This window comes from Myotis myotis, unplaced genomic scaffold, assembly GCF_014108235.1.
Source record: "Myotis myotis isolate mMyoMyo1 unplaced genomic scaffold, mMyoMyo1.p scaffold_m19_p_2, whole genome shotgun sequence".
NCBI classification, from domain to species: Eukaryota; Metazoa; Chordata; class Mammalia; order Chiroptera; family Vespertilionidae; genus Myotis; species Myotis myotis.
Window position 1 is genome coordinate 212,554,455 of NW_023416324.1, and position 70,235 is coordinate 212,624,689.

The 70,235-nt window shown below is 53.2% G+C and overlaps 1 protein-coding gene and 1 long non-coding RNA gene across 4 annotated transcripts in view; one reads left to right on the plus strand and one right to left on the minus strand.

The window, feature by feature from the left end:
• The first annotated feature begins 33,866 nt into the window (after positions 1–33,866).
• Positions 33,867–52,085, plus strand: LOC118676991. 2 transcript variants are annotated; one of them, XR_004974291.1, is made up of 5 exons: positions 33,867–36,122; positions 39,083–39,285; positions 42,200–42,325; positions 47,590–47,687; positions 50,790–52,085. It is a non-coding gene; the product is annotated as an uncharacterized LOC118676991 (long non-coding RNA). The 2 variants fall into 2 exon arrangements; XR_004974290.1 differs by lacking the exons at positions 42,200–42,325; positions 47,590–47,687; positions 50,790–52,085 and having other exon boundaries at positions 34,606–36,122; positions 39,083–41,968.
• An 11,377-nt stretch (positions 52,086–63,462) lies between these two features.
• The window catches only part of ETS2 (ETS proto-oncogene 2, transcription factor), a 17,756-nt gene continuing 10,983 nt past the window's right edge, over positions 63,463–70,235 (minus strand). The window contains exons 7-10 of one of the 2 annotated variants that reach the window (XM_036352641.1): positions 69,641–69,853; positions 68,479–68,739; positions 66,430–66,548; positions 63,463–65,563 (exon numbers count right to left, since the gene is read on the minus strand). In XM_036352641.1, coding sequence (XP_036208534.1) covers positions 65,348–65,563; positions 66,430–66,548; positions 68,479–68,739; positions 69,641–69,853 — 809 coding nt within the window. In that variant the 3' untranslated portion in view covers positions 63,463–65,347. The remainder of the gene's footprint in view (positions 65,564–66,429; positions 66,549–68,478; positions 68,740–69,640; positions 69,854–70,235) is intronic. The other variant, XM_036352642.1, reaches the window with a different exon arrangement.

Here is a 70,235-nt window from a genome sequence, read left to right on the forward strand (position 1 = left end):
GGACCACTGTAATAGTCAGGACAAGCTAGGCGTAGGCTGCTGTGACAAAGAACCCTACCATCTCCGTGGCACAAAAGGTAAAAGTTGATCGCTTGCTCATTGCAAGCCCACCTGAGGTCTGCAGGGGGGGGGGTTCTGCTCTATAGGATCTCAGGGCTCCTGGCTCCACTCTCCAGAATTTGTCTGGTTGCCAGGGCTGGGGAAGAAGAGCAGAGCTTTGCCTGGAAGCTTGGAAGTGACACATATAACTTCTTCTTGTGTTTCATTGGCCAGAACAGGTCACATGGGGATGTGAAGGGCGGGCTCTCCTCTCTCCTGGAAGCAGAGGGGATGGGATGCCGGCGAGCACCGCTGACCACCAGAGACTCCAGGCAGGGCCACTGGCCGTCTGGGCAGTGGGGCTTGTTGAGAACAGGAGTCCAAAAACATTTCCTAAAAGGCCAGGCAGCACATGTCTTAGGCTTTGTGGGTAACAGGCTCCGTCCCCACAGCTCAGCTCTGGAAAGCAGCTGCAGACAGTGTGTACATAAATGGATGTGGCTGTGTTCCAATAAAACTTTATTTATAAAAAACAGGTGGGCTGCAATTTGCCGACTCCGGTTTAGAGTGGCTCAGGGCACTCCTTAGAAAGCCCAAACCGTGGTTTTAATAAAAGCATAGCATTCGGAGAGCTGTGAGGGGCCAGGCGGTGTGTGGGTGTGCCGGGTGACCAGGCAGGGTTTCCGTGGCCAAGATGTCTCACTTCCACCCTGGACTCCAGATTCTTAAAGGACCTCAGTTCTTCCGGTGACTTTCAGAAAGGGAAGTCCTCTCACTGCTTGGAGTTTCTTATTCGAAATGGAAAAACGTATTTGATGGCAGAGAGGAGACCAGGGCGGCAGAGCATTCCTCAGCATAATTCATTTAACAGGCAGCTCTCTGGACCCGCTGGTCACATACTTTGGGTTCTAAAAATACCTTTGGAAGCTTCTTAAAGGAACAGCTAAACTTAGAAATTCCTTCTTTCCGTCCTGCACAGGAGAAAAAAATAATGTTCCCTCTATCCTTCTGAGTTCTTGGCTGAGGCCTGCTGGAATAAAAGATTAACAGGAGAAAGGGGAACAGAGTGTGTTAACATGCCGACCTCCTCTGAGCGTGGGAGAGGCCCAGGGAAGGTGAGGGCCCCAGCCACCACCCTAAATGCCATCTCAGCTAAAGACACCCAAGGTGGTGGGGGGAGAGGACAGTAGGAAGGGCACAGAATGTAAACCGGGGCAAGGTCTTTATGCAGATTTAAGTCCTGTCCTCTCCATTGATAAGCTTTCTGTTATTTGGAGTCACCCTTATAAATGGAGATTTCCTTTCTTAATGTAAATTTTCCTTACAAAAAGGGTAATTGACACTCTGTTTTCAGAGCTTCAGCCTGTATTTGCATTGTCTCAGAATTAATCAGCCCCAAATAATCCTTCTGCAGGAGGGCCCTATGCTAGGTGGCTGGGGCAAAAAGTCGGATGCAGGAGCCAGCCTCATTTGAGGAACACAGAAACCTCTGGCTGGAGGGGGTGAGCACAGGGGACGGGAGCTAGGCCAGGCCACAAGGGACTTGAGGCCCCTGCAACCTGTTGAAGGTCTCTCTGTGAGTGAGGAGAAGCCACTGGAAGGTTCTAAGCAAGGAATGACCCGATGGGTGTGCCTTTTGGGGAAGCGCTGTGGCTGCTGCATGGAGCAAGGTGGGGTGTCGGGGCCGTGGGGGGACAGGGGAGGAAGGTTCCAGTGGCTGCTGTGGTTGTCCCCGAGGACAGTATGCAGGAGGGGGAAGCAGTGGGCAGAGAGAGGATGGATTTGGGATAAATTTTGATGGGAGCTGCCGGACCTGCCGAGGCCATTCCACGCATTCCCCCCCCCCCCCCCCCGCCCCACCAGGCATGGGCTGTAGGCTAATCCTCTTGAAATTGTGGCAGCCTCTGTTCCCACCCCTCCCCGGCTTTCTAGTTCCCCCTAACTCATTCCCACACGATAAGGTTCCCTAACCTTTCCTCTCTGCCCCCTGTCCAGCGGATGCTCGAAGGGAAGAGGGACCTTTTGGTGTTGCTCCAGGGGCGGCTACCTCTGCAGCCACAGGGAGCTGGTTCAGCGGGTGCTCAGTCCCCTCTGTTGAATGAATGAAAGCTCGTCTGAATGGATGAATGAAAAGCAGCACTCGCTCAGGGCCCTGTCAACCCATCTGTTCAGAAACGGCCCTGCCATTTTTCTCTGAAATGAGTCACCTGCTTCGGGGCCTCATGATTCTTCCTGCCTCCTCGCCCACAGACTTTTTTCAGTGATGAAAGGCTGGATCATTGGAAATCACTGCGGGGTATGTACTTTTCTAGCCCCGAGTGTGGCACTGACCTTGTAATTTTCCAGGCGCTGCTTTAAAGAGGCAGTAGATTTCCACCAAGAAAAGAGGAAGGAGCTGGTGGCAAAGTCGAGCTCGGTGCTTCACTGGGGAAAACCGGGGGTGGCTGGGGCACAGAGGCCCCTGCAGCTCCCACCCAGCACCGCAGCCATCCCGCATCGGGCGGAGAGCCCTCGTGTAGAAGCTCCCTAACAGAATGGTTATCGCCCATTGCCTGGGCTGCACATTCTCAGCCTACCTGCCCCCCATGTGTTCCCGAGACAGGCAGCTGTGTCTCTGTGTGGCCACAGCCCGGCTCGGTTTCACAGTCCGAGTGCCGCCGTCCACTCAGCATAAGAAGGCGCTTTGAGGGAACTGGCCACCCGACTTGTCCAGCAGCCGGCGTGGCCGAGGGGAGAGGCCGGGCCCTCGTCCAACACGCCCGCGGCCTGCTGTGCTGATGGTCTCCTGGCAGCTCTTCTTGCTCCTCCTCACATCTCCGTGGAGAGCTGCTGGCCAGCACGGGGACTTACAGAATGGGGGGCGGTCTGGATCTATCTCTCGCTCCCTGACCTCCTGCAGTGTGAATGGACCGGCCCTGTTTGTCTGGATCACACGCTTCCTTATGAAATCCACAGTGTCGGCCAATGGCAGGTGCCTGTGGTTCAATGAGGAGCATGTTATAGTGAATGACCGCGGTACAGATGTCAAAGCCCCAAACCCAAGTTCCCATTCAATCACCTGCTGACTGGCTACTTGATCCTGGGAAAGTTGCTTGGCTTCTCTGACCCTCTGTTTCCTCATCTGTAAAACGGGGCAATTGCCAGCCTCCTCGCGAAGCCCCAATGGGAACTCAGACGCTGCGCGCTCAGCAGGGCGGCCAGCACAAAGGCGGCCTCAGCAGACGGCACTGCCCGTTCCCACCACAGCTTATTTAGACTGGGAGCTGCAGACATGGGGACAGGGGGCGTCAGTTGGTTACAAATGCTGGTTGGTACAGTTAGCAGGGGCCAAGCCTGAGCTCAGACCCGGGGTCCTCAGCTTCTCAGATGCCTGTTGGCTGCAGTTGTGGCAGCTCTATACCCGCCCAGTGGCAGCTCTATTGTGGCAGCTGTATTCCCGCTCAGTGTACACCGTGTTCCCTGCCACTGTTCCTTGTATTTGTTGTTTATTATTAGTCGTGAGCATGTTAGGGTGATCCTACAGCCCGGGCTGCCTCTCTCCCCTCCTCAGCAGGCAGCTCTGTGCAAAGCTTCCTGGCCTGGATGGTCAGTTGGCGGGGTGGACCAGGGAGTCCCTCAACTTGCCCTTGGGCATTCTGCAGACTGCGGCCTCCCCAAGGATGGAAGTCCCGCCTTCTAGCTCTGTCTTCTCTGAGCTTAGAACAGGTCCTGGCAAAACTGGACATGCAATTGCAGGACCCAGAATAAAAGGTAAATGGGGACTCCATGTTCCAACCTTATTAAAAATGTCAAGATGGCAACCATGGTGCTTTATACCAAGAGTTGGCCCTTCTGGGGGGAGGGCCTTCTGGAGGGAGGGCCTGGCGCCCCTGCCCAGAATACACTTGCCTATGATGCCAGCCCTGTGTTAGGCAATGCATGTTTCTTGAGTTGAATTACATAAAGCATTGAATCCTGGTGTGTCTTGCTATCTTACGTCCGATGATGAGCAAGCGATGGGTCTAGAGGGGCCGATCTGAGCTGAGCTCTCATCTGCTGGGTGACGCCCCGCCTACACACACGACAGAACTTCCAGGAAAATCTCAGACCCCTTCCCGAGAGATTCTAATGGAATTGTGCGGGTGGGGGCTGGTCAACGGCAGTTTGAATCCGGCCTCCTCTCTCCCACCGGGTGCAGCGAAGGTTGAGAAGGACAGACTGAGTGAACTTGGGTCTGTGATGCAGGCTGGCTCTCCTCTCTTCTGAGCAACAAAGATAGAATTAGGGCAAACACTTTATTCTTTATTATCACTTTAAAAGATTATGGTATGATGCACATAACATACAATTTACCATCTAACCCCTTTTTTTAGTGTACAAGTCAGTGGTATTAAGAATATTCGCCTTCTGTGCAACTATCACTACCATCCATCTCCAGAGCGTTCCATCTCCCCAAACTGCAGTGCTGTCCTTATTAAACACCAGTTCCTCACTTCCTTCTCCCCAGCCCCCGGCGCCCATTCTGCTCTCTGTCTCTATGAGTCTGACTCCTCTGGGTGCCTCCTGTAAGTGGACTCACAGCGCTTGTCCTTTTTGTGTCTGGCATCACATCCTCAAGGCTCCTCCACGCTGAAGCAGGTGTCGGAATGTCCTTCCTTTTTAAGGCTGAGACGTAGTCTGCTGCGGGGATCGACCACATGCTGTCTTTCCATCCATCCATCCATCCATCCATCCATCCATCCGCGGGCACTTGGGCTGCTTCCACCTTTTGGCTACTGTGAACAAACATGTTATTTTTATAATAATGTGGTTTTATCTTTGCCCTCACTCACAGATAAGAATACTGAGGCTGCTGGGGAATAACATGTCCACGCCTGGGACTGTCTGCTTCCCACGCCTCGCTCTCTCCACCTCTCCATACTTCCTTTTGTTCTTGCAGAGGGATGTGTTTTAGCCTGAGGATAGACAATGACTATTCACCCCATGGATGGCTCAGTACTTTTCCTCCCTTCATGCCCAGCAGGTGAGTGAGGCCGGGAGGAAATTGGAGACACACAGGCGTCTTATTGGAGGTTTGTGTACACAACACCGGCGGGCGGCCACCCGGCTTTCCTTCCATGGCTGGGCTTGCTCGCAGGTGAGGAGGCCGAGGGGCCTCTGCAGGGAGGCTCTAGGCGTGGCGGACACATGGCTGGTGACGGGCAGAACTGGTGGCTGCTGTGCAGACTCGTCCACGTCTATGAATTCCTTTCAAGTGTGGCGGGCAAAGAGGGCCTTCGGGGCTCTGGCCTGGCCCCACGCTCAGGGGTATGTGAGGCTGGCATGGTGACCTGGTCTCCCCCAGCCTTGCTTTCCACAAACACAGATTACAAGCTCCTTTCGGGGCTCCTGGGATTGCTAAATCGGTGGCTAAGGTTAAGCGCCCAGGATGGTACGGACACCCACCATTCAATGGGCATGTAGGGTTCCAGCTGTTCCTGAGGCTGCCGGGGAATAACATGTCCACGCCTGGGACTGTCTGCTTCCCACGCCTCGCTCTCTCCACCTCTCCATACTTCCTTTTGTTCTTGCAGAGGGATGTGTTTTAGCCTGAGGATAGACAATGACTATTCACCCCATGAATGGCTGTTTTTTAATTTATTAATGTTTTGGTATGTATTTTTTATATTTTTAAAATCCTCATCCAAAGATATGTTTACTGAATTTTAGAGAGAGAAAGGGAGAGCAGTAGAGAGAGGGGGGGGAGTGAAACATCAGTGTGAGAGAGAAACATCAATTGGTTGCTTCTCATACTCCCCCCGACCTGGAATCAAACCCCCAACCTTTCGGTGTACAGGACTATGTTCCAACCCACTGAACCACCCGGCCAGGGATGGTGAGTATGCTTTTGAGAAGTTGTATGATTTAGTGGCCAGAAGAGTGCAAACCTCTCTTTAGTCATATCAGTGAGGACAAGATTGGCTTTGTGTGAAGATATATTTGTCTCCTTTATTTAACATCAAAGACAATAGAAGGTTATTTTTTCCAGAAGTTTTAAGACTGACATACAGTGATTTTTCTAAATCTATAAATGTGAGGAACTTTTTTTTACAAAGAAGAGGAGTTCGGTTTTCTAACGTTACAATTAAAAAAACAAATCAGACTCTCTTGACCTTTCTCGGATTGGCTGCCCATTCGATGGCTCTAATAAGGACCTAAATGGGGAATAAAAATCTCCAGGATGGATTTTTAAATAAATATATTTTTATTGATTTCAGAGAGGAGGGGAGAGAGAGATAGAAACATCAGTGACGAGAAAGAATCATTAATTGGCCACCTCTGGCCCGCCACACACTGGGCGAGTTGGACTGTGACCTCCAGGCCATAGATGATGCTCAACCTCTGAGCCATGCTGGTTGGGCAGCGGTGGATTTTTAAAAATTGTGCTTTTATTGGCATTTCCCCCAAAACCCCAAAGTTCCTCCTTAGTGACAATTTCTGTGAAGAACCAAGTGGGGAATGGAGATCAGGTCCTCTGGTGTCAAGGTCATTGATCTGTGAATGGAACCTCCCCTGGTTCTTCTCTCATCACAGGTGAGAGGAGGGACGTCCGTGGCCCTCCTGCCACACTCCAGCCCAGACTCAAGCCACACAGCTAGTGACTGACAGTGGGCAAGATGCGGGTGACAGGACTTGTATGTCTCCATATTCGTGGTGACCTCACCGCTGGGCATCCCCAGCAGGTGACGTAACATGCTCTTTAGAGAATGCTGGAAAGCAGAGCGCTGCCCCTCCCTGTGGTTGAATGACGGGGCGCACGGTCATCCTGTCCTCTTGCAGCATCCATGACAACGCCAGTGGACACCCCCAGACCCGGCGTCACCCAGCTGCCCACAGGCTTCCACCCAGGATTCATCTGTCACAGGATCTGTTAAGCTCCAAAGCCTCACAGTCGACACTGGTCAGCAAGATGCCAGGAAACAGCTCGCCTTGGAGGACTACATTGGGTGCCGGGTGGGACTCGAGTGGATATAAAACTGGAAAGTAGAGGGAGCACAGAGGGACTGGCTGGGCCAGGGAAGGCTCGTGAGGCAGGTGGAGAGCTGAGCTCTGAAGGTGGAAAGGGCTTGGAAAGGAGCAAAAAGAGGGAGGCTTTCCCTCGAGGGAACCCCCGTGGGAAGAACTACTGAGGACGCTGGTGTGGGATCCCTGTGGGAAGGCCATGGGCCGTCTCTGGGTGTCACCTGGGTTTCCTCGGGCTGGGATGAGAGCGCTGAGCCCACGGACTTTCTAGAACAGCACGCTCTGTCCACACCCGGAAGGTGAAAGGGGAAGTGTCCCTGGTCTGGTGTCTTCAGAGAAATGTGGGCCGCAGGAGTGCCAGGCGTCCCGGAACGGACCTCCCCACGGGGAGTCTGAAGGTGGGGTCGCTGTGACAGACTATTAGCTGGACAGATGTGGGTTTTGTTCCTCAAAGTGTGGTCTGAGCACCCGGGGGCTTCCTGGAAATGCAGGGTGCCATGTCTCCCCCTCCCCCCAAACTGAATCAGGACCTGCAGTCACAGGACCCTCAGCTGACTGTCGAGCCGCTAGTGCAGCCAGTTCAAAGGCCTGGAGGTCAGTGGCCTGGCCCCGTCCCCTGGTGGCTCCGAACCGCCTTGTCCTCATTCATGGTGAAAAGGAGACACAAGCAAGCCGCCTCGTGACAGCTGCGCTGAATTTAGCGAGAGACCCCGAGCCTGCAGGCCCCACGCACGAGGGATCCCTCCGTGGGGCTCGGCTTCACTCAGTCCCACAGCCGAGGGTCCTAGGGTTTCTGGGAGTTTTCTGTGTCGAGGTTTCAATTCCGACGAGAGTCTCCCATTTCACCGCGTATTCAGAATGGAAACCCAACTCTTGGACCTCAGGGTACTCAGCTGGGGTTTTCCTAAACAAGTGCGACCCAGGGAATCGGGAAATGTACGCACCAGAGCGAGCTGCTGTTTCTGGGTCACCTTTAAAGGGCCTTCATGGCCGGGCGTGGATAAGACTCCCCACCGGCCTCTGTCCGCCCACAGCCCTTGTGCAATAGCCGCCCCACCCGGGGCCATAGCGAAGTGACCTCCTGGGATGCATGTGTCCCTGCAGTCCTTTCAGACGTGATTGGAGTAAGTGATAAAAGCAGCAGTTCCGTTTTAAGAGGACATGTTTACAACAGCTGTCTTAAAAAGCCAGTGCCCACAGAGACAGCGAACAGTCTGTACATTATGGGCTCTGAGGTGGCGTTTAGGTTATTTTTCTGGTAAACATATGAAAATTGCTTAGAAGATTTTTTTCCCCTCCTAATGAAGTATTTCATTAACTAAGGCTTTTATGTGGGTGGACCCATCCGGGTTGTTTCCCGAAACAGAAATGATAGTTGTGTTGCGACAAAACGTCCTTAATACAAACAGAAGAGCGACAGCCCCGGGGTGGTGTCTCTGAGGCTGTGCTGGTGTGTTTAAAAGGAAAACAGAGCTTGCCCGGCCAGGGTGGCTCAGTGGTTGAGCATCGACCTATGAACCAGGAGGTCACGGGTTTGAGTCCCAGTCGGGGCACATGCCTGGGTTGCTGGCTCGATCCTCATTGGGGGCCGTGCAGGAGGCAGCTGATCAGTGATTCTCTCTCATCATTGATGTTTTTATGTCTCTCTCTCCCTCTCCCTTCCTCTCTGAAATCAATAAAAATATATTTAAAAAACACAACACATGTGCTCAATTATAGCGAGAGAGAAAGCAGAGGTGGTTGGGGAGGGGCCATGGCAGGTCTTGCTGAAAGGTGACATTTGGACCAAGTCCCTGAGGAGGTGAGGAAAGAAGCCCCTGTGGGCAGGCGCCTTCCCGGGAAGGGCCCTGGGAGGGGGCGCCTGGGGAGGGCCAGCCGCAGAGGAGGCTGTTTGGCTGGAGGACAGGCCAGCAGGGCACAAGTGGGAGAAGAGACAGAGGCGATGGGGCCTCGTCACCCTGTAGAGGCTGGACTTGACCTTGATGGGCAGGGGCCTCGGAGTAGATCAGCTCAGGAGAGATGGGGCTGACCACCGTTGTCACCTCAGTCTGTGGGTCAGACGTCTGAGTGGGCTCAGCTGGTTTCCCTGCGTTGGGTTCACTGGCTGAGTCAAGATGTCCACGTGTGTGTGTGTGTGTGTGTCTCCCCCTCTTCTGCGTCTCTCCTCTGAGCCCAGCTGAAAAAGTCCACGAGATGGGTCCCCGGATAACCCAGGGTCATTTTTCTCTCTTACAATCCATAACCTTAATTGCATTACAGTTATCTCTTGCCGTAACTTCAGGTCCCAGGGATCAGGGCAGGGACACCTTTGGGGGTCATCCTGCCATGCCTAGTTCTGAGGCACAGAACATGGTTTTAATTTAAGCATGGGGTTTTTGTAAAGTGTACCCCAAGGTGGGCGTGGCTAGGGCCTGGCTCTCTACCAGTTTCCCACGCTGCCTGTCATTGTGCCCTGTGACCACGGCGAGGTGCGTATGAACAGCCGTGCACAACTATTGGGCACTCAGGTTTCACACAAGCCCAGGTGATGAGGGCTCCCCTCACAATGCTTAGTCCAGGTGCCTAGTGGGGAGACTGAGGCTCAGAGAGATGAGCCCCTCTTGTCCGCCCCTGCTCGAAATCCAGTGTTCTGTGAGAGCCTTCTCTCCCAAGCAGCCCCGCGCCACCCCTCGTTTTTCCTTCCTGTCGCTGAAAGGGAAGCAAGAGGAGGCACCGGCCTGTGCTTCTCCGATGAGCGTGGGCCTTAGGGAGAGCCCGGCGAGGCCCCGAGCCAGGGAAGAGAAAACGCGGGCGCCGTGAAGCCCAACGTCCCGTCTCACCACTCCTGAGGGCGTCGGATCCGCCGGTAACTGAAGGGGACACAAAGAATGCAAACAATAAGCCAGTTCCAGGGCACACGAAGGAGCCAGTGATGGAAGTGACCAAACCCAAGGGGGGAAGCTGGGAGCCAGGCACCGGGGTGAGGTGCATGGGGGAGCTGAGGTCCCCAAAGGGGTGTGGACACGGTGCGCGGAACCGTGCAGAAGGCCACGCTGAGTTCTCGGTGCTCGGACACTGAGCACCAGCTTTCCCCAGACTCTCCCCGTGGAGCCAGTGAGACACGCGCACCTGCAGAGGATGGAGAAGTGCCTTCAAGTGGCCTTAGCGGAACTGTCCTCCCAACCCACAGAGCGTAGCTAATTGCAAAGGCACAGCCGCACTGCACCTCGCTCCCATCTACATGGACTTTAGATCTGACGTTCTGGAAAAGGCAAGTCAAAGGCAAGTGTCAGAGAGCTGTCAGATGGATGCTGAGGGCCGGGGGCAGGGTTGACTGCAAAGGCGTAGGAGACAACTTTTTGGGGTGATGGGACCAGTCTCTGTCTATTTTTTTATGTTGATTATGTGAGTGTTTACACTGCCCATCGAACTGTACAAGCAAATTGGATGCATTGTTGTATGTAAATCAATAATGTTGACTTTAAAAAGAGAGAGCCCTGGCCGGTTTGGCTCAGTGGATCGAGCGTCGGCCTGCGGACCAAAGCGTCCCAGGTTCGATTCCGGTCAAGGGCACGTACCTCGGTTGTAGGCTCTTCCCCGGCCCAGGCCCTGGTCAGGGCTCCAGCAGGAGGCAACCGATCGATGTGTTTGTCTCACATCCATATTTCTCTCTGTCTTCCACTCTCTTTCTAAAAATCAATGGAAAAATATCCTCAGGTGAGGATTAAAGCATTTTTTTTTTAATTAAAAAGAGAGAGCTACAGCGGTTGCTTGGGGCCAGGGTGTGTAGCAGGAACCAATTCAGTTCAGACCTTGACATGGGTGGTCACGCTGGTCCCAGGTGAGTCCCCCAGCCTCCTCGGTCCCGCATGTCCCTCCTCAGGGTGAAGCTGTACCTCAGACCGGCATCCAGAGGCCGTGCCCATGGACTCACGGCCATCGCGTGCTCCTGGAACTCACGCCCGGGTGGTGCCGGCGCTGAGGGGCAGGCTTGCTGGTAATGACGGACTTGCCGGGAGGCCGCGATTAGGCCGCTCCCAGGTGGAGAGGGCGGATTAGATGCAGCGCCTGGGCTTTCATCTGATGCGGGCGTGGCATCTGCACAGCAGTTGTCCTTTGAAGGATGAAGCGCAAGCAAGTACCACCAGGGAGATGTGCGCTTCCTTTCAGACGCCGGGGGGGGGGGGGGGGGGGGGGGGGGGGTGGGGGGGGGGGGGGGCGTGTCCTTCCCTTAATGGGTGGGTGGGGAGGTACTCGGAGGGTTTCCTGAGCAGCCCAGCGCGTGATCTCCCCACGTGCCTGTGACCCTTTGGTCCGTGTCAGGTGAGGGCCTGAGCAACGGCTTGGAAAGGCACGGTGATTAGAGCGTGTGCGCGGCTCAGACAGACCAGGTCTGAGTCTTGCCTGCGGCGGCTGTGTGCGGACAAGGAGCAGCCGATGGCATGAAGACCAGCCTGAGCGGGGCCCAGGGCACCATGGGGGGTCGCTCAGGGGCAGACTGGCTGGAGGAGCTCCACACGAGGCATTCAACTGCCCCGGCCTCAGTTCTTCGCCTGGAAACTGAGGGCCATGACCGCACCTCCTTCCCAGGGGTGCGTGGAAGGTCAGCCGTGCTGCGGAAGCAGTCGGTGTGGCCCAGCACGTGGCAACCGCGGCAGGGGCATTCGTTAAACAAGCTAAATGGGCGATGCAATGAAGCGACGCGAGCAGAACCCTTCACAGGAGTTCTGGCACGTGGGGTGCGCACTCTCCGCGGGGGAGCAGTAAGTGCAGAGGGTCTCCCAGGCCTCCGCTTTGGCAGAATTCGCTGGAACAGGACGAGCTGTCAGTGACGGAGCGTAAAGCCTCCGGCGGTCTGTACTGAGCATCACGCTATCTTCCGTGCCTCGGCTTTTCATTTTTTAAGTACGCATTTCCCCACTAGAAAGTCCGGGTCAACGTCGCCAGCTCTCGCGTTTATAGGGAATATTTGCAGCACTTTTGAGGACTAGAATGGTCAAAAACAGAGGTAAATAAGTGTCCAAATCCTGAATTTTCTTTGCAAATAAAACCCCACTCTTTCTCTTCATGCAAGTACATTTATACATATGCTGACTTTATATCTGTTAACCCGTCCGTGGAGTGATAGGGAGGTGGAGATATACACCTTCTTCAGGAGATGCCAATGGCTGGCTCCCCTGAGGGGAAAACCAAGGGCTACCTTAGTGGAAGTATCTTCCTTTCTGGGTCCTTAACCTCCGATTCCCACCAGCCTCTGGGGCCGTCGGTGGAGCCTGTGGGCCACTTCTCAGAATACGTTTTTTAAGCGCATGAACTAGAACATACAGGCTTAAAGGAAACCAGTTATATTAAGACACCATTAAACAAGTGAATTACATAAACATATTCATGTATAAATAACACCAGTGAATAGTAGAGCCGTTCACGCTGCATCGTAACCGGACCCATAACGGGCCCCACGGGTGGGACGAAGCTGACGGTCACTTTGAAGGGGAGATGGGCATGGACGATGGTGCAGACATCCGCACGAGATGCAGACGGTATGGGGTCACCTGTGCTTTTAGTGTCCCCAGAGTCACAAGGACTGTGGATGCACTGAGGCTGCTGCCTACGTGCTGTTGGAAAGGAACGATGGACCTCAGGCAGAGGCCAGTGCGATGAAAACACAGGTATGTACCATTCGGGTTCCTGGGCCCAGGTGAGGAGCCCGCGTGCTTGAATTGGGGCCCTCATCCCTCTGTCCCTTCCCTTCCCTTCCCTTCCCTCCCTCCCTCCCTCTCACAGGCGTCACTATTTACCCGAAATGAATGTGCGTTGGAAGGACAGAGGGAACGCGTGCCCGTGGAAGGCAAAGGAGGCAGCTGCAGCTGTTTCATCTCTCCGAGTGCTGTTTGGAGATAAATTTCTCTCCCCCCCGCCCCCCCCCCCCCCCATGTGCGGAAGGCCAGGACTGATTCATGGGCTGCCCTCTGAGAGGTGGCAGGCTCAGGTCGCTGCCGAGAGGGTGACGGGCGATGACTAAGGCCCCTGCCCAGAGCCGAGTTAATTAAAGTGCTTTAATAATCTGCGGTGTCGCTGAGGGTAATGATGGAGGTGCAGGGGGTCAGGCAGGAAGCAGCCAGTGGGGTTGCCACGGCAACGGAGTCCCTGGCCAATCCCAGGAGCCACTCAGGCCTGCGGTCTGAATGGAGCGCTTCCTCCCGAGCCCTCCACGGTTTGCAACTGCCATCCACGCGAGCGGAGCGTCTACCTGTTGCAACAAATTTAGTGGAGTTGCTCGGAGAGGGTCGGGGACACAGAGAGGTGCTAGCAGCCAGACAGCCTGGGAGAGGCACTGTGCTTCTGGGGGAAAGCACATTGTTCTCTGGGCAGATTTGCTGGCTGTGCTGGGAGGAGGCTGGCTCGTCTGTCTCCGTGGCCCTCCCCAACGTGCAGTGGGATAATTCCAAATGGGAAGTTCAGGACGGGAGAGCGCAGAAGGAGTGACGTCTCCTTGTGGGCAGGTCTGCCCCGGGAACAGTTCCGTGGCCCTTTCCACGTGCAGAGACCACTAACAGGGGCCAATCGGGAAGGACAAACGGGCCCGCTGAGCAGTGAGGACGGAGCAGGCGGGTCACTGCGGGGGGGGGGGGGGGGGGGAGGGATCTGGGAAGGAAAAGGGGGGGCGGTGAGGAAGGAGAAGGCCTGCTCTTCCTCACCTCTCTCTCCCATCACAGGAGGGTGTGGGCACCAGGACTTGGCGCACACCTGATACCATCCAGGCTCACACAGACCCTGGTCCTCAACCCCCGGAGCCTGGAAACGCATGAGCAATGCAGAATCTGGGGTCCACCCAGACCCGCCGAATCAGAAACTCTGAGGACGGGGGCGGGAGCAACGGGTGTGATGACCGGCCCTCCAACCAATCCTGATGCTGGGAGTTTGAGAACTCGGCTCTGATGACGCGGAGCTGAATGTAAACTCAGTGACCTCGCATGGAGCCTGCATGGAGGACAGGGCCACGGGGACACCAGGCTGCGGCTGAATCCTTCTGGGGTCTTTGGAGCGAGGAGACCTGGCTTGGATCCCGCCCACAGGCAATGCACCTGCAGAACGGGGGCTTGGGCCTCACCTCACAGGGGCGCGGACCAGGTAGGCCAGGCACCGCTCCCAGCAGGGGTCAGGCAGGAACTAGGTACCCACTCGATGCCCATCTTCTGTGCCCCCTCCCCGAGCCCCTCGGAGACAACCTGTGTGGTATCACTGTGATTTCGCTTTGCTCCAGCTACTTCGAGAGAACTTGGGGGAGGGAGTGCTGGGAAGAAGACATCCCGCCCCCGCCCCCGCCCCCGCCAAACCCCACCCCCCCACACCCAGGAGCTAGCCAAACCCCAAGAGGGCATTGGCGGCTCTTCCTCAGATCGGCAGCCGAAGTCGGGTTTAGGAAACGTGAGAAGCAGGAAAGATACACAGGAACAGGGCCAGACAGCAGTTTTTGCGTCCATCTGACCGCAAGGCGCATTTTGGCCGAACTCGGCGTGTTTGTGGCTAAGGCTGCTGCACAAAGCAGCCCAGCCCAGCAGGCTCCACAGCAGACGCTGCCTGACGCCTGGGGCCGGAAGCCAGAGGCCGGGGCGGCACAGGGGTGCTTCTTTCCTGGGGGCTCAGAGGAAGCCCCTGCCTTGCCTTTGCCGAGTTTCTGGGCGATGACAACAGTCCGTGGTGCTTAGAGTCACGGCCACCTGCGGTGCTGTTCCCGCCTCCCCGTGGCCTCCCTCTGCGTGGCTGTGTCCACACTTCCTCTTCTCATGACACCGGTCATTCGGGTGGGGCCCACTCTGATTCTGTCTGATTTCCTCTTTTTTTAAAAAAAAAAAAAATATTTTTATTGATTTCAGAGAGGAAGGGAGAGGGAAAGAGGGACAGAAACATCAATGATGAGAGAGAATCATGGACCGGCTGCCTCCTGCACGCCTCACGCTGGGGATGGAGCTTGAAACCTCGGCATGTGCCCTGACCGACAATCGAACTGTGACCTCCTGGTTCATAGGTCAACGCTCAACCCCTGAGCCACGCCGCCAGTCTGATCTCATCGCGATGCCCTCCACAAAGACCCCATTTCCAAATAAGGTCACACTTCACAGGTACGGGTGAGGACTCAGCGTGTGTCCCAGGGGGCAGAATTCAGCCTCCACACTTAGCCCTGACCGGCACAGCAGAGTCTGGGGGTGGCGTCTCTGAGCCGCTGGCTCTGTCCCCGCAGGCAGTGGGCAGCCGGCCAGCCGGGAGCTTTCTCGGAAGGCGCCTGTTCCTCGAGGAAGGGGGCTTCGCGAGGAGCCCTCAGTGGGACTCTCGGAGCCTTGAGAATGTAGGCGGACTTGGAAAATAGAGAGAAAGGGGCATGTCTTGGGTTGTTTTTCTGGAACCAGCGATTGCCCATTTAGATTCATTTAATTGGAGGGAAAAAAAAAAAAAGGGGAGAAGCAGCAACTTAGATCTTTATGACCCTTTTTATTTGCCTGCAGGCAATTTCATAAAGTGGGGGGTGGGCGGGAGCCCTGACGAGGGTGGTCTGGAAACAAAGCCTTCGCCGTCCTCTGCATCTGGACAGAGCGTGCTGGGAGGAAGTCGTAGAGGTTTAATGATGTGTTTGTTAGGATTCGAGCTCCCTGTGACGGTTTGGGGTCCAGTTCTTTAAAAGCATGCTTTCAGGGGGGATCGCATGGGTTGGGGGAGAAAATGAGCAAAGCCAACTGCCACTCACACTCTGTAAATCGCACCCAGCTGCGCTTTGGCTGAAGTGACAGAGAAGTGACCTCACTTCCCGTCAGCGATGTATTGCACAACCTGGCGGGAGGAGCGGGGAGATTGAGAGCTGGTCTTGGGTGTTGGGTCCAGAGGGTTTCACGTCCCCGTCGGCCTGAACACTGCTTGTTTGTTTGTTCCCTCCAATAGAGGGGTGACCGCTGGCTCACGGCAAGGGGCTCATCATTACTAATCTTGCCCTTGTCATTTGACCTTTATTCCCTTCATCCAAAGGCATCTTTAAAAATACAAACATCTCTGGGAACACCTTCTGGGCAGGCCTTGCGAGCATGGCCCCACATCTGCAACACCCCAGCTTCCCCGGGAGCTCCTCCTAAGGCCACATGGTCAAGTAGGTTGTGTCCCATGATTTGGCCATCTGTCCGCCACCTCTGGGGCCCGCCCTCCGGTCTGGCTGTTGGCCCATAGACTGGCCTGGCCTGAGGTGCGTGGGAGGCTGAAGAATGCTCCTCTCCCCAGAGATGTCCTAACCCCGGGGGTCTGCAAACATGCTGCCTTCCACACAGAGGGGACTTTGTGAATGTGAGGAAGGCTCTAGAGAGGGGATGCGATCCTGGAGCACCCAGGTGGGCCCCAAAGGCCTTCGCAAGTGTTACCAGCGGTGGACAGAGGGAGAGCTGACGCAGAGAGAAGGCGGCGATGTGCTGATGCGAACAAGAGGCTACCCTGCTGGCTTCCCAGGTGGAGGAAGGGACTGAAAGGCGCGCCGCCCGCCTCTCCGGGCGGTGCGGGAGGAGGAGTCTGGCCGCTGGGCTCTGGGATCCCTCCGCGGCCGCCGGCCTCCCCGGAGCGGGTCCGAGTGTCCGGGCCGGCTGCGTGGTGGCCGGCGGCGGCGGGCCGTGGGGTGGGGCCGGGCGGCGACCGACCGCGGGGGAGGTCATGGGAGCGGAAGGCCTCACCGCCTGGCTCTTCCCTCCCTTCCCCCGTGGTCGGCTCCCCGCTTGCCCGCGCTGGGGCCGGGGGTCCATGCGGCCCTTGGGGCCCGGTCGGGGGGGCCGGGGCTGCGTGGGCCGGCCGCTGGGCCCCATGGGGGGGGCATTGGCTCCCCAGCCCACGGCGGGAGCCCGGCGTGGGCTGCCACCCGCCCGCTGCCCCCGGACCCGGCCCAGTGCAGCAGCGGCGGCAGCGGAGTGGGGCGCGTGCCCTAGCTCGGGGAGGCCGCCATGCTGCAGTGCACCGGCCCCATGGCCGGGCCTGCTCCGAGCGGATGCCGCTCCTCCAGAGCTGGGCCGCTCCACCGGCCGCACCCCGTTTGCTGGGCCTGTGCCGCCCAGACGCGCTGGAGTCCCAGTCTGCCCGCAGGCCAGCTGCGGGGGCTGTGCGGGGGGGCCGTCCTGCCTTGTGGCGGGTTCGAGCGGCAGCGGCAGGAGCCGGGCAAGGACTGCGCCCTCCATCTTGCCTTGGGTCCTCCATCTTGGGACAGAGCCATGTGCGCCCTCCATCTTGCCTTGGGTCCTCCATTTTGGGACTGTACCATGTGCTTCCTCACGGGAAGAAGCCGCTACTAGCCACACCCAGGATTTCTCTGGACTAACCAATAATAATCAAGGGAAGTGCACGCCATCACTATGACCGACTTGCGCCTGGCCAATCAGCGGGGCCCACAGTCCCCTCTCCTGCCCTCACTCCACCCCCCTTTAAAGCCCCCTGTCCCATCAGGCGTCTCTCTCTCTCGGCCACTGGAGCTTAACTTACCGTTGCATCGGTGAGTGTGGCAGGGGAGCCAAACCTAGGTTTGAAATAAATGACTCTTTGCTTTTGCATCGGACTGACTGGCTCCCTGGGGGTCTTGGGAACTTTGAATTCTGGGCACAACAGGACCACGGAGCCATCCACGAGGCATCGGGTCTCCACCAGAAAGCCAGCCAGACAGCAATGTCCCCTGGGGTTTAATCACCCCTGGGGGAGAAGGACCCCCAGTGGAAACCGTAGAGAAAACCAGAGTGGCTGGGAAGGGTGGCCGGGGCCTGGCTCTGCCTCCTTTGCTGAGAACGCAGGAGCTGCCAGTGGTGTTGGGTTATGGCTTACATGGTGAAGGTGGGCGGAGGGGGCACCAGGGGAGGAACGCACCTTTGTCAGCTGTGTGTAAGGCGGCAGGAGCCCTGCCTCACCGGCTGTTGAGTCAGATGGTTCCTCCACTGGCTTCCTGGTGGCTCAGGGCTCCAGGTGAGAAGAGAGGGCTCCCTCGGAGGCCACTTGGGGGCCATCTTCACGCCTCCCCTGATGCTCTTCATAGGGGACCTGACCACGTCTGTAACTCAGCCGCCTGCCTGTCCCACCTTCCTCCACTCTAGCCCCCCCCCACGCACACACATGCACACACACATGTGCGCGCGCACACACGCACGAGCTGGGTTGCTCCTTAAATACCTTAGACCCCTGCCTGAGGGCCTTTGCACTGACCTGTCACCCACATACAAAGCTTCCCTCTTGTGTTGTTGCTCTCCTGGCTCCTTTCCATCAGCGGGTTCTTAGCTTAGCATTACCGCCTGACCACCCATCAAAAATCACTGTCCCTTTCTTCACAGCACGTGTCATTATCAGCGGTCAGAGATGTGGTCAGACATCCCTCCGCCCTCACCGACAAGGTCTTTTCTAGAGTTCTCTGGGGTCTGCGTTGGTTTTTTGTTTTATTTCTGTGCAGGACTCCGACCGCGCGGGCCTTCCGGGACCACAGATGTGTGCTTTGTTGGCAGTGTTCCCCCCTGAGCCATCGGAGGGCCCCAGGAGCCATGGCATCCTTTGCTCTGCCAGGAAAGAGTCGAGGGGAGGGCAACAGCGTGGAGCTGAGGAAACCATGCCCGAGACCTTGGCTGCCTGCCCGGAGCTGGCTGTCAGGGCTGGTGCACGGTGGCCTTGCACCTCGGTGGCAGTCAGCAAAGCCAGCCAGGCCCCCCCCCCCCCCCCCCGGGCTCCGGGCTTGCACTGCTGAGGGGGGCTCCCCAGCCCTGGCCAGAGGGAGGGCTTCCCCTGAGTGTCCTGGCAGCGGGTGGAGATGGAGGTCTTATTCATCTTTCTCCTTTGCCCCGAGGGCATGTCCACAGGAGCGTCTGGCAGTGTGACGCTGAGGGGGAAACCACCCCGGTGTGTTCACCTCACTCCGCTTTAGCCCAGGTAAGACACGGGGAGCGGCCTGCACATGCAAACCACGCGGCAGGCTTTTCACTTGTAAAGTTCATCTGACAACTCGGCCTCTGTTTGATCCAGTTCCCCGCAGCCCTCGCGTGTCCGAACTCCATCCAGCGCATGGTAAAGAGAAAGGAGGCTGTTTCAGGACAAGGACGAAGACGTTCAGGACGAATCTAGTTAAAACGATTCTATTGCACAAGGACTCTTTGGGGAATGTTCTGACTGGTCACTCCCCGGCTGTATGCACCTTTGCCATGTAATTCTTTTAAAAAAATCCTTTATTGTTGAGAGTATTACAAATGTCCCCCTTTTTCCCCTATTGAGCCCCTCCAGCCCACCCCTGCTGCTCCCCTCACCCCAGGCCTTCAGCTCCCTGTTGTCTGTGTCCATGGGTTATGCACATATGCATACAAGGTCTTTGGTTGATTACCTCCCACCCACCCACCCTCCCCCGCCTTCCCGCTGAGATTCTGCACCCTGTTCCCTGCTTCCATGTCTCTGGATCCACTCCGTTCATCAGTTTATTTTGTTACTTAGATTCCACATATGAATGCAGTCATGTGCATACTTGTCTTTCTCCGACTGATTTACTTCACTTAGCGTGATCCTCTCCAGGTCCCTCCATGCTGTCTCAAAGGGTAAGAGAGCCTTCTTTTTTTACTGCTGCACAGTATTCCATGGTGTAAATGCCCCACAGCTTTTCCATCCACTCGCCTACTGATCATCTACTGATGGGCAGCCCAAGCACCATGTAATTCTGAACCGGGTGGGGTGCCCCAGGAGGAAGGCTTGAGAACACACGTGACATGGGTGATTATTGCGTCTGCAGTCGTGCCAGGAACTCCTTCAGAAATGAAGTTTTCGAAAGACCTTTCTGGTCTTGGCAAGAAGAAAGATCCTTATTTTTTTACTTAAACCTCAAATAACAGAATCCTTCTGTTGAGGTTTGTGGTCAGCACAGTTCGTTGCCCCTAATGACCCCATGCGAAGTCTTTTACTGTGTGCAACCCTGCTTTACAGGAGTTATCAACAATTACCCGACAAACGCGACCTTTACCGGCGGTGGGGGATGGGGCCGAGCCGCCCACAGTTTGGGTGAACTTTATGGCCGAACGCAGGGCCATGTGTCTTTGAACCCTCCGTGGCCGGCTGTTTATTACACAAGAACAAAGGCTTTGCGTGTGAGCTTCTGTAATGACTAAGGTGCCTTAAAACAAATCTCAGCAACCATCCAATCTCTAACGCTGAGACTTTCCTCCCAGGAAGGAAGGCCGCGCCTGCCTCTGCCAAGACCGCCCCCCTGAAGGCTGTCGGGAAACCACCTCCCTGGTTGGAGCGGGCGGGCCTGGATGTGTAGGGTGTAGGTCTGGCCACGTGTTGGCTTTGAAGAAGGGGCACCCCAAGGGAGGGTTTCTGGAGGAGCGGATGGGTAGGATCAAAAACGCCTGGGGAAGGCTGGGGTACTCAGGTGTCTGCTCCCAGGGAAACAGGTGTGTGTGTGTGTGTGTGTGTGTGTGTGTTAAAATGCACATAACAGAAAATTTACCATTTCAAGCATTTTTAAGTGTATGATTGAATGGATTAAGAACTTTTTCATCTTCCCAAACACGAGCCCCTGGTCCCCAACCCTCTACGTTCCGTCTCTATGAATCTGACTGCGCCAGGGACGCCACATGAATGAAGTCACACAGTACTGTCCTTGTGACCGGCCCCTTCGCTCAGCACAATGCCTTGAAGGTTCATGCAGGTGGGATCCTGTGTCAGAATTTCTCTTCTTTTTAATGCTGAGCAATAGCCCATTGGGTGTACGTGCCATGTTTTGCTTCTCGGGTCATTAGTCAGCGGGCATTTGGTGAAGTTTTCAGGCTGTTATCTTCTGCATGGGCAAGAACATTATGCAACTTGAAGTGTAAAGAACATTTGCCCAATCTCTTTAATCGGATGGAAAAAGAGACGATGAAAGGTGAGCGTAAGTGGGCAAACAGCACACATTTAGATGATGCCAAGTGTGTAAACAGCGGTGTGCTCTCCCCCTCCCAGTCATTTTTGTTCTGGAAGAATATTCAGGGTACAAAGCCTACGTTTCAAAAATAGAACTTATGAGTCTAATCGTATTAACTCAACAGGGAGCATCGCTGCCAGCACAGCCTGGGTGAGTCACTCCTTGGAGTCTGACAGGAATGCGTTTCAGACAGGAGTTTTCTCTTCTTTGAGGTCTGTTTTAAGAAGTTCCAAAAGCAAACAGTAAAAATAACAGAATGCCTGGGGTCACAGATCTCAAGGCAGCCCTTCAAAATAGCAGCCCCGATGGTGGGCGCCAGGGGCTGGCACTGGGCCTGGGACTCCTTTCCCCAGGTGGCTCAGGCCCGCCCTCTCCGGGGTCTTGCTGGTCTCTAGTCCATTTAAGAAGCCTTGATGTGGAGGGAGTGGGTGGGGGCTGGTGGAGAAGGGGAGTGTAGGAAAGGAAGCAGAAGGAGCTGAGGGCTTTGGAAAAGCCATAACCATTTTTTTAAATGGTTCGTTTACCGATTTTTCTGTTTCTAGTTATCAGCCGAGGCCTGGAGAAGCTGAAACTCAGGGCTGTAGCGTGTGGCTGCAGAATGACACCATTCATGCCACCGCGTGAGCAGTGTGTGCTGTTGGGCCTGAATCCTTGTCCCCGAGGCTCTCACCGTGTTGTCCCCCCACCTCCCCCCACTTGCCTTGCTGTAGGCATTCCCAGGGGCTCCGCCTCCCAGAAGACTGCCTGGTGACATCATGAGTTTCAAGTTTCTCTCTTGTTTCTACGCCATCGCTGAATTGGCCTATTGGCTCAGCTTTATGCACCCCCTTTGCCTGGGGAACAAAACCTCTCTATCAAGAATAGCATGGCCTTGGCTGGTTTGGCTCAGTGGATAGGGTGTTGACTGTGGACTGGAGGGTCCCGGGTTTGAGTCTAGTCAAGGACACATGCCCTGGTTGCAGGCTTGATCCCCAGTAGGGGGCGTGCAGGAGGCAGCTGATCGATGATCGTCTTTCATCATCAATGTTCCTATCTCTCTCTCCCTCTCCCTTCCTCTCTGAAATAAAAAAAAAGAATAGCACAGCCAGCGTGGCTCAGTGGACACTGTTCTGGGGAGATGCTCCTTGATAAGATGGTGTGAGGATTAATCACCTTTAGAGAGGGGCCATCCCCATCTCCAGAAATTTAATGTGCACTGGGAGCCTCCAGGAGCCTCCAGGAAACCCCAATGTAGACCCCGGTGGAATTCAGGAATTTCACACCGTGCTCAACAAACAGTAATTTACCTACAAGTATCAGCAACGTTTCCAGGACCACGTATTAAATGCACCAATAACCCCAGACTCTTTTTCCCAACCCACGCCCGGAGTCCCCCCACCCAGAATGCCAGCTTTTAGTAGAGGGAGAAGGAAAGGGGAAGGGAGCAAATGGTAGCATTTCCCATGAAAAGGTTTGAGAACGACTGTTGCACAGAAAGCTAGGAGCCCAGGCAGCGTGGCTCAGTGGTTGAGCATCAACCTATGAACGAGGAGGTCATGGTTCGATTCCCAGTCAGGGCTCAATCCCCAGTAGGGGGCTTGCAGGAGGCAGCCGATCAGTGATTCTCTCTCATCATTGATGTTTCTGTCTCTCTCTCTCCCTCTCCCTTCCCCTCTGACATCAATAAGAATTAAAAACAATTTTTTTAAGGCAGAAGGAAAGCCATCAGTGTGCCCTGGGAGAGGGGGGGGAGAGGAGGGACATCTCCAAGAACTGAAGTGTGAGGGGCAGAGAGAAGGCTGGAGGAAGAAGGCGGCAGAAGTTTCCCCCCGCACTGTGATGGAATCCTGTGGCTCTTTCGAGAGCCTTCGTCTGCTTTTTGTCTTTTCCTTGCCTGCTGGGTCGTCTGGGTTTTGACTCAGACAGCATGCTGTGGCTGGTTCAGGGAGCCAGCAAATCAACCCGACTGAATACAGGCTTCACCAGCAATAACAGTCACTGTTTACTATTATTCTTATCATCCACCCATAGCCAGGCCTCCTCGCTGCTCTCTCCAGAGAGGACAGTGTTGTGGGAACCGTGGTTCTGGGGGCTGACCCGTGGACGTATCAGCTTTGCCAGATGCCTTCACCTTGATGGAGATGAGTCTCATCTAAAGACCCCACATCTCTGCCCTGGCCAGTGGGACTCAGTTGGTTGGACTGTCATCCCATGTACAGAAGGATTGCAGGTTCCATGCCCTCTCAGGGCACACCCCCAGGTTGCAGGTTCCATCCCTGGTAGGGGTGTGCATTGGGAGCAACCCAGTGATGTTTCTCTCTCACATCAATGTTTCTCTCTCTCCCTCTCCTTCTTCTCTCTCTAAAACATCAATAAAACATATCCCCGAGGGAGGATTACAAAATAAAGACCCCAAATCTCTAAACCATGGTGAAGCACTGGCCAAGGAAAGGCAGGTTAAGGGGTACCCTTTTCCAGGCCCTCGGACAGCAAGGTGAGCGTCTATGTCCAGCAGGTAACCCGACAGCCTCCTCTGGCCTCAGCCAGGTATCTCCATGCCGGAGCACCTCTCGGGGGGCGGGGGTGGTGAGGGGGGCAAGCAGGCCCCAGCCTGTATCGTTGCCTACCTCCTTGTGCCCCAGACGAAAATGATGAGAGGTGTGGACTGGCGCTTTGGCCAAGCTTTGATTCCAGTGGAAGTCACACCTCGGGGCTCTGCCCACTTTGATGAAATCAAAGGAGAACACTTTGTTTCTTGCTTGTAATTTCTGTCTGAAGCATCTCCATGGGTGACCTCAAAGGCTGCTTTGAAATCACTCTCCAAGCACCAAAGGATTCTTTTGCACCTTTTTCTCTCCAGGGACATAGAGGTCTGGGATCTGACCACACCGTTGATGATGCCACATGAGAGTGCTCCGGGGCAGCTCCGAGTGGCTTGGACAGAGCCTCCTGAGTCCGGTCCAACCAGGACCTGGTTTTTCGTTGCGTTTGTTTTGTTTGTCTCAAGGCTTTTCTGTTAAAGACCTTGATTTCAGTCTTTGCTGGAAGGTTCTGGAGTCTGAAGCGTTGTCCTTGGTGCAGACTGTGGGGGGAGTCGTCTAGATGAGATGCTATCCAGCTACCCCGGGGAGCGCCTGGGTGAGAGCCATCCAAGGTTGTATTTGGATATAATTTGTGTTTGATGTATCTTTCAATCTTGTAATTTTTTTACAAAATTAGAATGGGTTAAAGAATTGGAGCGGGTGCAGGAGGAGGAGTATGGGGAGAAGCGATCTGACCGTGTAACCCTGGCACCCCATCTGCCTTTTGACTTGGTTGGGCTCGTCAGATGCTGGCATTGGCTTTCATATGAGCAGCAGGTGCTATCAGATTCTTCTTTCGTCATTCATTCATTCATTCACTCCATCATGACAACGTTCCCTGGCTGACGAGGTGTGGCCTCCTTCATGTCCGAGAGGCTGACTCAGCCAGCTCCGCATGGGCCAGAGAGCTCTTTGAATGCGAATCTGAACTTTCTCGACTAAGAAAGGCGGTGGGAGGTGGGGGAGTGGCACGAATCAACCAGCAATGACAGAAAACAACTTTCCTGCCCTTCCCCCTGCAGTCTAGCTCCGTACAAACACCCTCTAATGCAGTGGTTCTCAACCTTCTGGCCCTTTAAATACAGTTCCTCATGTTGTGACCCGACCATAAAATTATTTTCGTTGCTACTTCATAACTGTAATGTGGCTACTGTTATGAATCATAATGTAAATATCTGATACGCAGGATGGTCTTAGGCGATCCCCGTGAAAGGGTTGTTTGACCACTAAAGAGGTTGCAACCCACAGGTTGAGAACCACTGCTCTAATGAGAATTGGAACTGTTTCTGGTTTTAGTCCTGTGCTGACCGCCGCCAGGTTGCTAAGGGATCTATGGAGGTCACGCTAGAAAAGCCTGGTTTGGGCCAACTTTCTGTCCCGGGAAATGGAGGTGCTCATCCTCTCCCCTCCTGTCAGCACAGATGTTAGGCTATCTTGGTTTCTCAAGGGGTTGACTTTGTAAGTTAAAATATCACATTTGTTGCCTCTCAAGAGTGTCCCTCAGGCCCTCACTTTGAAAGATAAAGATATTAGAGTGAGGCCTCCATCCCCACCCCTCCCCCTTCCCTGACCTCCTCCCACCCTCCCCCGCCCTGAGTGTGAACCTGGCTTTGGAACCCGTGTCAGCTCCCTCTGCCCCCCTCTCTAGAAGCCAGACATTGCTCCTCTCTCTCCCCAAAAGCGTAATCGGACATCAACACTTCTCTCCGGAACCCCCACGGCGGGGCATGGGCTTTCGCAGAGGCCGTGATGTCTGTGGTCTGAAGGACACACTCTAAACCCCACGAAACAGGCGACAGGAGCAGCGGCCCTGGTCTGTGCGGTGACCCCGCTAAGGCAGGAAGTGAGATCGGGGTCCAGCCCTGCAGGGTGGGACCAGACACTGTGCCTAAGGGACCACCAGGAGCCCGACTCACTCAGCCATAAATAGTTCTGCAGCTAGATCTTACTCCGTATCATGCTTCTCTCTCTTTTTCTTCCTTTTTCTTTTCATGTCTTTACATATTTCTATTCCAGGGGTATTTTTTCAGTTTACTGTTTCAAGAAAATGAAGGTCTTCATCAATGGGTGTCTGTGCAGGGGGAGGGCCTGCCTGCCCCTCCGGGCAGGAGCAGACAGCAGGCCAGGCCTTTGCTTTCTTCCTGGTTTCCATAAAAACAGGTGGGGATGACATAGGGTGAGCTCTGCTTTAAGGGGTCGTGTTTGCTTGGTTAACTCTTTGGCTATCTTTCTTTCTTCCTCTCCTTCTCCTTTTCCTTTCCCTGCCTCCCCACCTCTGTTTCCATTCAGCAAATCTTATTTCTAACAAAAAGATCTAGAAAAAAACCACAAATTTCAATAACCTTATGACTATCGCTTTGATTAGCTCCAGCAAATAAAATAACCAAACCATCATTTGATTGTTTAAACGAAGTCTTTAAGTTCTTAAGAGCCGTTTAGGTTCACAGTAAAACTGAGCTGAAGGTACAGAGATTTCCCATACACCCCTGCCCCCAACCCAGGCTCAGTCTCCCCCATCATCAACATCCCCTACCAGGGTGCTGCATTAGTTACTACTGATGGATCAACATTGACAATCACCATCCCCTCAAGCCCATATTTTCCATTAGGGTTCACTCTGTGTTGTGCATTCTATGGCTTTGGGTAAATGTGTAATGACATGGATCCACCATGACATAGTATCATACCGAGTATTTTCACTGCCCTAAAATCCTCTGATGCGCCTATCCATCCTTCCCCCAAACCCTGGCAACTACGATCTTTTCACTGTCTCCATAGTTTTGCCTTTTCCAGTATGTCATGTAGTTGGAGTCATGCAGTATGAAGCCTTTCAGATGGGCTTCTTTCACTTAGTCATGTGTATCTAAGTTTCCTCCATGTCTGTGTGTGGCTTAATAGCTCATTTCTTTTTAGTGACGAATGATATTCCATTGTCTGGATGTGCCACAGTTTCATCCTTTCAACCTCCTGGAGGACATCTTGGTTGCTTCCAAGTTTGGGCAATTATAGATAAAGCTGCTATAAAAACCCGTGTGCAGGTTTTCGTGTGGACATACATTTCCAACTCCATTGGGTAAATAACATGAAGTGTGATTGCTGGATTATTTGCTAAGAGTATGTTCAGTTTTGTAGGAAACCACCAAACTGTCCAGAGTGGCTGCACCGTGTTGTATTCCCACCAACAATGACTGAGAGTTCCTATTGCTCCACATCCCCGCCAGCATTTGGTGGTGTCAGCTTTTGGATTTGGGCCATTCTAATAGGTGTGCCCTGGTAACTCGTTGTTTTCCATTGTATTTCCCTGATGACATAAGACGTGGAGCATCTTTTCATCTGCTTGTTTGCCGTCTGTGTATCTTCTTTGATGAGGTGTCTGTTGAGGACTTTGCCCATTTTTTTAATCAGGTTGTTTTCCTATTGAGTTTTTTTGAGTTCTTTGTTTATTTTAGGTAACAGCCCTTTATCAGATGTGTCTTTTGCAAATATTTTCTCCTAGTCTGTAGCTTGTCTTCTTATTCTCTTGACATTGTCTTTCACAGAGCAGACATTTTTTAATTTTAATGAAGTCTAGTTTATCAATTTTTGTTTCCTGAATCCTGCCTTTGATGTTGTATTTTTAAAAGTTATCTAGTTATCTAGTTTTTTTTTTACTATGTTATTGTCTAGGAGATTTATCATTTTGCATTTTGCATCTGAATCTATGATCCATTTGAGTTCATGTTTCTTCAAAGTGGAAGATCTGTGTCTACATTGTTTTTTTTTTTTTTTTGCATGTGGATGTCCAATTGTTCCAGCACCATTTGTTGAAAAGACTGTTTTGTTTTATTGTATTGTTTTCGCTCCTCTGTCAAAGGTCAGTTGACGATGTCATGGAGGTCATGCTTCTGGGTTCTCTGTTGACCTCCTGTTCCATTGATCTATGATTTGTCTCTTCTTTCACCAGTACCACCTCGTGTTGGTCACTGTAGCTTTATAGTAAGTCTTGAAGTCCGATAATGTCAGTCTTCCAACTTTGGTGTTCTCCTTCAATATTGTGTTGACTGTTTTGAGTCTTTTGCTTCTTCACATAAGTTTTAGAATCAGTTTGTCATCATTTGATTTTTTCTAAGGTGTTTAAAATTTATTATGGGGGTGGGGGGAACTCAGGGGCAAAAAGTGTCTGATAGCAGCTAGACAACATCTCATGTAGTCTTGACGCCAGCCTGAGGAAGGTGGGGGGAGGGCACCAAGTCCAGAAGGGGTTAAGCAGCCTGAAGTCATTGAGTGAGTCAATGCTTCTTTAACCCCTTAGCATGCGTAACAAGTTGCCACTAATTGAGAACACCCAGCACACACCTTCTAACAAGCACATGCAGCTGACCTGGCTGGGTAGCTGAGCATTCCCATCGCGCCAATCAGGAGCCCACCAAGTCCACGCAGCTAGCACTTCACATCACTCGGACCTGAGCACCATTCACCAGATTAAACTGTGAAACGACACCCCCGCCCCGAGTTCATGCCTCGCACTGACAATGTCCACAGCAGCACTTAGGAACCGGTTTTCATTTTTTAAAAAACCCACAGTTTTTTTAAAAAAGAAAGTGAAAATGGGTAAGATTTCCGGTGAAGGGCTCAGAACAAAGTTCCCAGGAATTCGCGTGCTCTCTCTGAAGTTGTTCTAGAGGTTGTGTCCAGCGGCTTCTGTCGCCGTGTCTCTTTCTGACCTTATTTCTTTGTCTTCTCTTCCATGTCTTAAAAACTAGTGAGTGTCTGTCTTTATCCCTTATTTATGTGCTGAAATGATCACTGAGACCGAAGACAAGCAGCTGCCTTTAACGATGAATGAAGAAGCCGGCCCAGCTGTGTGCCCTTGGCTTTGAGGTGGGCGGTTCCTCTTCAGACTTCCTCCTGGACATACAGATCTGGGAGTGACGGGGTCAGAGAAAGCTGCTTCCACCAAGGTTGGCCTTTTCCACGGTGAGACAATGACTCAGCACATCTTTCCAGCTCCAGGGTCCAGGCCTTCCTACGTCTTGCTGTGTGTGACTGTTTCTGAGAGAGGAAGGGGCCTGCATCCACATGGGGTTTGAACGGGGGCGGAGATTTTGCCCAGGGTCAGCCTTCCACAGCAACAAATAAACAAACAAACAGACAAACGAAGAGGGGACTGCAGGTCCTAGAAGCTCCTTCGCTTGAGGGAAATGTTCTCTTTTCCAGCCCACTAGCATAACCGTCTTCCACGGTGAGTTCAGACAGTGGGGAACTTCTCAGATAGAGTCATCGGTGTGCGGCCCTGGGCCGCTCCTCCCGGGAGGAGGCCTGTGGATGGAGTAACCATGAGTCACTCCGGTAAATGAGAAATGAATGAACTAGTTCCATGAGCCCCCCTGAGCCCTACCTTTGCCAGCACAGGGAGTGACGGGCAGCTGCCGCCTGGGCCTTCGGAGCCCCCCTCCCCCGCCCCCGCCCATTCAACTTGGCTCTCCCAGGTGGTAGGCCGGAGGCCAGCAGATGGTGCCCGTGTGAGGGTGGGATGGCACCTAGAGGTGACCTCAGGTCACCAGCCACCAGCCTCCTTGTCTTCCTGCTTCTTCAACCCTTCAGCACCTGGAGAGCTGGCCCTGCCCTCTGACCTCCTCTGACCTCCTTCCGGGAGACAGCGGGTGGGGGGGAGGGCGTGCTGGCTGGTCCTTTCTTGGATTTGCCCGGACCCACCGGGGTGGGTGCTTAATTAGTTAGTGTGTGTGAAGCCCTTTGAAGATACCAAGTGCTGCATCAAAGCGGGTCTCATGGTGCGATAATGGGGAGGCCTGCGTGCTGATCTCTAGTGGGTGCAGGCCTCGCTTCTCCTGCCCTTCCTGTGTGTGGTGTGTGGTGTGAGTGTGGTATGTGTGGTGTGTGGTGTGTGGTGTGTGGTGTGGTGTGTGTGGCCTGGTCCCTCCTGGCCTCAGCATGTACCTGGGGCTGCAGGACAATGACCGGGACCACTGTCAAGGGCAGGGACAGAGCTGCTGCGGGCGGGGTCTGGCGTGGGCGGCCTGAACTTTTGTCCTGAGCCCCCATCCCCGCCCAGGCAGCCCTCCAGGAGCCAAGAGCTGCGCCTCCCGCCCCAGCAGCCGGCAGCCCACATGAAAGCCATTAACTTCCCACTGACAAAGGGGGCGGTAATTTTTTTGAAACCACCCTTGCTGCTGTTTCTCTCCTTTGCCCGATTCCTGCCAACCTTGATCAGGGCCCCCTCCCGCCCACACTGGCGGGGCTCCAGGCCCCGTGCCCCCTGCTGCTGCCCAGCTGTGGGAGGGCTGCTCGCTGCCACCCCCGCAGGAGGGGCTGCCGTCCAGAATTCCTCCGGATGCAGCCGTGGCCCAAGGACGCTGGGCTACCCTGCAGTCGGGCTGGGCAGGGGACACGTTACTGCAGGGAGCTGCTGCAGGCACCGGGCCGCCCCCCGCCCGCCCTCAGTGGCAGCGCTCAGGGGTGCCCCTGCCCTGCAAGGCCCTTCCGGGGTAACCCCACCCGAGAGGCCCTCCCTGCCACACTGCACCCTCTGGAGAGCCAGGCGGGGGGAGCAGAGGAGAGGACCCGCCCTGACGCCCATTGCCTCCTCGCGGGCCACCAGCAGAAGGGGCCCCGTGGCTGCTTTTCAGAAACGAAGACGCAGTTCACGTGCTGCCAAACTCAGCGCCTAAACCACGACAAGGCGCACAGCTGTGGTTCTGAGTGAGTCACGAGGCTGTGCAGCCACCACCACCTTCTAACCCAGAACCTTCCATTCCCCTCCGGCCCAGCAGCCACCAGGGGCACCCCACCTCCCACAGCCCGTCTCTGGAAGCCACAGCCGCTTCCTCTGCCATAGGTCTGCCGGCTCGGGACGCTTCACACGAACGAACTCGCATGAAGCGGAGTCTCTGACCGGCTCTTCCCCGTCCCTGATTTGTCCAGGTTCCAGGCCAGCCCGTGGGGACTTCCCTCCTTTTCGCGGCTGGCCCGTATCCCTGGTGTGGCCAGCGCAGCGGTTTGTGCATCAGCGGACGGCTGCTGTGGCTTGTGAGTGTCGTTGCTTCACAGGCTCCCCACCCCCCTCCCGCCCGGCGGCTGCCCCAGGGCAGGGGTCCAGCCGCCCACTGTTGGGATCTCCTGTGCTGAGCCAGTGGCCGCAGGGCACGTGGGGGGGAGTGTCTGGGTGGGGACGCTGAGCTCCGCGCGGATCGGCAGCTGGGGTCTCTCGGCACCCCTCCCGCTCCCTGCCTGGCGTCTCCATCAGTAACATGGAGGGCTTGAGCCACGCAGCCTCTCGCATCTCTGGCTTTTGGCAAAGCGATGGCGCAGGCGGGCAGCCTGTGTCATTACCTCTGAGGAAGGAGAGAAAAGCAAACTGTGGGCTGGCAGGGTTGGCGCGGCCATAACTGAACGTGGTTTTGTTTTTTCTTTTAACCCTCGCCCGAGGGTATGTTTTCCATGGATTTTCAGAGAGAATGGAAAGGAGGAAGAAGGGGGTGAAATGAGGGGGAGGGGAGGAGGGGAGGAGAGAGGAACATCGATATAAGAGAGACACACCTCTTGGTTGCCTCTTGAACACACCCCAACCAGGGCCGGGGATTGAACCTACAACCCAGGTACGTGCCCTTGATCGAGAATCAAACCTGAGACCCTTTGGTGCATAGGCCGGCGCTCTAACCATTTAGCGACACTGGCCAGGGCTGAAATGCTTTTTAAATAATAATCTAAGTCAGTGATGGCGAACCTTTTGAGCTCGGTGTGTCAGCATTTTGAAAAACCCTAACTTAACTCTGGTGCCGTGTCACATATAGAAATTTTTTGATATTTGCAACCACAGTAAAACAAAGACTTATATTTTTGATATTTATTTCATATATTTAAATGCCATTTAACAAAGAAAAATCAACCAAAGAAATGAGTTTGCGTGTCACCTCTGACACACGTGTCATAGGTTCGCCATCACTGATCTAAGTTGATCAACAGAAGACATCTGTAGTGAGTTCCCAAACGACAGGAAATCCCTGTGAACGACAGGAAGGCATGACCAAATTAAAAAGAGAAGACACGACAGGAACGAATGCGGAGTGGTGTTGAGCTCCCGATCCCCACAGATCAGTACGGCTGGGGGCGAAGAGGCCAGGTGGTGCCCATCAGAGAGGGGTTTTGCTGGACTCTGCATCGCTCTCATTTCGAGCTGCCATTGGGTTGAGCTGCCGCAGCAGCCAACGTGATTTTCGATTACATTGAAGGAGTGCAGGGGCTGATATGGGGAGGTGACCCTGGGGAGACCACGTTCTGGGAGGGAGGCGAAGAGGGCAGCCCCGAGAAGGGCAGGCCTGGAGGAAGGTAACGTGGAGCTGTGACGCCTTAGGAAGCCAGAGAGCCCAGGATGCTCGTCTGCGGAGGGAAACGTCTCCTGGGGCCTGGAAGGAGGCCGGCCCCGAGCTGGTGGGTTGTCACCCAGGACGAGGGAGCCTGCTGTGGCAGCAGAAGGCACCTGGGCGTGGGAGAACAGGTGAGGCGCGCCCAGGCGGGGCAGCCTCTTATCAGGGACTTCCAGTGCCTTTCCTGTTTATGGGGCCTGGGGAATTGCAGTCAGATAAGCAGGGGGAGGATGGGGAGGGGCGGCTGGGCTCTCAGGAGCCTCCCTGCTCAGAGCCAGCCAGAGCCCTGCTGCTGCCCTGCCCGGGGCGATTGAGACTTTCTCTGCAAGTGCACTGTTCCCCTCAGCGCCTGAAGCTGCAGTGGTAAATCGCCTGCTGGGGCGATCTCTGCTCCACGCAAGCCCCGGTGGCACCAGGCAGGGTGACTCACACATTCGGAGTCAACTGTGGAAGCGGGGTTCTTCCCAGAACGCCTGCCAGTGTCCTGGGTGACTGGTCAGGCCCAGGGCCCGGCGCGGCTGGGGATTGGCCAGCCCATTGGCCGGTTACCTTTTGCACCCCAAGAATTTGGGAGGGGGATGGGAACCCATGGCTGCTACCTGATCCCAGTTCCGAAAACCATCTGGTTCAGTGCAGCGGCCACCTCTCCACCAGAGCTGCCCTGGGCGCGCTGCAGGCAAAGCCTCGCCGGGGAGGCGGCCCAGGTCACACAGAACGTGGCCTGCGGCAGCCTCAGAGTCAGCAGCCACTTCTTACCGACCCGATGGATTCGGGGATCCCAGCGCGGGCCGGCCTGTAAAGCTCACGTTCAGAGGGAGTGTCTGCTGACACATAAGTCCAAGGCCAGAGACACTCTTAGTTATTTGATGGCCACACTCCTTTCTGCCGTGCTCCTCGCAAAGGCAGGACGAGCCGTTGGGCCTGAGTGGCACTCCTCGCCGCTTTTCCCGGGGAGGGCTCATGGCTCCGGGAAAGCCGCAGGCGCAGGGCCAGCCTAGGGCTCCTCACCCGTCCTGCAGGGCTCAGGGCTGCCCCATCCTCCCGCGGGGGCCTGGCGGGGCTGGAGCTCAGCCACCTGGAGACCAGCATCGCACATTCCTGAGAGCTTAGTGGACAAGGACAGCCTAAACTTGGGAAACAAAAGGACAGGTGTCTGATCCCAGAACCTGCCCCCCACTGTGCAGGCCGCGGGACGGCTGCCAACGCTCCCTGCTCCCTCGGGTCAGGCTGGGGAAGCCTGGCTCTCTCTCCCGAGATGCCTGCCGCTGGGAGCGAGTGCAGACGAAGGTCAGCCCTGCACTGAGCTGTAATCTTCAGCTGTCAGACGCAGGCCCTGGGAGGTGTGGCCGAGGCCTGTGAGTCAGACCCCAATCCCGTCTCTGTGCCCGGGAGCTCGCAGGCCCAGAGCACGTCCTGATTGTCTTGCTCAATCTTGCAGTTCCCACCTGCATGGCACACGCAGCTCCCGCCAGCCTGGCACACACAGCTCCCACCAGCCTGGCACAGCTCCCACCTGCATGGCACATGCAGCTCCCGCCAGCCTGGCACATGCAGCTCCCACCAGCCTGGCACACACAGCTCCTGCCAGCACGGCACACGCAGCTCCTCTGCTGGTACCATATGGGCTCTGGGACGCGTCCAGGGATGTTCCTGCTCACAGGGGCCTGACTCTTACCCATCAGGGACCGCTGGTCTTCAGGGAGCCCTGTTTTGGATGCTGGGGACCCCTCCCCCAAAGGGTTGCCCAGCAGACCTGCACCGGGGAGCATGGCTCTCTGCAGTGTGTGCGCTGCTGACACAAGGCCACCTGTAGCCCAGGTTCTATCTAAACGCACTTTAGATGCGGGAGTGAGGGTGCTTCTGGCCACCCTCCTGTTCCCTTTCAGGGACCTCTCCCACTTGGCCCCTCCCTCAACCGGCCTCAGTCAGTGCCACCCACAGGGTCTCAGCACATGTGGCTCCCAGGGGCGGCATCGAAGACACACAGTAGCTGTTCTGGGCGAGAGGCGAGGCAGGGGCGGGCAGACTCCTTGCTTCTGAGCTTAGGTTTCAGTGGGTGGAAGCTGAATACATGGAAGCTGTTTTGATGGCTTCTGTGATTATTCGCAGCGTCAGCATTTCCCGCTGCACCCACGGCACAGCCGCTCACCCATTGACATTGTCCTGGGCAGGGGGCAAGGACGGGGAGCTTAGGGACAGAGGGAAGCCCCCGTCACCCTTTATTGCTTTAATGCTTTGCCCCCACATTCTCTTTCTTACTGATAGTTTATTTCTCCCTTTTTGATATTTTATTTCTTTCTTGCTGATATTTTATTTTATTTATTTCTTACTGATTTTTTATTTCTTACTGATATTCTATTTCTTTCTTGCTGATATTTTACTTTATTTCTTACTGACATTTTATTTCTTACTGACATTTTCTTTCTTTCTTTCTTACTGGTATTTTAAAGAAGCCAGTTTGAGCCCCACCCTTACATCCCTAATGAGGAACTTTCACCTCTTTTTCCCAGTAAATGACATAGTCCTCTGTGAACTCTTGCTGAACTGATTTTATGAGCAAACTGTTCTCATTCGTTGAGAACTGGCAAGGCGACCCAAATGGGGCCAGTGTGGGCAGGTGAGGCTGCCGCGGCAGGTGACAGCTTTCAGGGCTCTGGCCCGAGGCCGGCGCCGCCTCTGCTGACGTGTGCTGACTGGGCTGGCTGTTTACTACATTGCTTTTAACAGCTTCACTTCCAGTAAACCTGAGAGCACGCCCCGCCACCCTCATTTACAGCACCCGGCGTATCACAGGGCAGCATGTGGGCCAAGAAAGGGAGAGTCTTGGAAAGGTGAGGCTAGCTGGCAGCTGGGCACATCCCCTGATGTGAAGAAAGAGTCTGGGTAAACCAGATGGCCGCCTCGGCGCTGCCCAGGGACACGCTGCAGGCTGCTCCTTGGAAGTGGATGTGAGCAGAATTTCTTCTTGAGAAAATCTAAGTCATCAAGGGAGTTGGTCTGGGAAGAGGAGCTGGTCTCAGGGTGGCTGGCTGCCAGAGTGATGTGGACAAGTCATTTCTCCTCCTTGAGCCTCAGTTTCCCTCCCTGTATGATCGGGGTGTTCAGTTATGATTTCTTAGTGGGAGGCAGCACAGCACGGTGTAGGCACGGAGCTCCTGGTTCCAGTCCTTCGTCTTCCCGGCCGCGGGCCAGTGGGAGAGGCCTGACCTTGTGAAGACCCGGTCTCCCCCTGTGGTCTCTGGGCTGCTTTGAGGGTTTTGTGCGATGAAGCTCACGTCACTCTTAGCAGAGCGGCAGGGGCCTGGGGGGTGCTCCATACAGGAGCTCTTATCAATGTCAGCTCCACCAGGGAGCGCTCATGGGGGCTTCGTGGACGGGGAGCGCTGAGCCACGGTCCGTGGAACATCCCCTCACCTGCGACCCAGTGAAAGGCCACAGACTCCCTTCATTCAGGTGGAAGTTACCAAAATCTCCATCCCCATTTCACTGAGGTTCCTAAACATGGTCACTTCTTATTTGAAACCATTTCCCAGAGGCAAAGGTCAAGCTGTCCATTTGGGGTGAAAGATAAAAAAAGATAACAACTTCCTCTACTCGGTACTGTAGCCTTGACAGAGCCTGTTCAAGTGTATGATCTCAGTGGGGCCTCCCGACAGCCGGTGAGGACGGAGGGCAGCTGCAGGTGAGGACACGGAGCCCAGAGATTGTCCAAGGCAGCATGAGCGACAAGGATGAGGGAAACTGAGGCCCAGAGGTTGTCCAAGGCGCATGAGCGACAAGGGCCCGGGAGAGGACGAGAAATCACACCCTCTGGCTGCAAATCTCGGGTCTGCCCAGGGCAAACAGCGTGGCGGCTGGCTCCTTAGATCTGGAAATAACACCGAGAGGCCCTGCTTGTCTTTCCATCTCTGCACGTGGCGGGCTGGCTGCTGGAGCGGCGGTGACCCCACACGGTCTAGATGTGCTGTCGGGTGTGTGCGCCCCGTGCAGGGGACAGGCTCCCTGCTGGGGCGGCCTGGACACGTGTCCTCCTCCAGAAAGGGCCTCCCCAGCCTGGCGAAAGGGACCTGCTTCACGAGTCAGCGCTGCACCCCCTCCCGGCCTCGCTGGGTGAGCCCTTGACAGGACAGGGAGTCCGTGTGGAAGCCCGCACCGCAGTCCTCCCAGGGGGCGGGGCGAGGTCCCAGCCAGCGACGCGAGGGATTCGCTTGGCGACTAGAGGCGCTTGTGATGAGCGGATGGACCTTTAAAACAATACGAACAGTGAGTTTTCTTTTTGTTTTTCTTTTTTGTTAGTCCTCATCTGAGGATTTTTCTATTGATTTTTAGAGAAAGTGGAATGGAGGGAGATGGGGAAAGAGAGAGAGAAACATCGATGAGAGAGAGAGACACATCGACTGGTTGCCTCTCACTCCAGGGCGGGGTATTAAACCTGCAACCCAGGTACGTGCCCTTGACTGAGAATCGAACCTGCGACCCTTCAGTCTGTGGGCCAACGCTCTAACCACTGAGAAGCACTGCCCAGGGGGCGACCGCGAGTTTTAACTGGAAACCGCCAAGCGAAAGAGGATGGGGCAGAGACCACGTGAGAGGGTTGTGGGGGGCGTGGAGGGCTTTGCGAACGAGCCTCCACTCGCTCTCCTGCAGACACAGGGCCCTGGGAGGGAGAGGCCGCCGGCAAGTCCCGTCAGGCTGCAGGCCCTTCCCGGACGCGCTGGCACCCTGGAATAGCCACTCCTCCGTGCCCACACGTAGGCAGCTTATCTCGGGTCTTGTTGGAGCTTAGAAATCCTTTAATCTCCCAGGATCGTCTTTAAAGGATCAGCCTCTATTTTTATTCTTGGCTGGAGAGGTGAATCAGGGACTCGCTGACTCCCGGCACTTGTGGAGGCCTGTCCCCGAGCGAGCGCCGAATTCCTTGCAGCTTCCAGCAGGTTAAGGACGGAGCTGAGGCTGAAATGCAAACGCCAGCAAGACGGGGCCTGCTCTTCCCACGGAATTCGAAACATATAGGCAACCAGCAAATACCGCCGAAGACAAACATCGAGGGTGGTGTGGACTCCAGGAGCTTTCTGGCGCCCCCCACCCCCAATTCCGTGTGTGGAATGCAGGCCCATGGCAGCCGGCAGGGGGTTGTCTGCATTGATAAGCCTGATGCCTATAATTTTCCCAAACTAATGTATTTGTGGCTGTGGCTGCATGCATGGAACTTTCTAGGCTTGGTGAAAGCTCGAGGACCTTTGTTTTTTTCCTACATGTGGTCACCGCAGTAGGTTACACCCAGACCCTCTCTGGGGATGTGGGGTCCCAGAGGATGCGGGTGTTCTGTTGAGCCAGTGGGTCCTTTAGATGCTTATCGGAAGCCATTCTGGGCCCGTAGAAGTGGGATTTATGTTGTTCTGGATGCCATAGTCTGGGGACCAGGTGGTTACCAGGAACCAGCAGGACTTGGTGGGAGAGGGAAATGGGGGGCCAGGGCTGCTTCCCAAGTGGCTTCCCCTACATTTGCTGTCACAGGCTTTGTCCAGACCACCCAACGCGCTGATGGAGTCTTTGGTGTTAACACAGGACTCCAGTCTCCCTGGTGGAGGGTTGGGTAGGTGGAGGAAAGAGCTGAGGAGAGAAATGCTCACAGTGGCCATTATAGTCATTCCTTAAGGTCCTTAAAGGAGCAGAGGAAATACTTTCTCGTTTGATCAGTATTGAGTGAGCACCTGCTATGTGACAGGGAGGGTCTTTGGTGCTTTAAGAGACGTCAATGCCAAGGGGCACTTACACCATAGCAAAGGGAGCTAGAAGGATAAAAAACAACACCCAACATATAAATTAGATGATGTTATAACAAATAGTAAATGTAATACAATACAGTCATCCTATATAATAAAAGGCCAGCAACCATAAACGTAATGACCGGAATGAGCGCTCGCCCAGTTGCCATGAGGTGCATTGACCACCACTCGGTCTCTCCCCTCTGCCCAAGCCTGCAGGTTCTGATTGCAGCATGGCGAATGGGGGAACCACAGCGAACCGAGTGGCGGTGGGGCGGGACTGGTGAGCGGGCGGAAGATGGCCCTGATCGCAGGCTAGGCCTAGGGACCCTACCCACGCACGATTTCGTGCGCTGGGCCTCTAGTAAAGATAATGAAACAAGCAAATGTCAGCTTGTTGAAGGGGTTGAGTGCACTGGAAAGAAAGGCCACAGAACAGGGAGGAGGGCAGAGAACTTGCCAGAGGGTGGAAAGATTGCAACTTTAAACAGGGAGAGTCAGGGTTGGGCCCACTAAGAGGAGGGCCTTCATGCAAAGGCCTGCAGGGGGTGAAGGCATTGGTCATGGGGGCATCTGGGGAAGCGTGTTCAGGCAGATGGAGGGGCTACTGCAAAGGTCCTGAGGCAGGAACACCAGGCCTGTTCCAGAACAGCAGGGAGGCCAGTGTGGTTGGACCTGGAGGGAGGGGACAGAAATGGTGGCTGGGGTGGAGGAACGGGGCCAGACCACTTAGGGTGCTAGGGAGAAAGAGAAAAATCAAGAATGGCCCCTGGCCTGCTGAGCACATTGGTGCTCGATTCGTTTAATCCCCGATGGGATTCTTCGGGTGGGGGAGGGGGGATGTACATCATGACACGCGTGCCCAACTCCAAAGGGGTCACACTGCTCCGCTCTGAAGAACACCACTGTTTCACGGGGCATCAGTTCTGAGGGGCAAGAAGGCAGCTGTCTACACGTCTTGCTCCTCACAGGTGTTAGGGCAGGGGAAGGGTTGAAAACCAATGTTGTAAACACATTGACATCAACACCTATTATCGCCTAATATGTGCAAACTCTCCAATAAGTCTATTCTTTATTTTATTACTTATATTCCAACTAGGTATCTGATATGAAGTGCACTGGACAAGGAGGGACAATTTTTTAAAGGCTCTAAAGGGGTATATCTGAGTGAAGGAACTAAGTATCTCGGTAGAGTTTTCCACGTGCTCATTTCAGATCACATAACCAATGTACACTTCATGCTTTGTGGATGGGGCCAGACTCTAAGGAGTGGTGACTATCTGATGGGTCAATACCTTAGTTAATGTGGTTTTATTCCTCAGGAGGTGAGATTTCTGCCAGTTTAAACGTCAGATAAAACACTCTCTGTGGCTTCATCTGGTGTCTCTAATAGTCTTTCTTGCACAGTAATTATGCTTTTGGATTTTAAATTCCCCTCTTTTGATTATTTGCAAGCTGCTGTAGAGGTTCATGATGTGTGGTGGATTTTAATTCCTCTGAAGCCCTGGTTTGAGACTCAGCTCCTGCAGGGACGGCACCCAGAGGTGGTTCCAGCTTCCACCCAACATCTGGCCTGACTGTGGCTTCATCGTCCAGTGCTTGCTCCTGAACTTCTCATATGACTGAATGAGCACTTTTTGGCGATGTGGTGTTCTAAGGTGATATGAACAAATACTATGGACTGAATGTTAGTGTCTCCCCAAAATTCATATGTTGAGGCCCTAACCCCCAATGTGATGGTCTGAGGAGGTGGAGCCTTTGGGAGGTGATTAGGGTTAGATGAGGTCAGGAGGATGGGGCCCCCATGATGGGATTAGTGTCCTTATAAGAAAAGTAGGAGATGTCAGAGCTTCCTTTCTCCCCCATCTGAGAATACAGCAGGAAGATGGCCATCTGTGATCCAGAAGCAAACCCTCACCAACAACTGCATCTGCAGGCACCTTGGTCTTGGATTTCAGCCTCCGGAGAAATAAATGTCCATTGTTTAAGCCGCTTAGATATTTTGTCATAGCAGCTTGAGCTACAATAACACAACTGAGGCTTTTTGTAGTCGTTGTGATGCAAACGCACAAATGTCAGTTAGCTACCATTTCTATTTTTTCTTTTCTGAACATTTAAAAAATGAATTACATGCAAATGAATTAAATACAATAAAACGCATAGCTCTTCAGCGTTTAGTTCAGTAAGTTTGAACAATTATGCACCTGTGTAATCATTACCTCCGTCAAGACCAGAGCTTATCCATCACCAGAACATTTCTTTCTGCCCCTTCCCAGTTAATTATCGGCCCACCCACACAACCTTGGAGGCAGCAGATCTCCAGGAGGCAACTCTCACCATAGATTAGCTTGGTCTGTTCTAGAGTTTCAAATCCATAGATTCTTCTTTGTGTGTGTGACCTCTGTCACTCCATGTGATGTTTGGAGATAATTACTAGTACATGTTGTTGAGCCTATGAGCAATCTCTCCCTTTTTATTGCTGAGTAGTAGTCCATGTATGGACATACCACAATTTGTGAATCCACCCTCTAGTGGATGGGCATGTATTTTTTTGACTATTGTGTATATTTTGTCTGTAAAAATTCTTGCATATGTCTTTCTGTTGACATGTTTCATTTCTGTTGGGTAATACCTGGAACTGGAATTGTTGAGTCATAGAAGAGACACATACTTAATGTGGAAGGAGCTGCCAGACAGATCCCTAATGTGGTGGTACCACTTCACTCTCTCCGATGGAGCGATGCGTAATAGTTCCAGTTGCTCTGCATCTTGCCAGCATTTGGTGTTGTCAATCGTTTTTTATTTTAGCTACTGGGGTGGGTGTGAAATGGCATCTCACCGTTGCTTTAATTTTCACTTCTCTGATGACAAATGCCATTGAGCAACTTTTCATGTGCTTTCTGGCCTTCATGTATCTCCTTTGGTGAAATGTCTATTCAAGTATTTTGCCCATGTTTAAAATTAAGTTATTTGGTTTTTCATGTTGATTTGTAGGAGTTCTATTTATTTTTGTACTTGTCTCTTCTCCCTTTTACTCCCTAAATTCCTTGAGATATTTTGTCAGTTCTGTCTACAGAGCCCGCCACAATTCTATGTATTAGCAGGTACTTAATAAATACTTATTGGATTATCAGCAAGGATTAGGTTCTGTTTGTACAGTAGCATTACGTGTTGATTTTAGTAAAAGAATTCAGTCAAGGTTATGTGTTTCATCTTTTCTAATGGCAGCATATATTGTTTTTCAGTTATTAAATTTGACATTACTCTTTCCTAGTATGTCCATCTTTTACAAATATTCAGGCTATTTTCAAATGTTTTAGGCCAATCTGGCATATACCAGTTGAGCTTGGAAACTATAGTAAACTGTACAGTTAGCTTTTTACAAGACTAAGGAAGATCTGAAGATTTCATGATAGGTGGTCTCTTCTAGACATTAAAATATTTATAGTCTTAAAAAAATAGAACATTGTGTACTATCCTCTTATGTTTGTCTCCTCTTCTGAAGTTCATGAGACATTTCTTAGCAAGAGCCAGAGCCTAAGGGGCAGAAAGAAGAAATATAAATACTTCTATTTGAAGATAAAGATGGCGAGCATCGACAAAGGGAATATCTGAGGCTTTTAAAATCTTGTCTCCCTTCCAGTTTTGTCAGCCAAAGCATTATAAACTTATGTTCTGCTTTGAAAGAACACCTGCAATGATGTCATCTTCATATTCTTACATTAGCTTCTAGGCAGTCCGGCCAGCTCAGGGGAGCCAGAGAAATATTTCTATGTTTGTCCACTTGAACATTGTCCCAGACTCTTTGCTCTTGGGTATTAACCCATGTTTTAGCAACACTCTCATGCCCAGGGTGATTCAGAGAATCATAAACTTGAATCTTGAAAATAATATGTAGCCAATAAATGTATTACTTTTCAGTTGCTTGGATTTAAATTCAAATGAATTCAATAAGTTAATTTTTTTTTCTGACCTCAAAAGTAATAATTGCTTGTAGAAATATAGCATGAAAGTATACAGAAATTGAAAATGGTCTAATAATCCATCTCACAAAAATAATAAGTATTAAAACCTCTTAGGTTTACTTGCAGTCATTTCTGTTTTGGGGACTAATATATAATTTCTGTTCTATGAAAAAAGAATCATGTGAATATATTCTATGAATTCTGCTTTTTGTTTATTCCATGTTGCTTTTTCCAGAATGATTTTCACACATCATTACAGATTTTTAATGACTGTATAACATTCCATTATGTGCCGTTCCTCCTTATATTTGTGTGTTTATCAGTCAAGTTTTGTGGTTTACCTCATGTTGCTAATAAAAATTTAATGTTTTCTGCCCAGGGGAATATATTTTCTATTTGCTTCCTATTGGTTTATGAAGAAGCTATTGACTGTTGTACATTTAGCATTTTTTTAAAAAACCTGGCCATGGTGCTAAGCTTTTTTGTAAATTCTGAGTGTTTCAGAGTTGATTCCCTTAAGTGTTTCGGTTATCTACTCATATTGTTGGTATATAATACATTTTCGTCCCCTCTGTCCCAATGGTTATAGATTGTATTTCTCTTTCAGATCCTATTACATGAGTCACATCTTCTTAAGCAACAGGAAGCAGTAATACTGGAGGCAAACACACCTGCCCTGATTCTGATGTTCCCTCAGTGTTTTAACGGGAATGCCTCGGTGTTTCGCTGTTAAGTAAGATGTTTATGTGCTTATTACGTGAAAGGAGTATCCTCTAGTTTTCCCTAAGGATTATTTTATTTTGGGACTATATTTTAGGTGTTATTTAATGCCCTTTAAACTATTATTAAAAGTGGGGGCTGCTGACATAAAGTATGATGATGTCAGATTTGCTAATATTGAACCCTTTTGGAGTTCCAAGGTAAGATTAGTTTTCCTGGATCAGCTAGAAAATCCTTTTGAGATACTATTTATTTTGCAGCTACTTTATTTAGGATTTTAAAATTATATCCAAGTGAGGTTTAGGTGTAGTTTTCTTTATTTTGTATTTTCGTTGCTAGGTGCTGAAATCAGGATTAATATAGCTTCATGGAATAGATTGTGTCGCTTTCCCTCCTTTTCCAGGCTTTGGGATAGTTGGTATAACCTAATTGTTAAAAGTTTGGTCATAAGCATGGGAAAAGATGCTTAGCATCATTAGTGAGTCAAGAAATGTCAATCAAAACTATAATTCAGTACACTTCATACCCACAGGAAAGGCTAACATTTTTTTTGTAAAAAAAGACAGAAAATGATAAATTTTGGCAAGAATGTGGAGAAATTGGAACCCTTGTTCATAGTTGGTAGCATTTTTAAATTCTTCAAAGCAGAGATAGAAAATAAACATATGCACAAACGAAGGAAGGTAAGAATGACTGTGAACTTTTCGTCAGAAATTATGCAGGCCCTAAGGAGCAAAATATTAAAGGGAGATAAATTGATGATAGATAGATAAATTGATAGATAGATAGATAGATGATAGATAGATAGCAGGCAAATCTTGTCAACCTATAATTCTATTCAGGGAAATGAATCCTTTGAAAAATGGAAAGAAAATCTTTTCAGACAAACACAAGCTGCAAGAATTCACTTGCAGGAGATCTGCTCTACAATAAATAGAAGCCAAGTTCTTTAAATCACAGGAATGTGAAACCTGTGATGACATGAAAGTTCGGGTGTATACAGAGAAATGGAGAGTGCCAAAAATTGGTAAATATATGGTAAATATTAACTTACTGCCTCATTAAAAAGTCCTTTGGAAGGTAACTGAATATCAAAGCCAAATGTAAACATGTATTGTGGGGTTAAAATTATGTGAGAAATAAAATGTGACAACAGCAAAATAGCACCAGCAACAGGGAGGAAAGAGAAATGTAATGTTCTAAGAATTGTCCATTATACATGAAGTGGCATGATATGGACGGTGGTAAGTTAACGTTGAATATTACAAACCTTAATCACTTTCAAAATAAGGAAACTAAAAGTATAGCTTGTCATTAGCCAATAGTGTCGATAAATAGAAAAGTAAAAAAATATATACATATACATTTAATCCAAAGGAAAGCAGGAAAAGAGGAAAGAGGAAATAAGGAAGGGTTAGGGCAAGTAGAAAAACGTGATAGGTTTAAGTTCACCCATATTAAAAATTTTAACATGTGTAATAGTGCACACTCCAATTAAAAGACAGAGCTTCTAAAATAAAAAAGACAGACAAAGGTATGTGTGATCTACTAAAAACCCTACTTTAAAGGCGATGACAAAGGCATGTAACAGATGGAATAGACACCCCATGCACACTATAAGCAAAATAAAGTCAGAGCGGCTTTATTAACATGAGAGAAAACAGACTTCAGGAGAGGAATTATTAACAGAGACAGAGATTATAAGGTGGCAGAGGTCAATACACCAAAAAAATTAACAGTCCTGAATGTGTACATACACAGTAAATGAAGCAAAACTGTCAGTCCTGAAAGACGAGGCAAATTAACAATTTTAGTTGAAAATTTTAGCACTTCTCTCTTAATTTACAAAACAAGCCAACAGAAACTCAGTAAGGATAATACTATTCATCAGCTTGGCCTAATTGACGCAAAAATATCTACCCGACGCCCGCAGAGCAGCCATTTCTTTCAAGTGACCGAGGAACATACACCCAGATCGGCCAGGTGCCGAGTCACACAATAAGCCTTGACAAATATAAAAAGTCTGAAATCATACAAAATTTATGCTTTGCCCAACAGCAGAATTTAACAGAAAAACAACAGAAGAATATCTGAAAAAAAATCTCCAAATATTAAAAAATTAAACCATATGCTTCTAAATAACATGTGTGTCGAAGAAGAAATCATAAGGGGGGTTAAGAATATTTTTAACTAAAGAATAAAAACACAACCTGGCCACATTTGTGGGTATAGCTTAAAAAAATGATCCACACTTAAACTTAAAATGCCGGGGCGGGTGGTGGGGGGCAGAGGGAGCAAACGAAACCAAAAAAAAAATAAGAAGGAAGTAATAAACATAAAAGTGGAAATCAATGGAATAAAAAACAAACAAAAAATAACGTGAATGAAATCCATAGCTGGCTCATTGGAAAACAATTTTAAATGAAATCAATAAATCTCTTACTAGACCTATTCAGAAAAACAGGGAGAAGTTACCAATTACCACATCAGGAGCCAAACAGAAGCATTACTACAGATCCTATAGGCTCTGCAAGGATAATAAGGAGACATGATAAGCACTGTTACTCTAATTACTTCGACAATGTAAAAGAAACAAATTCTTCTTCATAATATTCCTTTGGTTGCATAAAAGAATGTCCTTATTCTTAGGCGATACATGCAGACATATTAACAGAGCAAATCACTTTCAAAGGGTTCAGCAAAATCTTAATTGGTGACTCTAAGCCATGGGTCTACCCATGTTCATTGCGTTCTTTTACCTTTTCTGCATATTGGAGCGTTGTCATAATACAAAGTTGGAATAAACACAAATCAAGACACACTCTGGTTATTAGGGAGGCTCTGACTCCAGGTTTCTCATTTGAAACAGGTCAGTGATGAAAAGAACAGTGTCATGACCTTTCCCCCCAGAGGGCAGGGTCATGGCCTTCCCTCTGAGTCAGGATGTCGCTTCTGGGTGATGCTGCTGAGCTGGGAGCTCCTCGGAGATGAACACAGGGAGGAAGGACCGAGATCTCTGGGGGCCAGTCTTGCCCCTTTCACCAGCAGCAAGGAAGGGGCAATAAAAAAAAAAAATCGAGTAAACTCGAGATGTGCAGGTCCTAACGACTCATAAAATGCCCCCGGCAGTCAGCATAGACTTTGCTTTATAAACAGAGGCTTGGCCTGCTCAGCTCTTCCCAGAGGTTGGAAAAAAAGAGAGGCCTTGACTCACACAGACATGAAACCTTTGACCTAATTGGATACTAATTACTCATAACAGCTTTGTTTACTCATTCGGCTCTTAAACCGGGCGTCCATAAGGCAGCAGAATTGCTGCTGGCAACAAGACACAGAGAGATTTATTGATTCAGCCCAGATGTCCTTCATTTATTCAACCCCGCTGTCCTTTTTTTTCCAGAAAAGTGGTTGCTAATTGCATAAGAATAAATAATACACGGGTCGATAAACCTAGGGATTTATCTACAGAACAGCTTTCCTGCATTCTTACGGAGCTGTGGAGTTAGAATCTCGGGTAACATTGGAAGTCAGAGGAACTGGCCATCTGAAGCCACGCTGGGCGGGACCGGCGGGATTTCCCGTGTTGGGATGTATCTCTGTGACAAGAGTCTCTGTAAAGGAAACAAATGGCTGTGTGTTTACTGATTGTGATGAAGTGCCAGGGAAGGAGGCCTGGTAATGCTGGCTTCCTTTTGGCCTTGGGTCCTGGCTGATGGCTGGGCTTCTAACCACCCTCTGTGCTGTGTGGAGACTTGAGGGGGAGTGATAGGTAGCCATCGCATCAGAACTTCTCTGCAAGATGTAATTGGCCCTCTGACTACTTATCTTCCTACGACCCATTTGCTCACCAAATGGAGCATCTCCACTGTTCGATGCTATTACTGCCGCTAGGTAGAGAGGTAAAAATAGACAAAATGAATTGCGGTGTTTATGCAGCTCACGTCACGGTTGATTTGGTAAAATCAAAATTCTTTCAATAAAGAACAAAGCATGTGAGGGAGACTTTGGGTTCAGAAAAGCTTTGCAGCCGCTTGCTGGAGAGCCTGAGGGATGAGCCCTGGGACCCACCTCTAGACCTCGAGGTTTCCTCCATCGTGGGCAGGAACTTGACCAGATTTCCAACGGCAGCCCTTCCCGCCCACACTTCCTGAGAGAAGATCTTCCTATGGTCCCGGGCAGAAGAGCGTGGGCTTTGGAGGAAGGCCTGGTGGGTGGGTCCATCATTAAATCTCTGATCTGGCTCAAGTCCTCTAACCACGCTGAGCTTCCGTTTCCTTGCTGCAAAATGAGATAAGAATGCTCCAAGAAAGTACCATCGACCAGGGAACCCCCATCGCCCCTGGCACGCCATCAGACCTCCCTCAGGAAGGTATGAGTGAAAAAAGGTTTCGTAATGCAAAAACCACGATCATTTCACCAGCGAAGCAACCAAGACGTGGGGCAATTTCCCCTCAATCGGATGATCAGTCCGTGCGCAACCTAAAACGCGAGAGGACGGGAAAGGCCTCCTGACTGGTTCCATCCCTTTTGACCACCTTCAGTCTGGAAGACAGGAAGAGTCCCTGCAAATGAAAAACATTCCTGGCACATACATGTTCACTGTCAGTTTTTGGAAAATGTGTCCATAGACAACCAGGGACATTTTTCACGCAGCCTCGCCCGGTCCCCAGAGGCTCAGCAGGAGGCACAGAGGGACACTGGGCTTGGGGCTGCTGGACAGCACCCTGCCTGGGGCTGTGGACAGCTCTCCTGGTCCCCTGTCAGGGCCAAGGCTCCCTGTGACAACTGTGTGTCATGCCCTCGGGGCCTTGAGGTAGAAACACGTTTCCCAGGTGGGTCTGCACTCCCCACCGCGGGAGCAGAGGGGTGCACAGAAGTGGAGCCTGGGGGACAGAGCTCCGCCCCGCCCTTGAACACCTTTCTGAGCATAAGCTAGGGTTGGAGGAGTGGGGAGTGCACTTCCCCACCTCTCTGTCCTGCTGGACCAGTGGCAGAGCCCAGCAAACAATGAGATTTATTCTGCCTGGTCTTCGCCACATTACACCCAGGGGCCCACTGTGAACTCATTGTCACTGGTCAAGTTCATGATGAATTTTGTGTCAAGCCCAGGACATTCCCAGAAGGTCGCTTTTAAAATAAATATCTAAGAGAAGGGGTTTACTTTTTCAGGGTTGTTTGTCTAGTTACCTCTGTTTCCTTAAAAGTCAGAGGAATAGGAATGAGACGTGCATGCATTTTTCACCAACACGGCTCCCTGTGCCTGTTTGTCTCTTGCAGGAAGTGAGTTGATATAACAGGGCATTCACTTCGCCCAGGAGAGAAGGAAAATGCCTCTTTTATCTCCAGCCTATTCTTCATGAATCTTCGTAGAGGAGGTAATGGCTGCCTAATTTTCTCATCCCATTCAGAGTCCAGGGGTGGGTGGAGATGTGATTTCAGCTCAAAGATCCCACCTGATGCCTGAAATGAGGTATTCGGCAGGCGTGGGCACAGAATTGCCCGTGAACGTCAATCTGACAATTATTCCAGTCTGTCAGATTTCATTCACCCTCACCTGGGATTCAGACCTGAAATTTCATCGGCAGTGGGAACCGGAGAGAAGGTTCCAATGTGAAACCGGCTCAGCCCCACGTTGGCCCTCGTGGCAACTAACGCTAGAGTTGCCCGGTGCGCGTTTGCCAGGGTTGGCGGCCCATGCTGGTGTGGGTGACATGGCAGAGAAGGGGCGCTTGGGATGACAGGAGCTCGGGGGGGGGGAGGGGCTGTTGAATCAGGGGGCTTTCCTGGCATCGTTAATAACTTCTGGGAGCCCAAGGGTGGGGGTTCCAATCGGGACCAGCACCTGCCTCTTCCCTCCTGGCTGTGTGAGGCTGATGAGCGAGCCAGGAGGAGGGCTGGGCAGTGGGGGCCTTGTGCAGGCAGCCCCCGGGGAAGGCCTCAGTCCCGGGAAGCTCAGGGGAGACCGGGCTGCAGGGCTGGGGTTGGAAGAACCCTGGGTCAGGGATCCAGACGGCGCCTGGTGTCATTGTTAGGGACAGAGACGCCTGATTCTGGTCTCTGGTGGCCTTCTCCTTCCCCTGGGGGTCAGCCCCTCCCAGAAGCCTCCCCTGGAGGGAGGCTCCCCTGCACCCAGCGGAGCTCAACGCCCCAGCCCTGCCCTGCTCCCCGGAGGAGCCGAGGAGGGCCTGGCAGGTCAGTGGTCACGGCTGAGCCTTCACCTCGTGGTCTCTGCTGCGTCCGTGGGGGATGTTTGGAAGAGGCTTCACAGCGAGGGTGTCCACGCAAGGACGGTGGCTGACTCCCGAGGGAGAAGCCCCGCAAACTTGCAGACGCGGAAACGCCACCCTCTGATGCCTGTTGGGGAGGAGCCAGGTGTGGGCAGCTGACTCCGTGAGCCGTCTCACCATGCGGCCTTCTGGATGCTGTTCTCTGCACAGAGCGTTCCGCTGAGCACAGGCGTGCTGTCGCAGACTTGTTTTGGAATATAGCCAGTAAGATTCCGTCACATGCAAGTGGCAGAAACTCAGCTCAAACTGGCTTAGGCCTCAAAGGGGACGGACGCAGTGGTGGAGGTCCTCCCTGAGACTGGGCGGTGAGGCTTCAGGAACAGGGCGATCCAGGGCCCAGCTGTGCGGATTCTGTTTCTCAGTGTCTGTGGGCTCGACTGCTTTCTCTGTGACGGCTCAGTTCTCAAACAGGAGACCTTCCAAGGGGACGGGATGGCCATCGGCGCCCCAGGATGACAGGGTTCTTAGTGCTGGTGATTTCAGGAGACAAGGCTCCTTTGTTTTGGTGTCTGTTCATCTGTGAAAGGGGCTGGGCGGGGTGGGGGGTGGGGCGGTCATGCCTGCCCCTGTGCTGAGAGGTGGGAGGTCATTGCCAGGTGGAGGGGGCAGTTCCCGGCCGGCCTCGGGTTTCACTCCCGGGTGGGGAGCCCGGCCCCCCAGGTGGGATGTGCTCTCGGCCACCTGGTGAGCTGGGGGAGGAATAACTGAGAGCGGGGGAGGGTGGGGAAAAGCCGCTAAAAGCCCCTCCACGCTGACAACCGCTCAGCTCTGAAAGCTTGAAATGCTCCCAAAGTAATGAACAATCAAAGGCTTGGCGGCCCCCCTGCACCCAGCTCAGGTGGGTTTGACATTTAAAGTGTTCCGCCCACAGCTTTCCTGTGCGAGAGGCGTGCGTGTCTCTGAACTTCACATTCAGGCAAATGAAGAGAGGGCCGGGCCGACTCCGCCTCCGGACGCTGTCACTCAGCGCTGGCCTCCGGGAGGGAAGGGAGCAGGGGCAGGAGGCAGACTGCTCTGCTCCAACCGCCTCTGAGGGCTCCCACCTCCCGTGAGGGGTGAGTCCTCCTGTCCTCACCCCTGCTGCCCCCAAGAAGTGACTCCTCACGGTCCACAAATGAGCCTGGGGGGGGGGGGGGGCTGCGTCTGAACTTACACTAGCGTCCAACTAAAACGTAGCCTTGTCTTCGGTTGTTGAATGGAGGCGACAGAGGTAGCAGGGTGGGCAGCACCGGCTCCATCACCGGTCCAGGTCGCAGGCACCCTGCCACGTGGCTGCTGTGCGGCCTCTCGGAATGCCACTTCTCGTCGCTGCTTCGAGACTGCAGTCGCTCTGAGACCTGCCTCCGGCCTACTGCCCGACAGAGAAGCCGCACGGCACTTTCCCACAACCATCGCTCCATGTGCATGTCCACGCAATTGGTTTCCTTTTACATTTTCCATTATGCATGCAAGCTAGGATTCTGGCCCGGCCGGCGTGGCTCAGTGGTTGAGTGTCAACCTGTGAACCAGGAGGTCATGGTTCGATTCCCGGTCAGGGCACATGCCCAGGTTTCGGGCTTGATCCCCAGTGTGGGGTGTGCAGGAAGCAGCCAATCAGTGATTCTCTCTCATCATTGATGTTTCTCTCTCTCTCTCCCTCTCTGAAATAAATAAATATATATATATTAAAAAAAACCCACAAACCCCCCCACTAGGATTCCGAAAAGGGGTCTATAGCGTCCCCGGCTCTTCCCATAGGGCAGCTTGGGCTGTGAGTTGTACACATGCTGTGAAGGGCATCCCACCACCGCACCGTGAGGCAGGGGTTAAAATCCCCCCATTCAGCAGATGGAACGACTGAAGCTCGCAGAGCGGATAAACTCCGCAAGGACACGAGGCCAGTACGGACAGAGTTGGAATTCAAATCCAGAAAACCTGACGGGAGCCTCCATCCGCCTCGGCTCAGAGGGGGAACTTGTGCGATGGTCCATCGAGGGACAGGTGTCAGACCCGCTCCTGAGGCAGCGCCTCCCCCCAGAGAAGCGTGTGGACAGAGCAGACAGCCTCCAAGGCGCCCTGGAGAGGGAGGGATGGACACTCCGCCCAGGGGCCACTGCTTGCTCCACACGCTCCTTGGAAAGTCTTTCGCTAACGTTAGTCTCTGCGATGGCTCCGCGATTATTTCACTTACCCTTTGATGACCGATTTCAGGTACGTCTCCACGTCTAAAGGAGTGTCGGCCATCGTGGTTCCGTACAGAGGAGCGCGGAGTCTGGCTGGTAGGACAGTGCCCGTCTGGGATCACAGGGAGGTGATATTCTCCCCCCGGCTCGCTCTCCATCAGCGTTGCTGACGGAAAATGAGCTGTTCTGAGGGTTTTTACTTTTCAAACTGGAAAAGCTCAGCTCACAGGTAAAGATGGAGGAGCTGGCAGCGAGTAAACAAATAGCTGATGGCTCAGAGAGGATTTAAGTCCAAAATGGGTCCAGAAATCAGAGAGATTTCTCCTTGAAGTCTGATTCATCCTGGGGAAGGGTCCATTTCCCTGCCCTCCTCCCTATCCTCCTCTCTCCTTCCCTGCTTTCCATCTCTCCCCCTAGCCACCCAGCAGGTCCCCGTCCCCGACCCTGAATTACGCATTAGCAGGGTTTACTGGAGGTGGTTGACTGAATGCTGCATGGAAGTGGAAACCAACCAGAGAGAGTCAAGTGTTCAGCTCACCTTGATTTTTCATGAAAATCCCTGAGCACAGCCCTCTTCTGTGCAACTTAGGGCATCTTTACAAATGCTCTGGGTCAGCGAGGAGGCCCACCATCTCCGAGTGCTCGGCACCCACAAAGTGCTCCCTCTGCGGGGCGTCAGGGGGATGCTGGGCAGAGCACCTGGACTTCGGTGGCGGAGAGGAGGTAAGTAAGGAAAAGGAGGAAAAACTGGGGAGAGGGAGGGGCAGGAGGAGGCAGGAAGGGCGGGTGGCAAATAGAGAGTAAATGTGGGCAAAGGGGAAAGGGAAGGGGCAGAGGCCAGCGCCGCCCCAGGTGAGTTTCAGACCCTGCTCTGGCCTCTTGGGCTCTGGGAATCGGATCTTCTGCTTCTCAGCTGGAGACTGGAGACCTCACACCCGCCTCGGAGAATGGGTGGGAGGGCCGTCCCCTCTAGTGTAGACACGGGACGGGGCTGGCCTCGGCGGGCGCCCAGTCAATGGGTGCTGTGGGCCTGATGGCCCTGTCACCACCAGCTGCTGCTCACCTGGGCTTCAAGGAGAGATCTTTGTCAGGACTTCAGAGGCCCCCGGGCTGACATTGAACTTACACCCGATGCTCCACCTGCTCTTCACTCTGAGCCCACCAGGGGCGCCCTGGAGAAGGTGCCACAGCCCCACCCGCAGGCGCTGCAGCCAGGGAAGGTCTGGTGGTGCCATGGAAAGGTTCATCACCGCCTCCCCAGCCCCACTTCTTGGCTGATCAGTCATAAAGCATCTTAATACCAGGCCACATCCGTTCCCCAATCACAGGTGAGTCCCGGATTACAGAGCCCCCTGCCTTGGTCCCCAGCCCACGCTGCACTGCGGCATCCATCCTGAGCAGTGGCCGAGGGAAGACCCCGCCCCCGTCCTCACCCCCCACTTGACTGCCCAGTCACAGTCAGCATCCCTGTGAGAGTGAAAGACCTCCTGGCCCGGGGTCCCTGGACAACCCAGCTGCCAGGCAGCACTCTCTCCCCGACACAGGCAGCCCAGGCCCTGCCATCTGTTGGCCCCGGTCCCCGCATGCTGGGCGCCCTGGCACCTCAGCTGGTTCCTGTACGTGCTCAGACCAGTGACAGTGACTAGGGTGCCGAGGGAGCCAGGATTTCCACACCGTCTTGCCTCCTGTTCCTGGGCTCCCGGCAACGCCGTGGGGTTCACGTTTCACTGCAGCAAGTCCTTACACAATACGCCCAGCCCCCTCTGTCCCTGGCTCTGTCTTCCCGGCATCTTCGCTGGCACAGCCTGGAGACCATAAATAACACGTCCCTTTTCCAAACAAACTCGGGTAAACTCCGCGTGGCCCCTGAAAACAGGCCCGTGCGCCTGCCCCTCCCCTGATTCCACGCTGGCTGGATGTGTGTGTGTGTGTGTGTGTGAGTGTGTGTGTGTGTGTGAGTGTGTGTGTGTGTGTGTGTGTGTGTGTGTGTGTGTGTGTGGAAAGAGAGAGAGAGAAAGAGAGAGAGAGCCTTTCCCACAAGCTCAGGAGAGAAGGCCCAGGGTCCCCCAGACCAGGGCTGGGCAGAAGGTCTTTCAGACTCACACGGGTGCTGACCTGTGATTGGGGAACGGCTGTGGCCTGGTATTAAGATGCTTCATGACGCCGATGAGCCCAGAAGGGGGGCTGGGGAGGCGGTGATGACCCCTCCCATCGGGACTCTGACCTCGATGGCGCCACCAGACAGGGTGACCCGGAGACTCGCAGGAAGACCCGCCCAGGACATCGCAGGGTGTCCCGTATGGACCGGGAAAGCGCCGTGCCAGCCCAGCCCTGCCCGTCTCTGCTGCTCCTGGGAAGACAGCGTCCTCCTGGTCGCGCGTCCCCTTCTGCTTGGCCCAGGAAGCTGGGGGAGATGGGGACTCAGTGCTGTGAGCTCTTAAAGCCCCACGACCTGCACATCGCATCCCAATCTCTTCCTCCCCGTCTCAGTTCTCATTGTCGGGACCACTCGGGCACTGGAGTTTCCAGCTTCCAGTGTGGTGCCCGCACTGCTGTGGCCTCCTCAACTGGGTGTGGACTGGGGTCCAGGGGAGCAACACGCTCGCCCCTCCGTCCTGCCCAGCCAGGGGCTCCCAGTGCCTCGTGATGGAGCGGTGTCCCAGAGGAAACCCTGTCCGGTCCCTCCAGGAGGAGACTAGAATGCGCGCTCCGGTCCAGGGCTCTCTGTCCCACGCACCCAGGCCTCCTGAAGTCGCTGCGAAGCGCCGTGGGCAGTTAAAATGGTGCGAACGAGGCAGTAAAGCCACACGCACTGTGGGTCGAAATGAGTCAAGCCTGGGGGTCATTCTCCACACTCTTTCAGGCCCTTTCCGGGCCTGCTCTCCCTGGGCCTCTGGGGGGCAGTCCCCTGCTCGGAGTAACTGAGGGCAGGAGGACAGAGGGGGGACCACCGGCCCCGCACTGGGCTCAGAGGACCCCACGGCCCTCCTCCCCCCAGGCCCAGGCTCCCGATTGCTGGCATCTGGGCCCGGCCTGGTCCCTCCCGCATGCCTGTCCCGTGGGAGATGCGCGGGCTCAGTGTCTCCCCCGGCCCCGTCCTGAGCGGCCTCTGGTGGGATCCTGTCGGACGCATCAGCAGCTCTGCTCAGTGTGTGCGTGACTCAGGGGCCTTCTCTCTGCGCAAGGGACATGCTCACCGCTTTGTCTCCAAGGGCAGTGATGGCGAACCTGTGACACGCGTGTCAGAGGTGACACGCGAACTCATTTTTTGGTTGATTTTTCTTTGTTAAATGGATTTAAATATATAAAATAAATATCAAAAATATAAGTCTTTGTTTTACTATGGTTGCAAATATCAAAAAATGTCTATATGTGACACGGCACCAGAGTTAAGTTAGGGTTTTTCAAAATGCTGACATGCCGAGCTCAAAAGGTTCGCCATCACTGTCTTAGTGACTTATGTAAAACATCTATTCCAGTTGGCAACAGTTTTTACATTTTCTTCAAACAACTAGGACGACCGTGTGTGTGTGTGTGTGTGTGTGTGTGTGAAAGAGAGAATGAGAGTGAGTGTGTGTGTGTGTGTGTGTGTGTGTGTGAATTTGCCATCAAGAGAAAGCTTTTCTATTTGACGGCATAAAATTTAGAAATGCTAAGCAATAAGCAGTATCTCAGATAAAAAACAATAAGATAAAACTATAAAGTGAAATAAGCCAGTCAATGAAGGAAAAATACCACATGATCTCACTCATTCATGGATAATAGAGACCATTATAAACTTTTGAACAATAATAGATACAGAGGCAGAGCTTCCTCAAACAGATTGTCAAACTGCAGCGGAAAGGCCGGGGAGGGTTGGGGGGCAGGAGGTAGGGGGGTAAGAGATCAACTAAAGGACTTGTATGCATGCATATAAGCATAACCAGTGGACATAAGGCATTGGGGCATAGGGGAGGCTAGGGGACTGTCTAGGGCGGGGGGATAAAATGGACACATATGTAATACCCTTTGTAATACTTTAAGCAATAAATTAAAAAACAACAACTATAAAGCAGGAAAGAAATCTAAAGATTTCTAATCTATGAATTTAGGGCTAACCTATCCTATGATTTTTAGGACTAAACTATGAATTTAGGACTAAAGCAACACAAATATTACGTAGTGTGAATGGAGTGTTGTCCTGTTTAAGTGTTTTGTTTTGTTTGCATTGTTTTTAAAACCAACCAAACATTATTTAGGTGCATATTAAGTTACTTCTATAGATGCGTAATAATAGCCATAGCAAACAATCATGGCCATTGTTTAAATGTCCTTGTCAAACTCAGAGGACGGTTTAGGTCATGGTGGTCATTTAAATAAAAATACAACACGTCTAGTCTGTGATTCTAAAGGGTCTCCTGGGGGATTTTGTGTCCATGAGCATTATATTAACGGGTCTATATTTGCATGCACTACTGTGAAGCTGCAAAGCTGTGTCTGCTAAGCGTGGTTGTGGCATGAATGCAGTGAGAGCCAAACCGGAGAGAGGTCAGTCAGAGTCACTGGAGCAGAAACACAGGCCGGGTTGTGCCTGGTGGTGGGTGCTCAGGACCCAGCTGCCAGGGATGCTGAGTCACACCTGCAGGTGACCCTGGATTCCTGAGCTCTCCCCGCAGGACCCTCCTCCTTCCTGGGAGACCCATGACCCAGGGGAGGGCCTGGCGCTGCAGGGCCTCTGTGGGTGGCAGGGGAGCAGCAGGAGCAGCAGGGCCACCTGGGGACGGCTGGGACTTGGACTTGACCTCGGCCAGCCTTTGCCTGTGGATCATTTTCTCTCCTCAGGTCCTGGAACTTCCTCTCCGTGACCTGGGCTGCCCTCAGCTCCTCTCTGCTGGCCAGGGCTCATTGTCATCGTAGAAGGTGCTTCTTCTCAGCTGCTCCTTCCTGTCTCGGGCATCTCCCTGTGCACGTCCAGAACCCGACTCACGGAGTTCCTGCTTCTCCAGACGTTGAAGTTTCTCCTCCATCTCGAAGCCGCCATTTCCGCCTCAAACAGTTGTTTCTGAAGTTGAGTCACAGGATCTCCATGTGCATCCGGCAGGCGTGGGAGCTCCAGCTGCAGCCCTGGGACCTCATCGCTCAGGTGTGACTTTCCACGCGGCAAAGATGCTTCCTCGGTTCGCGGATTCCTTCCTGCGGCCGGCTCTTCCTTCATTCGCTTTTGCTCCCACATTGCCTGGTTGTTTCTTGATTTTCCTCGTGGGCACTTTGACGGCCCTCAGTGATGCCAGCATCATGAGGGACACCCTGGAGAGCAACTTCCGACCCATGGAGAGTGGATCCCCACACCCTGCTCCCCTCTTTGGTGGGAATTCCAAGTCCCCATCACCCACGTGACCCTTCGTGCCTTTGACGGCTCCTGCCTTCGTTTCTCCTCCTGCTCCTGGGTTTTCTGCTTCCATCCCGTCACTTCTCCTTGGCGCAGCTCTGTACTCTCTGGATAATGAGTGCTTTGGTCAAATCGCCCACTGGGTTCTTCCGAGGTTGTTCCCCGTCAATCCCCGATGCGTCCGAGACGGGGTGTCCATCGGTCACGTGGGGACGTGGAGGAGGTTGGCTTTTGCGCCGTTTTCAGGTGGTCATCCGCGTCCCGATGGCAACCTTGGCAACCTGCTCAGGTGCGTGTTCAATGCCCACAAGTACAAGGTCTGTAACAGGAGAGGCCCGGCCTCCGCCCCAGGTGACCTGAGGGCGCCCTCGGCTTCTGCCATTGGCCCAACAGTCTCAGGTTTGGCACAGACTTCACGGCGGGCAGAACACCTTTCACCCGGCCCTTCGCACTTCCTGGAGTGTGTGGTCTCTGTACTCTCACAGACACCACCACCAGGGCGCCCACCGGGATCCCCCAGGGGAACGCGGTGAGTCTTAGTATGTTTCTCAGGCTCTCAGAAGACACCAGCAGTGCCCCGACAGGTGCTCCAGGATCGCCTGGACGGCGGAGGTGATGGCCGGCAGCAGGCCCTCCATGGCTGGCGGGGCTGTGCCACTGACTGCCAGGGCCCTGCGGAATGTTCTGTCTCTAAGGTAACCAGGTGCCTAGCAACCAGGCTGATCAGTTGGGCTGGGGGAGGGGAAGCTGGTAGGTCTAGAAAACAGTCCCGAACTTGGCTCTGAAATAGGATGGGGTTGCACCGCTACAGACCCAGAGGCAGGAGGAGAGCTCTGATCTCGGCCTGGAGACCCGCCACTCCTGGCCAGGGGTGGGGAACCCTTCTGCCAAGGGCCATTTGGATATTTATAACATCATTCTTGGGCCACTCAAAATTATCAACTTAAAAATTTGCCTGCTTTATTCGGTCAAACATTTAATTAACTTGCCCCTGATGCCTTGGCAGGGCCAGACCCAATGATTTCATGGGCCTTCTATGGCCCGCAGGCCCACCTGGCTTCCCAGCAAGCCTGGGGGGGGGGGGGGGGGTGTCAAAGCAGGGCCGGCCGTGCCCCTTTCTGTGCACAGAGCCAGTCAGGGCAGACGTGGGCTGGTCCCCGGGTGAGGCCCATTCCCCTGATTTAACGTTTCCTTCTGCGCTGGTCGCCCAGTACTGCCCACGAAGGCCCCGGGGCTGTCCCTTCTCCGAGGCTCCCCCTCCTTGTGTGTGATCACTGCGGGCAGATAGGGGCCCAGGACTCAAGGGGTCCCCACAGGTTTTAACTAAGGGGCCTGGATTCCAGCCCTAGCATCTCAGGAGGAACCCATGGAGGCTGGGGCCAGCAGGTTCCCTGAAGGGGGTGACTCTAGTCCCGGGTGACCCCGTGACCTGGGTCCTTCCCAGGGTGCCCCTGCTGTCACCAGCCCACACCTCCCAGGTGGCCCCGGGAAGGGTCTCAGTCCACGGAGTCATCTTTACACGTGGCCTTGGGGAGGGGCGTGTCCTTCCTTTGGCTCAATTTGGCATCTTTCGTGTCATGAAACTCATGTCATTCCCCAGCACCTCTGTCCAGCCTTTAGTCTGTCCCCTGGGGCCTGTGTGACAGGATGTCCCAGTCTTTTTACCCGAGAGGAAAAGGAGCCGGAAGTCAGCGAGGCCAGTCTGGGGTCCCCAGGAGGGCAGGGGTCCCCCTGAGAGGAGAGAACAGGGGATTGGTGGTGACAGGGGGAGGTAGCTGTGGTCTGAAGTGAGATTGTTTTCTTTTTCTTTTTAATTAGACTTTATTTCTTAGAGCAATGTGAAGATTAAAGAAAAATAAGTCTTGCCCTAGCCAGTTTGGCTCAGTGGATAGAGTGTCGGCCTGTGGACTGAAGGGTTCTGGGTTCGATTCCAGTCAAGGGCACGTACCTTGGTTGCAGGCTCTTCCCTGGCCCTGGTCCTGGTCCAGGCGTGTGCAGGAGGCAACCCATCGATGTGTTTCTCTCACATCAATGTTTCTCTGTCTTCTCTCTCTCTTCCACTCTCCCTAAAAATCAATAGAAAAAATATCCTCGGGTTAGGATTAACAAAAAATAAAAAATAAAATAATAAAGAAAAGAAAATACATCTTCAGTGGAAAGTACAGAGCTCACCTGTGCCCCTGACATCCCACATGAAGAAGCCAGTGCTGTGGACACCTGGCCTGGCTGGGGTCCGGCCGCAGGGTCAGCGGATGAACCGATAGTGTACATCGTTGTCAACTACAGTCCCTTTACCTTAGGTTCCTACTTTGTGTTGTACATGCTGAGGTTTTTGACAAATGCGTGATGCCTCTATGCACCCCTGCAGTCCCAGGGAATAGCTCCCCTGCCCTAAAAATCCCTCGTGCTCCAGCAAGTCCCTGGTCACTTTTCTTGCTCTCTACTCTGCGATGTCTGATATTAACACAGAGATTCCAGCTTTTTAAAAATAGTGTCACATGGTGGCTCGTGTCCACCCCTCTACTCTTACCTCACTGTGCCTTATAGTGAAGGGGTTTCTTAAAGGCAACACTATAGCTGGGTCTTGTTTTCTAATCCACTCAGACAGTCACTGTCTTTCAAGTAAGGTATCTAGGCCATTGACATTTAAAGTGGTATTGAGATATTTGAATTCATACTGACCATATTCATTATGGCTTTCTCTTTCTTGCCTTTGTTCTGTTTGTTTTATTTATGGGGTTGGAGTTGCACATTTTTATGTTTCTGTTTATCTCCTCTCTCAGCATGATCATCCTACTTCTCTTTAAACATGTTAGGAGTTGCTCTTGAGTTTGCCCTGTACCTTTTCAGGCGAGCCACATGCACTCGGGTGACTGGTGCCCCAGGGCCCGCTTTTGCTGATTTTGAGTTATCTAGTGTTGGGACATGAACTGTGTTCTTCCAGAATTCATACGTTGTCGCCTTAAAGCCCAGTAACTCAGCATGTCACCTTATTTACGGAGGCCCCATCTGTAAAATAGGCACAATAAAACCAACCTCCCAGGGTCCCAGGGAGATGACCGACGCCAGGGAGCCTTGCAAATGGTACCACATTTCACTCTTAGTAATTACGGCTCTGCATTTTGATGAATGCAGTTCGGTGGAGGTGGCCCCATACATGGAGATGGACCACAGCTGACATTCCATTTTCTGTGCTTGTCACCCCCTCACTGCCATGTTCTATTCCCCAGCCAGAGCAGCCACGGGCTCCCACGGAGCTGCATATCTGGCGCCATGCCATGCAAACACACATGTGCGTGCTGAGCCCTGCTTACATACATCAGAGCGTGTAGCCGCAGACACAGCCACGGCTGGCGGGGGCAGATGTGGCAATCCCGGGCTGTTCTGCCATCTGAACATGACTTTGGGAGTCGAGGCGGGGCCGTTACTCAGAGCACGTGGACAGAGGCCGCGTCAGTCCCAGTCATGGTGTCATCACACCAGCTCTGACCAAAAATGGTCTTCCCCCGCCGCGAGGTGCCAAGCAGCATCACATGCGCGGACACGGCCCCGCCAGGAGTTACAGAAGTTCCACACAGGGGTTCCCCCTGGCCAGGCACGCCCTTCTGTTTGGCTCCTACAGAAAAGAAAGATTAACATCTGGCCCAGATGACGGGATTCTGCATCTGCTCAGACGACACTAGGACTGCGTGTTCTTCGGGTGGGAGGTGCGTGGGTCATTTACAGTGCAAACCCCGGCTGGACCAGGAGGAACTGGCAGCGTGGGGCAGCCCGCGGAGCAGATGCAGAAGCCAACACACGTGGTTATCGCGGCCAGAGAACCTCGGGGAACACAGGCCTGGGGTGGAGTCGCGGTGGAGCCGCGTTTCTTCTCCTGGAAAAGGCGCCGCGACCCTCAGGACCCCTATTTTCTCGGCAGCCCCCCGCCGGACTGCGTGGCTCCCGACTTCAATGGAGCCCTCAGGCCACTGACTTCCCACTCTGACACCAAGGGTTCACCACCCACCGCTCTCCAGCGACCCCACTTTAGGAAGGGGAAACTGAGGCACAGAGTTTGAGTCACCTGCCTGAGGCCACACACCAGCGCACGACAGTGATAACCCAGTGTCTGGCTCCAAAGCACAAAAAAGCCCCCTGCCCCCTGCCTGCTGTTCCCCAAGCAGGTGAGAGGCTGCTCCCTCACCCTGCATCCCCCCCACACACCTCCACCGCCTCCGCCCACTGCCTGCACCTCAGACACCCAACCTGCAGCCCCGTCAGGCCTGCTGTGAGGTCCACCCTGGGCCGCTCACAGGGGGTCTCCGGCCTATATGAGGGAGGACCAGGACATGGCGGGGGAGCGGGGGAAGAGAGCTGAAGGCAATTTAATGCTGCTGCTTCCCCACCACGTGGAAAACCGGGGGATAGGCCACGGGCCCCTCACCGCATCCTTAGTTTTGAGTATATTAAGAAAAAACGAATTTAAAGAATTGTGGTAAAAGATACATCTTATTCCAAGTTTAAAACGTTTAGGATTGAAGATAAAAAAGGGCAGAGTGAAGGGCGCAGAGGACCCTGAGAGAAGCCAGTTCCCCCACATGAATGAAGTGCATCCGCAGAACCGGACGATGCTTTTGGCTGCAAATTTAAAAAAATGCTTCTTGACCGGCTGTGAAAAGACTGGAAGCATAGACGCCGGGTGAGCGAGGAAAATGGTCCTCCCACACTCTCTGCTTCTGGAACCTTCCTCCAAGCGAGGTCTCCAGACAATGGAACCTCTGACAGCCTTTTGGCAGGGTGTGGGGCGGGGGGGGGCGTGGGGTGGTCTCCAGGCTCAGAACGGTTTTTGTAACAATAGGACCACGTTGGGCTCTCTTGCTGGGTTGACATTTGCTCTGATGGGTGTAAAAGCAAAAGCAGAAAAACCACTCGGACCTTGGCACTCACCTGTGCTGGCGTCACTGCGAGCCTCACCTCCTGGAACTTGCAGGGAAGGTACCAGTCTCCTTGACAATGTCCTACATGGAGCCGTACAAATTAAATTTAAGAATAAGTGAATACACATCTTTTTAATTTCCGGGTAATAAAATGAAAAGTGTACATATCCTTATGCTACTAGAGAATATAGTCAATATTATAATTATAAACTAGAGGCCTGGTGCACAAAATTCGTGCACGGGGGGTGGGGGTCCCTCAGCCTGGCCTGCACCCTCTCCAATCCAGGACATCCCTCTCAATCCGGGACCTCGGGCTTCTAATTGTTCACCTGCCTGCCTGCCTGATCACCATTAACCACTCTGCCTGCCTGATCACCCCTAACTGCCCTCCCCTGACGGCTTGATCGCCCCTAACTTCCTCTGCCTTGGTCCCCACCACCATGGCTTTGTCTGGAAGGAGGACCGGATGACCGGAAGATGTCCGGTCAACCTGGTCTAATTAGCATATTACCCTTTTATTAGTATCGATGGTTACAAGACTTATTGGGGGATCACTTTGTATGGTATATCAGTGTCTAACCCAGGGGTGGGCAAACTTTTTGACTCGAGGGCCACAATGGGTTCTTAAACTGGACCCGAAGGCCGGAACAAAAGCATGGATGGAGTGTTTGTGTGAACTAATATAAATTCAAAGTAAACATCATTACATAAAAGGGTACGGTCTTTTTTTTTTTTAGTTTTATTTTAGTTTTATTCATTTCAAACAGGCCAGATCCAGCCCGTGGGCCGTAGTTTGCCCACGGCTGGTCTAACCACTAAGCTACACTTGCAACTACTATGTATAATATTGTATGTCAACTTGTATGGGGGGAAAATTAGAAAAAAGATGCTTTTCTGTTTTAATATTTTAAATTTAATATATAAAGTAAATATTTATGCTATCTTCCAAAAAAAATAATTTGAGTTGTAAGCTAAATTAGCCACTTTATTCATGAGCACCATATTTATTGAAAGAACAACTTGACAAATTATGTTTATTCAGACTTGGGTATTTGACGAGTATTTCCTCAAAAAATAAATGAAATGGGTCTGTCATTTCAAAGAAAAGTTGGTGTTTGTTGCTGGTGATAAAATTTGAGCTTTCAAGTACAAATCTGAAATTTTCAAAATTTCTGGCGGCCACTTTGAGCTTGACCGCTTCCCAGTGCTTTGCTGATGAAACTGGTGGTAACAGTAACGAATGCGATTGCTTGATATTGTGTATGGACATGGGCCAACATGGTGAAGCAATATTTTCCATGTGACAGAGGCACGATGTTACAAAATCGCACAGGGGTCAAAAGCCACGCAAAGTCCCAGACAGGCCCGGGGGACTTATCACAGCCACAGGGGAGCTCATGGACATGGTTTCACTTCCAGCTGCCGTTTAAGCAGCTTGTCGGCTGTGGTGTCATAGAAGACAATACCCACCGTGATCTGAAAGTTACTACTCGCCCTAACCTTTTCCAGTGACGTATCTGCGTGAGGCCTGATTTTCTTCAAAGTGTGTCACAACAGACCGAAGGCAGCAGTGTCAGAAACCAGCCCTCTCCCATGAAAACAGACATCAGAGAGATCAGAAAGCAGGGAAAACGCCACTCTCAGAAAAATGGTTATTTTTCATAACAATGTTAATATGTAGTATGTTATTTTACGTTAAAGCGGATGAACTTCTAATACGGTGGACATGGATGAGCAGTGGCATGCTGGTCAATGTTTAACGCGCAGCGCCCTGGGCCGGGGCGCCCTCCCTCATCTGCAGTGTGTGCTGATTTCACGGTGCAAATATTCTCATCCGACCAAGTTCAAACGACCGGCTGACGCAGACCCGGGAAGAGACAGTGCGTGCCCCCGTGAGCTGGCTCCGCCGCCTCCGATAGAATCCGCCCAGGTTTTGGACGTTCTCACTCATTCTGGAGAGTGGAAAGGAGCCCCGAGGACTTGGAGAGGAGGTGTCCCGGGACCATCACCCTCCTGCCCGGTGAAGGCACCCCAGCAATCCCACCTGTTACAAAAGTCCTTGAACCTCAAAGCCTACTGTTCTTAAATTTGAACATCCCCAAATCCCTTCTGTGTGCCTGCCAACCCCCTGGCAAAGATGGAACCCAAATCTTCCAATTCTAGGTGCTTCTTAAATGCACTTTTCACTTTAAGGAACACTCCTTTGGGAATGTCTGCAGGGAGGGCTCCCAGCTGGGTCCAGCTTGGTCAGGATTTAGTAGGTGGTGGCCGCGTGTAAAATCCCTTAAATGGAGCTGTGACTCAAGGCTGGGGGCGGGGGGGTGGGGGGGTACTGAGTGAGCAGGGGCTGAGCGCCGCCTCCTCCCTCCGCCCTCCCTGCTGGGGTGGGGACAGAGAGGGACGACTCTAACGCGGAGTTTATATAAACAAAATATTTTATTTGAGAAAGAAAACAGCCAAATTACAAAATCTTTATACTTATGTTCTGTTCGTCACCAGGCCAGAGGCTTCTAAGGGACTTCAGTTCCCACCACTGTTAGGTGGGACCGCCTGAAACTGCCAACGTGGTGGATGAAAACAACAGTCCCATATTGATTTCCTGTGTTCCGACCCCGTAGAAGACGAGCCGATGGCGAACATTTGCTTTGGCAGCAACGTGTCCCCCGTCACGTGTCTGTCGATGGTATAAACAGACGTCCAAGCGATAAACAGATCCCGCCTGAGAAACATCCTGTGTTTGAAGACGCTGGAGCCCGTCTCGTGCGGGTCTGGAGGGGGCTCTGCCCTTCCCAGCGCGTCCTTCTAGCCGAGCGCACGGTCTCGGCACAGGGACGGGCCCAGTGTCCTCTCACGCTCTGGGGACACCTGTCCGGCTCTGCAACCCCCGGGCTGGGTCACGTCCGAAGGCCAGGAAGATGCGCTGCCCAGGTGCTCCTTAGAAGCGGCTGAAAAGTCGCCATCGCCATCAAAACGTCTTCTCCACGTGACACAGTCCCACGCTTTCCCTCCCGCCTTGCTCAGGCCCTGGGCGTTCTGCATCCAAAATGTAAGAATAGAACAAAACGATGTCGCCGTGGCCGCCCAGCAGGAAGGAGCGGCATGGTATCCAGACCGACAGCCCAAGACTCGCCAGTGAACAAGGATGGGACCCGCACGCTCCATTCGTGTCCGAGGTTTCACAAAGGTTCCCCTCCCCCCACCCTCAGCTCCGTACAGCACGTTTACATGGAGCCGAGATAAAAAATAAAGCTTTCTTACAAATTACTTTTTTTTTTTCCAGTGAAATACTTTTACAGTAAAAATAGCTGCTACATAAATCCCTCCTGATCTCAGAAAAGGAGTTGCATATTTCCAAAAATAGTATTCTTATTTTCATCAGAGACACGTGGGGCTTGGGAGTGGGGCGTGGGTGGAATGGCTGGTCAGGAGGGTTAGCTGCAGGAGAAACACACATGAACTAGGAAGTAAGTTTTGTGTATCAACTGGCTTAAAGGCATGCGTAGGAATGGGAAACATATGCCGTCTGTCAAGAAAAATACTGCTTTATAGGTTGACATTACAATCAAAAGGAGAAGCCAGAGGCTGGAGGCGCCCCCAGATAATAACATTAAGTTTCTTATAAAAATTCCCAAATGAACAAAGTCCTTGCCAGCTAACAGCCCAGGCAAAGCAAAAACACACACACAAAAAAACAGGGATGACCCCTCTTAGACTTTCGCCTGTAGGCACAGTAAATGCAAATAAAACACGTTTTACAAATCCTCTTAGCCTGCCCGGGGCAGGTTCACGGTTTGCAAAATGCCGTAGGCGCTCTTGAAAAATGGAATACACGTTGCATTCTTATTTCACATAGTCATAGAATTATTTTAAATTACAATATACAATTTCTGTTAAATAGAACTGTTAGAGGATTCTGATAACAATTATAAGATTACAATCCTATATACAAACCAACGTCTGAAATGGCACGATCGTTTCCTCGCCCCTCCCGCTTTCGCGTCCGTGGTGCCGGTTGCAAACGGCCAAAGAAAATAAAAAAACGTGCGTGTCCGGACAGGATCGCTCCTCGGAGATGTCCACAGCCTCACGCGGCCGCTCGGAGCGCCCCCTCGGCCATTCCACGCGGCTGCAGCCTAAATAGCGGTTTCCCGGCTTCGGAAGCGACCGGCCGCGCCGCTTGGGGCGAAGAGCTGCAGGTTCGGGTAAATGAGGCCGCTGCTCTCGGCGACGTTCCTGGAGTGTGGGAGCGGCCTGGCCGGGCCCGGGCAGTCGGTCAGGGTGGCCCCGCGGCAGTCCCCCGCCTCAGTCCTCCGTGTCCGGCTGGACGCCCAGGATGGCGTGCAGTTCCTCGGGCGTGAACCCCAGCAGGTTCTGCAGGTCGCACACAAAGCGGTACACATAGCGCTTGCCCGACGTCTTGTGGATGATGTTCTTGTCGTAGTAATAGCGCAAGCCCCGGCTCAGCTTCTCGTAGTTCATCTTGGGCTTGTTCTTCCGCTTGCCCCAGCGGCGGGCCACCTGCGGGGGAGACACGGGGGGAGAGGAGCTCAATTCCATTCCATCGGCAACTGCCCCGATGACGAAAGGACGCTGCCGCGTGCTCACTGGGGGAACTTGGCCGCTAAAGGACCCCTAAGGTCCCATCTGCCTTAGGACGCGAACCGGGGCTGTGCCCCTCAGCTGGCTCTCCGAGGGCGAGGGGAGGGGCAGAGGGGAGTGTGGCACCCCCACCCACAGTGCCGCCGGGCACAGGGCTCCTGCAGCCTCTCACTCAGCACAGCCTTCCAGAAACCAAGGGTTCCGAGCTGGGGGTCCTGAGGCAACGGACAAGCTGTGTTCACCGCCCTGCCTCCTGTTTTATTCCCATCACCAGAGGCTGAGTGGGGTTCTGAGCTGGGTGACATCAGCGATCCTCAACGCTTCTGCTTCCCGGGGGGGGGGGGGGGGGGGGGGGGAGGTGACAGGGCTACCAGTCAGACCCAGGGCTTCCCTAATGCTGCCCCCAACGGGCAGGGGCTGGACCTGCCCTCGGCTCTCTCCTCCTGACACGGCTGGGGTGGCTCTGCCCAGCTCAGCTGGGGGGCACAGAAGCCCAGTCAGTGTGCACATGTAGGGGTACGAGGCTCCCTCCCCCCAACAGGAACAAGCAACTTTCCCAAGGCATTTTCACACGGCCAGGAGAGAGCCCCAGTTTACTGCTTGCGCCTCTATATTCAATGATAGAGCAAGACGGTCAGCGGAGCCGGACACACTCCCGTGTCGGGCCTACCAGGAGAGCTAGCCTGCGTACCCGGACCCTTGTGCCCAGGGAGCTGAGTTTGTGAACCCAAAGGGGTGAGAGCAGGGTTGGGAGCCCAAGACCGATCCCCGGGCTCTGGCCATACCTCATCGGGGTCAGCGAGCTTGAACTCCCATCCGTCGCCGGTCCAGCTGATGAACGACTGGCAGGATTTATCGGAGAGCAACTCCAGGAGAAACTGCCACAGCTGGATGGGTCCGCTTCCTGGGGAGAGGGCAGTCACAGGTTTGTATTGATTTTAGAGGGAAAGAGGCAGAAACACTGATGAGAGAGAAACATGGACCGGCTGCCTCCTACACACCCCCTACTGGGGATCGAGGCCAAAACCCGGGCATGTGCCCTGACAGGGAACCAAACCGGGGACGTCTTGGTTCCAGGGTCGATGTTCAACCCCTGAGCCACACTGGCCAAGCCAGCTATGGGTTTTTACAGATTTAAAACACAGCAAGACTCCAGCTGTCCCAATGAAACAGACAGGCTGTGGAACATGAGCCGGATCCTGGGTGCCGACGTGATGGTGCCACTCCAGGTGGCCAGGACAGTCCCGAATGCCAGTGGGATGAGGCTGGACCCCAAGTAGAATCCCTACGCCAGAAAAAGAGGTCTCTGGCCCCGGGTGCCTGGGTTTGGTCTTTCGGGGGAAAAATTCAGGGCCACTGACTCTTGGCATCAAAATTCCAAACCCTGTTCTTCCTGGCGTCACCACTTTCAGCGCTTGTTTCTATACGAGCTGGGCTGGGCCAGGCGGGTGACGGGGCAGAGAACCAGAGGACCACGTGGTGTTTGTGGAATCCTGTGCTGTGGCTTCTGGCCACGTGACGGTGGCCCAATTGCTTAAACCAAGACTCAGTTTCCTCAAGAGCCACTCGAGCACTGGGAGTGGCCTCCACGGCCTCACCGCCTCCGTGAGCCGCCGCCTTCGCTCTGCGCAGGGCCCTTTCTCAAAGGCCAGTATTTACAACCACCACCTTGTGGAGAAGCGGCTCGGCCGCACCGTCTACAGACGAGGACCAAGACGTGCTCAGAGGCCAGGGGCCCTGCCCGCTCACACGCCCACCCGGGAGCTGTTCCCCAAGACGCAGAGGCCATCGGCAGCAAGGCGTGGCTGCTGGAACCCACGGGACTGGCTGCCTGTGTGCCCAGGGAGCTGCGTCACCGAGCGCGTTTCCCCATCTGTAAAATGGGTTAATACCCGCCCACGCTGGGCCGGCCTAACGACTCCCGACAACACGCTTGCGAACCCCACGGAGCAGGTAAGCAACACTAGAATGGAAAACACCCACTCCAGGCCTGACCCCCGGGTGTTACTTCATCAGGCCCCGACCCCCAGGGATGAACACTGCAGCCTCTCCCTCCCCCCGCAGGCCCTGCCACACGTGTCCGTGGCTGCTGTTTCAGGTGACAGGAAGAAGCTGCGGATGCCTGCACAGCCTTATTTTAACCCATCAGGGTTCGTAGTAGGTACTATTTAAATCCCCAGGGGCTCTATATATATAGTCAAAGTACAGGGGGGAAAGCTCATTTAAGGACACATGAAGCAATTAAATAAATAAAAAAAAAAATCCCGGTATTTTCGCTAAAATGCTGGAAATAATCTAGTTCCAAAAACAGCTTTAATATTTGTCCCCTGCCTAGAATAGCTCTTGCCCAAACCTTAAAAATAAGAGGGGTTTTAGGAGCAAGAAAAGGTAAACAGGCCTGTGTTATTTGAGGCCGGCTGGCTGCCCCTCCCGAACCAGTTTACATTCTTTGAAATTCCTGGAGTGGGTGAGTCAGAGCTGAAGCCTCCAAGGCCCAGTGCCTTGGCCCTCCTCCTCCTCCTCCTCCTCCTCCTCCCCCTCCTCCTCCTCCTCCTCCTCCTCCTCCTCCTCCTCCTCCTCCTCCCTGGGAAGGCCGAGGGAGCTGTGTGCCCTTCCATGCACACCACCGAGCAGCTGGCCATTGCAGAACTCAGAGACACAGCTGAGATGTGGCTCAGCGACCAGGGGTCTGGATGCAGGGTTACCCCGCCACTCCCGGGTCAAATGCGGGGTGCAGACACAATGTGCTCAGACCAGAACCACCCTTGATAAACAAACACGGCTGAGCCGGGCGGGCACAGGGAGGGGACGGACACCCAGAGCCGCACACTCACCTGTGAAGCCGGCCAGCACGGCCGCAGGAATGACCGGTTTGCCCTGCTCGGCCGGGTCGCTCCGCTCCTGGATGTAGTCCTTGAAGGACATGGTGGGCTTGCTGAGGCCCAGGGCCTGGCTGCCGTCGTCCTCGCAGCTCTCGAAGGAGGGCACCCGCTGCTCCAGCAGCGACGACTGGCTGTTCCAGGACTGCAGCAGCGAGTCCGAGCCCTCGAAGCTGTCCCCGCCCTGCTCGGGGGAGTCGCGGCCCCCGGGCTTCCCTGGAGAGAGAAGCAGCCACACTGACTCCTCCGGACGGGGACATGCCCGGCCCCACAGCTAATACATAGCTGCAGGTTGTCTTGGACTCACTGGCAGCGTTGCTGCCAACCACCCCCCTTCAACGTGTCCCCTGCGGTGTATAACCAGCCAGACTCCAGGAGGCTCTTAAACGGAGGGCTGGTTCCTGGTAAGTGTCCCACACAACTGCACCTCCTTCAACAACAGAATCAATAGACTACATGTAGCCGCACAGGGTGGAGTACTATACAGCGGTGAAAAAGGACAAGGGATGGCTACACCCAACAACATAGATGGACCTCAGGCACAATGATGAGTAAAAGACACACACACACACACACACACACACACACAAACCCAAAAAAGGAAAAAGGGTGATTCTATTTATATCAAGGTCAAGAACAGGAAAAACTATGATGACAAAAGGACAATCAATAGTTTCCTCTTGGGGTGGGGATGCTACTGACGGTTGGGAAAGGGTATGAGGGCCTCCTGGGATGCTGGAAACCTATCTCCCCCTGGGTGGCTGTTACACAGGTGTGCACATGTAAAAATTCAGCCAGTTGGATAGCCTGAGATCTGTGCACGGTGTGTACACATCTCCATAAAAAGAAATCTGTTCCGTTCCTACACTGTCTCCCAAAATATCCCACTGGGTGGAGGAATCTACTTCCAACAGCAGGACTATGTGTTGTTGGTGCATCACCCTCCGGGCCCAGACCACAGCCCGAAACAGGCCAGGAGGGTGCTTGCGGGGGGAATGGCCTGTGAGAAGGGCCTAAGGAGCCCAGGACACCGGTGCAGCAGCTCGGGTGGCCGTCTGACCCCGGCTCCCCCAGTCCAACCACAGCCTGCTCCAAGGGACGCGTGGAAGCTCCTTACCGGAACCGCCGGCGATCAGGTTCAAGGTGCTGCCGGCGAAATCCTGCCTGACAGAGCAGTAGCCCATGCCGACCGTGCTGAGCTGGGCCTTGGGGAACATCGGAAACTCCTGCTCGGAACTGAGGGCGCCGGGCGGGCACATGCTGTCCAGAAGACTGCCTTTGGGGTAGCTCTGCGTCTGCATTCCGTACGGCGCCTGCTCCATGCCAAAGCCTGCAACAGAACCATTGACGGCGGAGCTATTAGGCGACAGACAGTCTGTGATCATCAGAGACCCTCCACCCCTCCAGCCAACCGCACACGAGCAGTTCTGCAGGCCCGGCCTCTGCAAGCCCTCCGTGGACATGGGCTTTGATGGGCAGGCTTACTGGCCCTTTTCCGAAACACCCGCTGCCTCTGGGCCCTGGGCGCCAGCCTCAGCATTAATGTTTCGGTGGCTCTCGTCCAACAAGTGCTTTCCGTGACCCGCAGGACGACAAGGGTCACTGGCTTTTAACTTCCAAGGACCCTAAGGCTCAGACTAAGTGACACCCCCCCGCTATGTGACTCCTAAGGGGCGTCTCCAGTCCTGTCTGTCCCCGGCTGTCACCTACAC